Below are 72,089 nucleotides of genomic sequence, written 5' to 3' on the forward strand. Positions count from 1 at the left end.
CCAGGTGGCATGTTTCAAGTGGATCTGATTCTCGTCCAGTCAATATGTTTGGCAAAGAGAAATGGCGAGGAGACCATCTCGTCCACTTTCTGTCATCTCACAATTAACGTTAATTTTCATTTCAAGAGAATATTTAGCGGTATAGAGATGGAAGAATAGATTGGGTTTCCAACTTTTCTCTATAATGTCCGGGGGCTCCAAATTAGGACTTCGAATGTAGAGATAAATAATTTTAATTTCAATTATAAATTGTTACGTGTTCATGTAACACTTGTTACTTGATGTATTTTTTACGTATCATAAATTGAGTGGACAAAATAATTTATGTGTTTAACTTGTGCATGAGTTATACTTTGACTGGACAAAACAATTGATGTGTTTAACTTGTACGTGAGTTATACTTTGACTGGAATTGTAACACCGCGTGTTTGGTGTTTGAAGTATATCTAAAAATCTCTCCAGGCAATGGTCTTCCAACTTAGTTTAGTTAGGCTTAATTTATTCAAGAAAAGGCTTAAGGCCGGTTTAGGGTGGCTTAAAGTTTTTTAAAAGCAACTTCTTAAAAGAGTTGGGGCCTTAATTGTGCTTGGTAAATGAAAAAAAAAAGTGTTTTTTTCTTTTCAAAATCATGGGTCTAAAACAGCAGAAAGTATAAGCAACTCTACACATTTTTCTAAAAAACACGCTTTTGCATTGGAGGCAGATGAATTATATTAAGTAATGAAACTGTCATATTAACAATCCTACCCTCATCTTTCTCTTTTGCTAAAATCACTTTTAGCACTATAGTTTAGGGGTATGCTATCCACACACCTCATTTTACTTCTTACACACCCCTTGTTAATTTCTATCCGTTGATTTTCTTCAATTCATTTGATCCGACTGCCGAAAATTAGAAGGGTGTGTGAAAAGTAAAATGGGGTGTGTGAATATCACACCCCATAGTTTATTAAACATTTACCTGCATTTTTTTTAACAACAATTGATTCTCACTGCACAGCAAAAAAATAATTTTGAAAAAAAAAAATACAACAACACCAAACTAGCCCTTAGCATAGTGCTTGGATTGGTTGAGTTCATCCCACAAAGTATATATAATTTTAGGTATCATTTTTGTTAATGAAAAATTCTTATATGCCTGAACGGATAATCCAATAAGGAATTCAAAAAGATCAAGTGTAAGAATACGAACACAATATTCTAGCTAACTGACTTAACTTACATTGACAACAAGTTTATTTAAAATAAATTTTTGCACAATAAATAATTTAACAACTTGAATTATAAACTCCTTATGACGGAATAAGTTATTCATAATTTTTACTTTTATGATGCTACTAAGATAAGACATCTTAACCCAACATTCGATCTTGCTTAATTTCTAAGCCAATGCAGTCGAATTCAAAAGAGAAATGGGTATAGGGTTCTCAACTGCACTATTCATTGTCGCTAACCTTTATCATTATATATTAATTAATTAATATCAATTATTTGTTTTTTACATATATTATTTGAGATTCCGACGCAACCATATGGATTTGGTCAATTTATAATCAAAATCTAATTATTCTTACTTCTTTGGTTTGGCGGTCATAAAAATTTTCACCTACAAGTGAATAAAATTACAATTAGATTATTGTGCGAACGACGACAACACCAATAGCTTCTAAAGATTAGATCGTAATTTCAATAGTGTTCATAGATGTTCTCAAATTATTAAGTGGAAATCCCCTCGTGCTCCATTGATCAAAATCAAAATTAATTTTAATGGTTCGGTGGTGGGATCTCAAGTAGCTGCAGGTTTTGTCATCAGAGATCATAATGGGTCTCCTATTATTGCTGGGACACGAATTCTTAGGGAGACTACTATATCTGTTGCTGAAGCACTTGCCTTACGTGATGTGTTGAAGATTGTAAAAGTCAAAGGTGATGTATGTGTTGAAGGTGATTCCAAACTCGTTATTGATTCAATTTTGAACAAGTTCAGAATGCCTTAGCAATCAAATACTATTATAGAGGACATCAAACAACTTGCACAATCATTTTCTTCTATATCTTGGGTTCATGTTTTTCGGAAGGCAAATTTTCTTGCTGATGTCGTTACTAGCATTGAACACTCCATTCAAAATACCTTTATTTGGGTTAAGAATTTACCCACTATTGCTAGAAATGCTTCTTTATTTTATTATACTAAAAGTGGTTCGAATTATCTCTATTTGAATTATCTCTATTCAATATATGCACTCTTACAAAATTAAATATTCTAAACATTGAGAAAGAATATTAATGGCTCGTTTGCAAGTGCTTTTAAAATAACCGAAATAGCTTGTTGAGAAAATATTCTTTGAGTTCCAAAAGTACTTGAATGTGTTTCTTGCATGAAGCACTTCAAATGCTTTTTCAAGATCTAATTGCAAAACGAGCCACAAGTGTTAATTTGTTGAAAGTGCTTTTGTTAGAAGCATAATAAAATTTTGATAAAAAATTCAAGTATTTTTTTAATTACGGGGAGGATTGGCGCGTATAGAAACATACTACTCCTACCAACTTAGCTATGGTTTGCACATTACAAAAACTTCTTTAACCATTTTTAAACAAGTCATAAAAGGTAATTGCTTACTTTTTTTTTCAAATTTAAAAGACGCTTCTAAAAGCTAAGGACATATTTACTCACCATGAACGAGTATTGCACGATATGAATTATCATTTATGCTATTGACATATCTTGTGTTTACTAAACACATAACGGATCAAGCAATGACTGGGTTTCAAACTAGGATTAGTTTACTCATACTTGAATAATCAAGTATCCAATGCATGTGATCCAATATCCTAATGGATAAGATGTTGAGTTTCTACTCATGCATTCCGCATTCGAAACTCTCTTCTTTAAATTATTGTGATAGTTTCAATTCTCCCCCGTACTCTCATAATAGTCCCAAACTCAACATTAAGTTGTACTATGTCAAAATATCACACGCAATCCATTTTCTGTTGTTTAATCTTTTCTTGTCTTTGTGCATATTTCTTAGATGTGTTAACATTTGATGACATGTTATGTACTCATTGGCTCAAACCTCAAGTTCAAGAAAATTTATAATGGTGTTCCGTGTCAATAAAAGAAAAATATATAAGTTTTTGACCATGTATCCTTGTTTCATTAGCACTGGATTTTTAATGACAATACACACGTGAAGTATAAGTTGTATCTCTTCAACTTCCCATTCGGTACACGGCAGCCAACATGCGACAAGGAAATTCGCAGGTCCACTACATGTGGTGATGTCCCTACCGATCAACAGATTTCACAAAATCTTCTCTATGCCAAGACAAAAGCATGTGGGAACACATGGAAAAGCCACTTTTTTTTTCCCGCATAACCAACATAATTTCGTTTTACGAATGATTTAGTGGTTAAAAATCTCAATGTATAAGATACACTAAAACGAAAAACGAATTTCAGCTCCTCTCCTCTGTGAGAGTTTCTTTCTCTCCGGTTGGGGTCGGGTGATGTGTCCTTTCTCCCTTTTCTCCTTCTTTTCTCCCTGCATCCACTGTTGGTTCTCCCCAATTTTCAATTCGGCCTATCCAATTCCTCTAACTTTGTGGGTTTTCTTCTTCCTAGTTCTTCCTTGCTTCGTTTTTTAGCCATGACCTCTATCGAGTTCGTGTGTAGAGTTCCGGCGCTTGCACCAGCTCAGGTGTTTTCCACACCATCACGTTCTCCTTTGTGTGGGCCACTTGCGGCAGTGTTGCACAGGACTTGTTTTGAGCTTCCACCTGGTGATTGGCCTCTTTTGCTTGGATGCTAATTGCCCCTAACTTATGGCTGTGTGCAGGAGATGATAGGCAGTGGTCGAAGAATTGGCTGGCTGGCAATTCCTTAGACCGTTGGTGGAGAAGGCAGTGGATGCTTCTTGGATGTTCTTTGGTTTTGGGCTCATTCTCTGTTTCTATTGTTTTTACTTTCTATTTAGACCCTTTTTGGTTGTTTATAGACGTTTGTTGGGCCTTTGTCTGTTTGTAAATTTGTGTTTTAGTTGGAATAAAATCTTCCCCTTGACAAAAAAAAAACAGATACACTAAAACATACTAGAAAATTATTTTGAATATAGAGTTCGGTTACAATTGTACGTACCACTTAATGGCACAAACTTTATGCAGAACCTAACAGTTGCGAAAAATTCCCAAGATCTGTATATAGTATATACAAAATACAACCGTTGGTTTTCTCGACCACTCAGTGGTACATATTATGAAAGAAAAATTGATATCTGATGTTTGAATCATTGCTATCTTACAATCATGTCAATTTGTCACGTCTCATGCTCAGTAGACCAGATTTCATGCCCTCAAATATCACGACGAAAAATTCCATAAAAAATAAAATGAATTTTGGAATTTATCGGGTTTTAATCGACTGAGATTTCGATCTAAATTTTTACTATATTGGTAAAGATGGATGATAAGAAAAATACAACACTACGAACTTGCCGATATGCACTGCAGTGACAAATTTGAGTTCTTCCATATACAACTGGTTAGAGAGGTAGGTTCAGCAGAACTTCGTACTTTCAATGCACACCCCCTGGGAGACTTCTGGTTCCTTACCTCCAGGAAGACTTCGGCCGCTAGGATTCTCCTCATTCGATCGTCAGATCGAGAAATTTTACAGCAAAATTTGGCCCCTGCACTAAGTATGCGATGCCAGAGACCTGTCGACAATTGGAAAGAAGCACAACAATTAGTACTTCACACCGTATGTAAAAACTGCACAGTTAACCTCACATGCAGCATTTCACAACTGGACATGACAACCGCTCCTCTCGCTTGACCATTTGGAACTCTGTTAAAACCCGAGACCAGAAGCATCATGACCCGAAAATTAATTCCTGATGCTAATTACAGACCAACACAATTTGATATATTTATCAAACCCCAATCCAGGGAAGGAGGAACATTTTTTTTTCTTTTTGGTAAATAATGGAAGAGAGAAGTTATAAGAACTACCGTCTACATCTGGTATTCATTTAATAACCTCACACAACCCAATCTGTTGGCTAACCAACCACCAGGGCTAGTTAAGAGCGAGAGTGGAATCCAATGTTAACACTTCCACAAGCATCACAGCATAGACATTATAACCTTGAAACTAAGAAATCCCGAACTGTCTACATGCATAAACTTGTAGTAAGCATAATAAGATAATTGAACACAAATATAAGCATCGTATTTGACACACCTTTTTAGTATAAAATCTGCTTGTAACAGTTCACGTCATTATGTAACTTCACGCATATTAGAGTTTTGGGAGCTTATGATGTTGGCAGGTGTCTTAACAAGACCACCCTTTGCATTTCCAGTGGCTTGTCCGGTGGGATTCCTAGCATTTGCTGTCTCAGTTGCTACTATGGACTTCTTTATCTGCCAAAGAAGGGAAGGAGAAAATTAAACAAAAATAAAACATAACAAACCCAACAATAAGCTTTACATATTCATAATCATTCATGATGCATTATTCTAACCAGCCAAGTTCAAACAAAAACAGCAAAGAAAACGCCGGACAAACTTACCACAGCAAGGCGCTCCTTGTGCATATCATTTGTAAGCTGCAAAACCATCACAAAAAGCAATCAACAATTAATGAAGCATTAAAGGGCTTTTTTTTTCTTTTTTTTTTTTTTTGCATACCATAAACATACGTTTTTAAGTTTTACGATACAAAAGTACTAGTAACCAGTCAGTCAATGCTTACTGGTTTTCTGAAGCCTTTAATCTCATCACCACCGAACCCAGGAAGAGTTATATTCCAATTTTTTTCTGGACGAAACAAATAAACACAGAAGATTAAGCACTAGATGTACATAATGTGAACAGAAACATCATCTAGCACTTCTCCCACATAACTAACCAATATGTAGAAGTATGTCTTTTGCTTCTAATTGAGTTGATTTTCTATGCTTGGCTAGTGAGCAACTAAATGTTGTAATCTGCACACGGAAAAAAAAAATACATGTTGGCAACATAAGAATTATGAACAAAATAGAATAGATATATATAGAAAGCTATAACTGGGGATAATGAAAAGTCAATCATTATAGAGCATATTGAAAAGCAGTGAAGCAAAAAGACAATATGAAACAAGTATGCAAAATAAAGCCTTTCCCTATGATGTTAGTGCTGGCCACAACAATGCCATATTATCGAGGAAAATTTTTCATATCCAAGCACCTACTTCAGCTAGAGAAGATATGGACACAAAGGATACCCATGAGTTTGACCAAAAAAAAAAAGATAGCAAGCACTTACAAATTAAGAAATTGTGAAACATATGCAGATCATATTATATGAAGAAGCTAAGAATAGCCATGGTTAGCAGCGTACAAAAAGGCCCAGTATCACAAAATAAGGCAATTCTAACTTCCCAAAATTTGTTTAGGCATACATGCTTAATAATCAGGGATATCTTTTAAGTGCAAGAAAAAACAAAACACAAAATACTAGCTCAATTACTCACAGAATCAACAAATTCATCTGCAATGTCCATGAGAATTTCTTCAACTTCTGGATCCAACTTCTCAGATGGATCAATCTGTCCAAAAGCAAAACCCTCAGTAACAGGAAACAAAAATGAAGATTAATTTTAAATATAAACAAAAAAAGATATTTTAGTCAAGCGGTTGGGTTAGGCAATCCCCTCATACTAAATGTGGAGCATATGTTAGAAAAGGATACAGCAATTTAGAGAGATCGGAGCTGCCAATTAACATGCTAGAGGTAATGTTTCTCTCCCCAATATAAATGGGTGAAACTTGTTCCTTTAAGAACCATTAACAAATGATATGACCATCCACTCAAAAGCAGAAGGAATGCCTCTTAGATTTAGCTTTAACAATGAATACTGATGAAACCTCAGCACAAATGCTAGCATGAGCGAATATCAAAGTATGGTGAAAGAAGGTCAACATGACTCACCTGGTTGACTAGCTCACGGATGCTTCTTTTGCCAAGAATTCTATTACAAGATTCATCTGTTTCTGGACTAGGTGTTTTATTTTGGGCCCCTGATTGGACCGTGTTAGGCTGTGCAGCTACAAGAGTGGAAGACTTGGGATTTACAGGGCCCTGAACCCTTGTGATTTGTTGCTGACGAGGCATGGTTTGTGGGACCCTTGATGGCTGAACTTGTTGGCCAAAATGCTCGGGACCCTGATGTGATGAGGAAGGTTGTTGGTGTTGCGCGGATGATGTATGCTGTTGCTGTGAAGCTGAAGGCATGGGATGGTGCTGTTGCGGTGAAGCAGAAGGCAGGGGATGGTGCTGCTGCTGTGAAGCTGAAGGCATGGAATGGTGCTGCTGCTGGGGAGCTGTAGGATGGGGCTGTTGCTGCGGAAGATGCGACCTTTGCTGCATGGATGGCGAGTTCATCTGCTGCCTATATGAAGGGGATGGCATAGGCGGCTTCCCTTGTGACCCAGATGACAACCATGGCTGAGTATGAGGCTGCAAACCTGGAGATGTATTTGGTGATGAACCAGATCCCACTGATGAAACTCGTAAAAGGCTGTGCCCTTGGAAATTCTGCATAAAGGAAATGGAATAAGCAAACATACTTGGAGAACATTAAAATAAAAAAAGGAAAAAAAAAACCTTAATTACCAGATATCTTTAACAAGGCACAATAACAAGAATCGTATACAGAAATGCACCAACAAAGTTTAAGGTCAAAAGCAAAGAATGCATGGTTCCATTATAACAGTAAAAAAAAAAAAAAAAAAAAAAAGCAGGACACACAAATGGTATCCCCAAGCATATTCAACTAACACAATACTAAATGAAAAATGACGTCAGGTTTCCGGAAACAAAATTCAAACAATACCATAACTTATTAATCTTCACTATCAAATTCTTTGCCCTATGTTTGGATAAGGGATTTTCAAAGTCCCACGGAACTTTAAAGTTTAGACTCTATTGTTAAAAAAGCACTAGAAGAGCACTACCAAACGAATTACTCAAGAATTACAAAGCTGCTACTAAACGCTCAAGAATTCAAATGACACAGTTCAATGAGTTATTTGAACGTTCCCTCAGATATATTGCATTCAAGTCACTCTATCTAACTTTCATAAGCATTCCTAAGAAATATGGCCTAAGTTCCACTTTACTTTAAGTTCCTCGTGCACACTCACCGTGAACAAAGAACCTAACAACACAACTCCAGTCCTTTGTTTGATTCGCTAATAGTATATTGAAGTTAAAAGGACCAAATTCCACAATAAATCCAATCAGAAAAACCTTAGCAGGCAACATAGATCGTCTTTATCAGTTTTGAAAGAGCACTGTCGCATTATATATCCACATTTCCACATGTCCACAAACTACATATTGCACATTAAAATCAAAATAGTAAAATGTAGAAACTGGATACTGACTTGAGAAGACGGGGACTGATTACTTGCAGTAGATGGCGGCCTCACAGAGGATTGAACTGGCCTCTGTGGATGATGTGCCGGAATCCCAGTTGGCCGCATTTGAGAACTAGAACCGAGTGAACCCATCATCCCCATTCCCTGCATTGACGGTCTCACCTATATATCGCCCAAAAAAAAAAAAACTACTACTAAATATTCCAGCAGCAAGTAAATCACACAAATATCTATCTAAGAAAAATCAAAACATGGTAAAATTACAAACTGTAAGTCCAAATTGGTCACCCAACATATACCGAAATATCGAATAATCCATAAAATTGTCTTCTTTTTCTTTTGTGGGAAGTAACAAAGATATCATAATGAATGGAGTTACAATGTCACCTGGGAAGGACTGGAATTGGATACAGATTCAGGCACAGAGACACCGCCGCGGCCCATCCCACCAAAATGATGCCCATAGGAAGACGAATACGGAGTGGGTTGGGGAGGAGAAGGGCCGGTGTGATGCGCGGGAACACCAATGGCAATGCCGCCCCTCGGCGGGGGAGGCTGGGAGGCTGAAGGCGGCGGAGGAGGAGGAGGCCCAGACGAAGCGGAAGAAGAAGGCGAAGGGAAGTGGTGGAAGTGGGACTGCTGCCAGGGGGGAGGACGAGCCAATGTGGAGGGAGTCCTGGGCTGCGAAGGGAGTGGAAGGGACTGGGGTGGTGGTTGCGGTTGATGTAGTGGTTGTTGGGGTAATGGGGTGGAGGTTTTAGGGTTAGGGTTAGGGTTTGGGGGAGGGGGGGTTGGGGTGGAGGTTGGAGTAGTTGGTAAGGAGGAGGGCGGCGGTGGCTGAGGCTGAGGTGGAGGCTGGGATTGGGCGGTTGGGGGTGATTCGGTGGGTGGTTGGGAGGTGGAGGGAGTTGGGGTGGTGGTGGAGTTCTGTTGGTCCATGTCAGTTTGTTGGGAGTGAAGGGAAGGAGGGAAATTTTAGGTCTTTATTCGGATTACGGTTTCTGGGCCTTTATAGGGTTTGGAGCTTTATCGTTTTGTGTAAGATTTTTTGTTTTTTGTTTTTTATTTTTGTTGGAAAAGGAAAAAAAAATTCTTTTTCTTTTTAAAGTGGACTGAAACTTTGACGTTTGGGTCCAATGACTAGGGACATGTTTGAGAAAGAAAATGATAATAATTACTATTTTTTATAAATATAAAAATAATAAATAATAATAATTTAGATCATCAAAGTGAACTAATCAAATAAAACGCAGACAAGATTAAATAAGAGTGTAGGGAAAAAATGTTTTAATTATTATTTTTCGTTTGAGAATGCTTATGCAGAAAGTATTTTTGCTCATAAGTACTTTTGTTCAAAGTATAATGGATTATATAAAAAACTGTTTTTTGGAGGAGCGTTCGAGAATGAGTTTATGAAGGCATTGAATAGTGAGGGAGTTGGTTGACCAACTAACTAAGTGAATCGCTAAAAACAATTACGAGTGACCTAGTTGTGTAAGCATGCATGATACAAGGCCTTGAGTTTCTAGGGCTGTATTTTTATAGTGATCGTAGGTGTTTTTGTATTCATTGTATTCAAACTTCTGTGTATTCTCTTTTCGTATGGTGTTTGTACCATACTTGATCAATTCCAAAACTACTGAGCACCGGTCAACGTTATACCGTCAAGGACCCAGAAGAGTTTCCCTCAAACCAGGAGGCCAATCACAGCGCGACACGTGTCAACATCAGAAGCCAATCACAACACAACACGTGTCAATGTCATAATGAAACTAGAAACTCTCTTCTATAAATAGAGATCATTCTCTCACAATATTTCCTAATGTCATTTGTACTAAAATCATTCACTAGTACTCACTAAAGGAGAGCTTAAACCTATGTACTTGTGTAAACCCTTCACAATTAATGAGAACTCCTCGACTCTGTGGACGTAGCCAATCTGGGTGAACCACGTACATCTTGTGTTTGCTTCCCTGTCTCTATCCATTTACATATTTATCCACACTAGTGACCGAAGCAATCTAGCAAAAGTCACAAACTTTACACTTTCTGTTGTACCAAAGTTCTCACTGATTTTGTGCATCAACATATGGTTAGTGGAGGATACATTGCATATGAATTTAATGTAATTATCTTATTATTTTTACAAACATAAAAATACATTAAAAGATACATAATACGATTGGATGACATGTAAAAATATAAAACATTAATTAGAATGAAAATTTGAAGTATAACTTCATTGATAATTTCATCACAAGGATATATTTCTCTTTGATTTTCACTTACACATGTTTTGATTTTCATTTAGTTTTCATAATACCCAACTGCCTTTATTTGAATTTGATGTAAAGTGCCTACTATATGTCTTTTCCGCAAGAACACTAACAAGTTCCTAGCACACAATGCATTATGCAGTGAGGATCCTTACACATGTACTCATAGCATTGTTCTTCACTTATGCATTCTAGATGATATGGTGCCGGAGCCGCGGATGCCAACGCAGAAAGGGATAAGTGCTCAGCCTTCTTTGCATGTTCCAGTTCTCTACTTTTAGCTCCATCTTGCAGACCTGCATCAGCATGCATGTCCAATAACATTATATATGCAGGTCCAGTATTATATCACTCTTACATATGTATATATCTACACCTATACATCACGCATGCATATATATATATATATATATATATATATATATATATATATTTCTTACTGATTCTAAATATTTAAGAACTAAATTTTATGCACATTATATAAATAAGATATGTAAAAAAGAGATCAAAATAAGATATACCAAGGATGAGAAGGAAACACACTAATACCGCACAAGTCTTCACCATTTTTTCACCGCCTACCCCTGTATCGGATAGGATCACTAAACCAAGTCCCACAACAGAGAGGGCAGAATCAAACAATTGCCACAGGGAATACCGAGTGCCTAGGTAGATACATGTCGTTAAAAGACCCAAGCTATTGTGAAACAGTCCAATAGCGTCACACTCGTAATTGATGGGAATTGGTATGCTTTGTTAACTGCATCAAAACAACACAATGCTAATTTTTCGCTGTACCGTTCATATAAAAGTTACTTATATGCGATAAAATTCCGAAACTCCTCTGCCGAACATTAGTTTGGAATTTTTCTGAGAACGGTTTCAGACCAAAACACGCCGTGCCTCTTTTGTGAAAACCTTTCTTCTTCAAAATGGAAACAAATCTCTTCATTAGGGATGACAATGCCATCTGTAGCAAGTAATCATTCAGCAATGAGGAAACTTCCATTCACGGATTCTAATGTGTCTAAGTGCATCGTGTTCTCCTATGCTAACTATAATCTCTTCAGAAAATGCGTTGTGATTTCTTTCCATAAACGCTATAAAACGGGCCTTGATACGTTTCCAGAAATGCACAAACCTTGCAACATTGTTATTTTCCTAATCGAGTATAATCTCATACAATGGATACAAAGACACCTATGATCACTATATAAATATGGCCCTATAGGCTCATAATGCTACCATCACGAAGTTTAGGAGAGCAGAATTTCACTGCTAATTTAGATACCACATACTCCTCCGAAGAAAAATGACAAAGACTTATGCGATAATAGTGTGCTTCCTTCTCATCCTTGGTAGATCATCATTTGATCAAAATTTAAATATCTTCGACAATGTGCATAAAGTTTTGTTATTAATATTTAGAATCAATAATATATATATATGTGTGTGTGTGTGTGTGTGTGTGTGTGTGTGTGTGTGTGTGTGATGTCTAGGTGGAGATATATACATATGTAAGGGTGATGTATTAGTACTGGATTCCATATATAATGTTATCGGACATGGATGTCGATGCAGGTTTGCAAGATGGAGCTAAAAGTAGAGAACTGGAACCTGCAAGGAACGCTGATCCCCTATCCTCGTCTGCGTTGGGATCCCTGTCTCCGGCACCCTATCATCTGGAATGCATAAGTGAAGAACAATGCTATGAGTATAAGTGTGAGGATCCTCATTGCATCATGCATTGTGTGCAGGCAACTTGTCAATGCTCTTGCGGAATCAAGTTCAAATAATCAGTTGAGCTCCTTTCTTGATCCATTCGGATATGAAAAATAAGTGCATTTCAAGACATGTATAAATGAAATTCATAAAGAAATATGTCCTCGTGATGATATTATCAATGAAGTTACACTTCAAATTTTCATTTTGATTAAGGTTTTATATTTGTACTTGGTTCTACACTCGCAAATCTCTCACGCACCAAGCCGTAAGCTTCAAGTCACCTAATAAATTAGGACGATAACAAATTTATAAGGTTTAGGGTTTACTACTTGAAAACTTTCTTTAGCAAACGCCGAAAATTGATTGTGCTTCAAACTGAAAACCCTTTCAATGTGGTTGGCAAGATTTTAGTTTTTTAGCTCAATATTGGTTCAAAATTGAAAAAGCTCTGAACTTACAATCATTCTACCCTTACTTTTTACAATTTTCCTTTTAATACCACTTGCAAATCTCTCATGTGCCGAGGGACAAATCTTTACTTCACCCAAAATAAATTATGACGAAAATTAAAAAATGCATCAAACTGAATGCGCTCAATTTTACACATGCTCAATTATTAATTTCGTAATCGTAAAAACTCTAAACCAACGGAATGAGTTTGGAGTGGTTGGTAAGGAGGAGGGCGGCGGTGGCTGAGGCTGAGGTGGAGGCTGGGATTGGGCGGTTGGGGGTGATTCGGTGGGTGGTTGGGAGGTGGAGGGAGTTGGGGTGGTGGTGGAGTTCTGTTGGTCCATGTCAGTTTGTTGGGAATGTTGGGAAGAAGGGAAATTTTAGGTCTTTATTCGGATTCAAGGTTCTAAAAGTCACTAGGCGCGAGTCGGGCGGCGGGTTGAGGCCTAGCGCCTAGGCGGCTAGGCAGGGCCTAGGCGGGTGCCTAGGCGGACTAGGCGGATTTAAGTAAATCTATTATATTTCAGGTAAATAAGTGTCTGCTTCTACTTGAAATATATATAATTTCATCATAAACTACAAAATAGAATGCATATATATCATGAAGGATTGGAACATAATGAAAACATGTGAAATAAGAATATAATGTTTGTTCATTCAAGTATGCAACAAGTCTCTTACAATTTATTGGAAAAAAACAAAATGCAAAATGAAAGTTATGTATTTTCTGTCTAAGTGAGTTGCAACCTAGGTGGGTCTAGGCGGGTGCCTAGGCGGGCTAGGCGGGTGCCTATGTGGTCTAGGCGGTGGGCTGGGGCCTAGGCATTAATCAAGGCGGTGGGCTGGGGCCTAATCGGCGCTAGGCGGGGATTTTTAGAACAGTGTTCGGATTACGGTTTCTGGGCCTTCATAGGGGAGCATAATGCAAGCAAAGTTCGGAGCTTTATCGCTTTGTGTAAGATTTTTTGTTTTTTATTTCTTATTTTTGTTGGAAAAAGAAAAAAAAATTCTTTTTCTTTTTAAAGTGGGCTGAAACTTTGACGTTTAGATCCAAGAACTAGGGACATGTTTGAGAAACAAAATGATAATAATTACTATTTTGTATAAAAATAATGATAATAATTTAGACCATTCGAGTGAACGAATCAAATAGAACGTAGACAAGATTAAATAAGAGTGTAGGGAAAAAAATGTTTTAATTATTATTTTTCATTTGAGATGCTTATGCAGAAAGTATTTTTGCTCATAAGCACTTTTGTTCAAAGTATAATGGATTATATAAAAAAGTGTTTATTGGAGGAGCGTCCGAGAATGAGTTTATGAAGGCATTGAATAGTGAGGGAGTTGGTTGATCAACTGACTGAGTGACTCGCTAAAGACAACTACGAGTGACCTAGTTATGTAAGCATGCATGATACAAGGCCTTGAGTTTCTAGGGCTATATTTATGTAGTGATCATAGGTGTTTTTGTATTCATTGTATTCAAACTTCCGTGTATTCTATATTTGTATGGTTAGTGGAGGATACATTGCATATGAATTTAATGTAATTATCTTCTTATTTTTACAAACATAAAAATACATTAAAAGATACGTAATACGATTGGATGATATGTAAAAATATAAAACATTAATTAGAATGAAAATTTGAAGTATAACTTCATTGATAATTTCATCACAAGGATATATTTCTTTTTTATTTTCACTTACACATGTTTTGATTTTCATTTATTTTCATAATACCTGACTGCCTTTATTTGAATTTGATCTAAAGTGCCTACTATATGTCTTTTCCGCAAGAACACTAACAAGTTCCTAGCACACAATGCATTATGCAGTGAGGATCCTCACACATATACTCATAGCATTGTTCTTCACTTATGCATTCTAGATGATATGGTGCCGGAGCCGGGGATGCCAACGCAGAAAGGGATAAGTGCTCAGCCTTCTTTGCATGTTCCAGTTCTCTACTTTTAGCTCCATCTTGCAAACCTGCATCAGCATGCATGTCCAATAACATTATATATGCAGATCCAGTATTATATCCTCTTACATATGTACATATCTACACCTATACATCGCGCATGCATATAAATATATATATATATATATATATATATATATATATATATATATATATATATCTTACTGATTCTAAATATTTAAGAACTAAATTTTATGCACATTATATAAATAAGATATTTAAAAAAGAGATCAAAAGAAGATATACCAAGGATGAGAAGGAAACACACTAATAGTGCACAAGTCTTCACCATTTGTACACGAATGAGTATGTCGTATTTAAATTAAAAGTGAAATTCTGTTTTCCTATACTTAGTGATCTTAGTGATGGTAGCATTATGATCTTAAGGCCATATTTATATAGTGATCCTAGGTGTTGTATTCATATGGTTAGTGATGCATTGTATCCATATGAATACATTAATGCATGTAAGTTTGAATTTTTCTTTCCAATTTTCATATGCACTATATCCAATGCATGCGTGCAAGTTTGAATTTTTCTTTTCAATCTTTCATAGTTTAGATGAATTTCGTAGTTTGAATTTTCTTTTCCAAATGGATACAATACATATAAAAATTGGATACAAACATAAAAATACAACAATCTGTAATCATACCATTGATTACTGTGTTTTTATTTTTGGACAAATAATAAAATAACTATTTAAATTCATATGCATTGTATATATCCAACAATAACCATATGAATAGAATGCATGCAAGTTTGAATATAATGGATACAAAAACACCTAAGATCACTATATAAATATGGCCCTATAGACTCATATTTCCACCATCACCAAGTTTAGGACAACAGAATTTCCCTGCAAATTTTGATACCACATACTCTTCCGTGAAAAAATGGTGAAGACATTTGCGATATTAGTGTGGTTCCTTCTCATCCTTGGTATATCCTCATTTGATCTCCTTTTCAATGTCTTAGATATCTTTAGAATCAATAATATACACACACACACACACACACACACACATAGATATGATGTCTATGTGTATATACATACATACGCAGGGTTTAGGGTACTGGATCTGCATATATAATTTTGTTAGACATGCATGTTGATGCAGGTTTGCAAGACGGAGTTAAAAGTAGAGAACTGGAACATGAAAAGACGGCTGAGCCCTTATATCCCCTTCTGCGTTGGCATCCCCATCTCCGGCAACCTATAATCTAGAATGCATAAGTGAAGAACAATGCTATGAGTATAAGTGTGAGGATCCTCACTGCATTATGCATTGTGTGCTAGGAACTTGTCAGTGCTCTTGCGGACAAGACAAGTAGTAGGCACTTCAGATCAAATTCAAATAATCCCTTGAGCTCTTTGCTTATGGTATTAATAATGGCCATCGGATATGAAAAATAAGTGAAATTCAAAACATGTATAAGTGAAATTCAAAAATATAGCCAAACTTGAACCATCTCTAGGGTCTTGGCTTTGCACCGAGTGTATATAAATTATCCCATTGTTAGACCTACAACTGATTAGTCTTCGCCAAGGATCACAATTAACATTCACATATACATATATATATATTTGAGGAGTCTGGGTATGATCATACCTGAGGACGTCATGATACAAGCAGCAAAACAGCAACACAGAGAGTCTTCTACTCACAGAGGAACCTGATATCAAAACCCTAGCGATAGTTCTAGATCTTGTTTTTGATGTAATCTTCCCGTGAGCAGGGACACCTCCTGTATAGGCTTATGAACCCAACTGCATCCCAACTATCGTGGGATCGTCAAAGCCTAAAAAATCTCCACGTTTGTCAGTTGTTAAACCACAACTGAAGCACGCATTTAGTGTCCTACAAATAAGGGATTTTATCCTTTAAATGGTTTTGACTTTAATTAATTAATTCCACGTATGATAGTCCTTATTATGCTCAGTGACAATTCAATAGAGTCCTAACATTCTCCCACTTGAATTATCACTGATCATATCCTTTATCAACGTATTAATCCCTTAGTGATCACTTTTGTCAACACAACCATTAATCCCTTTGCATATCTGCCATAAATTATTTCAAAGAAATGAACCTTAGAAAATCTTATACATCAACTCGTACAAGCACCCTAAGATCACATCACCCAAAATAACTTATGCATGATATAATTACCGAAACAAATTCAAAACTTTGTTTCCATGCTCCCACTGATCAGAGCAGTCCACCATTGTCAAGCTTTTGTTTAGCTCCAATGGAATGCTTATAATACCAAGCACATTTAGTCCGAATCTTTCATCAGTCCACAACATTTCAATATATTGCATACATATATTTGTACATATATACAATAGCTGAAATAAAACCTCAACCATTAACAGGGTAAAATTCAAGAGTACATGAATTCAAGCTTTATTTTAACAAAAGATGAAATCAAATGAAAGATAACCCTTACTTCCATACAGTAGCTGAATCAAAGGATTCAACCACGCCCATGTTTGCCACATGATTCTTGAAAACTCCCACTGCCAACGGTTTTGTAAGGGGATCAACCAACATTAAAGTAGTGTCAATGTGTTCTATAGACACCATTCCTGCCTTCACCTTCTCCTTGACTGATTGATACTTGACATCCATTAATCGAGCTGCATAAGATTTCTTGTTGTTTTTAGAAAAGAACACAGCAGCTTTATTGTCACAATATATTACAAGTGGCTTCGCAATTGTGTCAACTATCCTCATTTCTGAAATAAGATTCTTCAACATCATGGCTTGTTGGGTTGCTTCAAAACATGAAATATATTCTGCCTGCATTGTTGAAGTAGCCAAAGTTTTTTGCTTTGCACTTCTCCAAGAAATAGCACCTCCAGCCATTAGAAAAACATACCCATTCGTTGATCTTCGATCATCCTCACATCCCGCAAAGTCTGAGTCACAATGACCAATCACTTCCAACCTTTCAATCCTACCATATACTAACATGTAGGATTTGGTCCTTTGCAAGTATCGAACAACCTTCTTGGCAGCAGTCCAATGATATTCCCCTGGGTTTGCTTGGAATCTCCCAAGCACACTAACTGCAAAAGCCAAATCCGGCCTCGTGCAAACTTGTGCATACATTAAACTTCCAACAAGTGAAGCATAGGGTCTGTTGGACATGCTTTGCTTTTCAATATCATTCTGAGGACATTGAGATTTGTTAAACTTGTCTCCTTTGCTCATTGGGGCTTCACCTTTTGCACAACTCTCCATATTGAATCTTTTTAGGACCTTTTCTATATAAGATTTCTGCGAGAGCCCTAGTAAGCATCTTTTCCTATCCCTAATTATTTCTATTCCAAGCACGAAAGTAGCATCACCCATGTCTTTCATTTCGAAAGTATTTGGACAGTCCCTTTTGAAATGACCATATTCCTTGCAAAAATAAGACTTAACCTTTTCCATATCCACCCTAAAACCTTGAGGTCCCTTTGAGGAGAGAGTATTATTTCCAGCAGAGTGAGAAAAGTTAAAGGGTTTGCTTGGCTTACCAGAAAACACATCGTGCTTCTTTCCTTTGTCTGTGCTCACCATATTGACAACCTCTTGTTTTCCTTGTTTCATCCTTGCCTCCTCTTGGACACAGATTGAAATCAAATCATTCAAACTCCATTTTTCTTTCTGGGCATTGTAGGATGTCTTCAACTGCTCATAACTCTCAGGGAGAGAGTTAAGAGCCATATGAACCACAAAAGAGTCATCAATAGGCACTTCAAGATCACTGAGCTTTGCCGCTGCCTCCACCATTTTCAGTATGTGCTCCCTAACTGTGTGACTTTCATCAAATTTCAAAGTAGTCAGGGTTGTCATGAGGTTTCCTATCTCTCCTTTCTCAGAGACCTTGAACTTTGCCTCAATGCCTTCAAGGAAATTCTTTGCTTTGTCACTGGCAGGTAGTCCCCCTCTCACAGCTTCCCCAATTGATATTTTTATCACAAGTAATGCCATGCGATTAGCTTTTTCCCATTTTTCAAATTTCAACCTTTGAGCAGCTGTGCTAGTTACATCCACTGGTGCTGGCTCATCTTCTCTAAGTGCCAAATCGTAGTCCATCAGTCCTAAAATAATCTCAACATCTTGTCTCCATTTTTTGTAATTTCCTCCATTGAGCGGCTCGATAGAGGAAAAATTCAGGGACATGGGATTCACTGAGGACGTCATTAATTTGTTAGTGAAACAAACAATGAAAATTGCATGTAGTACAAGGTAACACCTTTGGGCAAGAAACACTTTACTACAAGTTTCATTGACATAGCTACTTAATTTAATATTAAACACCTTCATAACTCAGGTCTTTGGACAAGAATTAGATCAATTTAATATCAAAATAACCACTATGCCCTAATTCACTTAATCGAACCATTCATATATTCCCTTTTTGAAGAGAGCAGTATGTATGTTATGATAAATGAATTACAATGTCCTGCGACCTAATTCATGCAACAATGCTTGACAAAATCCCATTTTGATGTGATCTTCTAAGCAGTTGTGCATCGGTGCAAAGTCTTGCTCCCTTAAAATTCTTCAACTGAGGATTATATGTGACATGTTTAAACTAAAAAACAGTTTTGAATCCAAGTAGACTAACCTTGCTCTGATACCAAATGTTAGACCTACAACTGATTAGTCTTCGCCAAGGATCACAATTAACATTCACATATACATATATATATATATTTGAGGAGTCTGGGTATGATCATACCTGAGGACGTCATGATACAAGCAGCAAAACAGCAACACAGAGAGTCTTCTACTCACAGAGGAACCTGATATCAAAACCCTAGCGATAGTTCTAGATCTTGTTTTTGATGTAATCTTCCCGTGAGCAGGGACACCTCCTGTATAGGCTTATGAACCCAACTGCATCCCAACTATCGTGGGATCGTCAAAGCCTAAAAAATCTCCACGTTTGTCAGTTGTTAAACCACAACTGAAGCACGCATTTAGTGTCCTACAAATAAGGGATTTTATCCTTTAAATGGTTTTGACTTTAATTAATTAATTCCACGTATGATAGTCCTTATTATGCTCAGTGACAATTCAATAGAGTCCTAACACCCATACGTATCTCTCTCCTCATATATCATCACGTGATGAGAGAGACAAATTAATTTAACATTGGCATCCATTTTGATTTAACACACATCTCGGTTGATCCTAAGATTTTGCCCTGACACATTAATTTAACGTTGGCATCCGTCTTCCAAAAGTTGGAGCTTGTCAAGGCTGTTGGTAGATATATTAACTTAAAAGCAAGAGCATGAAAGTCTTACCACTTGAGTCAATCCCTGCAGAAGATATCATTCATTTAAGTGTAGAATTACTTGTCAACTGATACGAATTTTATGTCATGACCACTGCTTCTACGCCCCTCGTGCAGTCGAAGACTCGTTTCTAGTTCAGCGCTTTCATCTTCAAGAACTTGGTATTGCAAGCTGGGATTTCCATCCTCAAGTAAAGTTACCAGAGCAGGATCGTTTTCCCTGTAACAGCAATCAAGCGTCCCAGTAATGATTCATTCTAATGACGGACTTTCCCTATTTGATAAAAGTATTTTCAATACAAGGCAAGAGAACGTACGTTAGTGAATATTATATGATGAGTCCGATAAATACAACCGAAAAAGCTACATAGTATAACCAGTCCACCTGCATTTCAAGTCCGATTTTCTATCAGGATGGAACAAAACATAAGGATATGAAGGTATGAACAACCGATTTTTTTTTTCCAATATATAGGTGTCTGTCACTAAGGTGCCTGCTGCCAGTAGAAAAAGATGCAAAAGACAAGGTCTTAGAACTGCTTCACTCAATGGGAGGAAAATGTATCCAATTGCTTTCTGAATTTGAGTCACTGTAATGAAACCAATACTATCCCTAACTTGATAATCACCACCCGTCCAATTCGCCAGGTGTGGGGTTTTGTCACAAAAAGCCTTGGTATTAGTCTGAGTACGGTAATCATCTTTAAACTCATTCTTTTTTCTTTCACCCACAGATGTGAGTTAGCCAACAGACATGAGAAGGAAACTGACCTTGAGTAGGAATGGAGTAATTGTGTAGAATAATAAGCCTGAGTATAACCAGCCCAGGCTAATATCTGGGGGGAAAGAAAAGAGCATTCAACTTAGTTACATGAGAGCCCCAGGAGTACAGAAAGTATTGGCATAGCTTGCATGACGAACAAGAAAGAAAATAATATTAACTCTTTAGTCAAATCTATTCACATATTATTGAAAGCTACGACTACTTACAATTGTTCTTCTGAAAGCATTTTTATATATTTGTCACGATTGTCTTCATTCTTTTGTATTTAACAAAAAGAATTTTGTATTAAGAACCAACAAGTAATACTACACCAACCGCATATCACTCAAGAAGTAGAAAAGTTAGTCCAAGAGGCATTAGAGAAGATCACCTTCACCGCCTACCCCTGTATCGGATAGGATCACTAAACCAAGTCCCACAACAGAGAGGGCAGAATCAAGCTATTGTGAAACAGTCCAATAGCATCACACTCGTTATTGATGGGAACTGGTATGTTTTTTTTTTTTGGCAAACGGGAACTGGTATGCTTTGTTAACTGCATCAAAACAACACAATGCTAATTTTTCGCTGTACCGTTCATGTAAAAGTTACCTAGACGCAATAAAATTCCGAAACTTCTCTGCCGTACATTAGTTTGGAAACTTTCTGAGAACGGATTTCAGACCAAAACACACCGTGCCTCTTTTGTGGAAAACCTTTCATCTTCAAAATGGAAACAAATCTCTTCAGATTAGGGATCACAATGCCATCTGTAGCAAGTAATCATTCAGCAATGAGGAAAATTCCATTCACGGATTCTAATGTGTCTAAGTGCATCATGTTCTCCTATGCTAACTATAATCTCTTCTGAAAATGCATTGTGATTTCTTTCCATCAACGCTATAAAACGGGCCTTGATACGTTTCCAGAAATGCACAAACCTTGCAACATTGTTATTTTCCTAATCGAGTATAATCTCATACAATGGATACAAAGACACCTATGATCACTATATAAATATGGCCCTATAGGCTCATAATGCTACCATCACGAAGTTTAGGAGAGCAGAATTTCACTGCTAATTTAGATACCACATACTCCTCCGAAGAAAAATGACAAAGACTTGTGCGATAATAGTGTGCTTCCTTCTCATCCTTGGTAGATCCTCATTTGATCAAATTTTAAATATCTTCGACAATGTGCATAAAGTTTTGTTATTAATATTTAGAATCAATAATATATATATATGTGTGTGTGTGTGTGTGTGTGTGATGTCTAGGTGGAGATATATACATATGTACGGGTGATATATTAGTACTGGATTGCATATATAATTTTATCGGACATGGATGTCGATGCAGGTTTGCAAGATGGAGCTAAAAGTAGAGAACTGGAACCTGCAAGGAACGCTGATCCCCTATCCTCGTCTGCGTTGGCATCCCTGTCTCCGGCACCCTATCATCTGGAATGCATAAGTGAAGAACAATGCTATGAGTATAAGTGTGAAGATCCTCACTGCATCATGCATTGTGTGCAGGCAACTTGTCAATGCTCTTGCGGAATCAAGTTCAAATAATCAGTTGAGCTCCTTTCTTGATCCATTCGGATATGAAAAATAAGTGCATTTCAAGACATGTATAAATGAAATTCATAGAGAAATATGTCCTCGTGATAATATTATCAATGAAGTTACACTTTAAATTTTCATATTAATTAAGGTTTTATATTTGTACTTGGTTCTACACTCGCAAATCTCTCACGCACCAAGCCGTAAGCTTCAAGTCACCTAATAAACTATGACGATAAAAAATTTATAAGGTTTAGGGTTTGCTACTTGAAAAATTCATCAGCAAACGCCAAAAATTGATTGTGCTTCAAACTGAAAACCCTTTCAATGTGGTTGGCAAGATTTTAGTTTTTTAGCTCAATATTGGTTTGAAATCGAAAAAGCTCTAAACTTGCAATCATTCTACACTTACTTTTTACAATTTTCCCTTTAATACCACTTGCAAATCTCTCATGTGCCGAGGGACAAATCTTTACTTCACCCAAAATAAATTATGACGAAAATTAAAAAAATGCATCAAACTAAATGCGCTCAATTTTACACTTGCTCAATTATTAATTTCGTAATCGTAAAAACTCTAAACTAACGGAATGAATTTGGAGTGGTTGGTAAAGAGGAGGGCGGCGGTGGCTGAGGTTGAGGTGGAGGCTGGGATTGGGCGGTTGGGGGTGATTCGGTGGGTGTTTGGGAGGTGGAGGGATTTGGGGAGGTGGAGTTCTGTTGGTCCATGTCAGTTTGTTAGGAGTGTTGGGAAGGAGGGAAATTTTAGGTCTTTATTCGGATAACGGTTTCTGGGCCTTTATAGGGGAGCAGAATGCGAGCAAAGTTTGGAGCTTTATCGCTTTGTGTAAGATTTTTTGTTTTTTTATTTTTTATTTTTTATTTTTGTTGGAAAAAGAAAAAAAAAATCTTTTTCTTTATAAAGTGGGCTGAAACTTTGACGTTTAGATCCAATGACTAGGGACATGTTTGAGAAAGAATGATAAAAATTACTATTTTTTATAAAAATAAATAATTTAGACCATTCGAGTGAACGAATCAAATAGAACGCATACAAGATTAAATAAGAGTGTAGGGACAAAAATGTTTTAATTATTATTTTTTGTTTGAGAATGCTTATGCAGAAAGTATTTTTGCTCATAAGCAGTTTTGTTCAAAGTATAATGGATTATATAAAAAAGTGTTTTTTGGAGGAGCGTCCGAGAATGAGTTTATGAAGGCATTGAATAGTGAGGGAGTTGGTTGATCAACTGACTAAGTGTGTAAGCATGCATGATACAAGGCCTTGAGTTTCTAGGGCTATATTTATATAGTGATCATAGGTGTTTTTGTATTCATTGTATTCAAACTTCCGTGTATTCTCTATTCGTATGGATAGTGGAAGATACATTGCATATGAATTTAATGTAATTATCTTATTATTTTTACAAACATAAAAATACATTAAAAGATACATAATACGATTGGATGACATGTAAAAATATAAAACATTAATTAGAATGAAAATTTGAAGTATAAATTCATTGATAATTTCATCACAAGGATATATTTCTCTTTGATTTTCACTTACACATGTTTTGATTTTCATTTATTTTCATAATACCCGACTGCCTTTATTTGAATTTGATCTAAAGTGCCTACTATATGTCTTTTCCGCGAGGACACTGACAAGTTCCTAGCACACAATGCATTATGCAGTGAGGATCCTCACACATATACTCATAGCATTGTTCTTCACTTATGCATTCTAGATGATATGGTGCCGGAGCCGCGGATGCCAACGCAGAAAGGGATAAGTGCTCAGCCTTCTTTGCATGTTCCAGTTCTCTACTTTTAGCTCCATCTTGCAAACCTGCATCAGCATGCATGTCCAATAACATTTTATGTGCAGATCCAGTATTATATCACTCTTACATATGTATATATCTACACCTGTACATCGCGCATGCATATATATATATATATATATATATATATATATATATATATATATATATATATCTTACTGATTCTAGAGCTTTAAGAACTAAATTTTATGCACATTATACAAAAAAGATATTTAAAAAAAAAAGATCAAAAGAAGATATACCAAGGATGAGAAGGAAACACACTAATATCGCACAAGCCTTCACAAGGATATATTTCTACACCTATACATCACTCTTACATATGTATATATCTACACCTGCGAGGAACAATGCTATGAGTATAAGTGTGAGGATCCTCACTGCATTATACATTGTGTGCTAGGAAACTTTCTGAGAACAGATTTCAGACCAAAACACGCCATGCCTCTTTTGTGGAAAACATTTCTTCTTCAAAATGGAAACAAATCTCTTCAGATTAGGGATCACAATGCCATCTGTATCAAGTAATCATTCAGCAATGAGGAAACTTCCATTCAAGGATTCTAACGTGTCTAAGTGCATCGTGTTCTCCTATGCTAACTATAATCTCTTCAGAAAATGCATTGTGATTTCTTTCCATAAACGCTATAAAACGGGCCTTGATACGTTTCCAGAAATGTACAAACCTTGCAACATAGTTATTTTCCTAATCGAGTATAATCTCATACAATGGATACAAAGATACCTATGATCACTATATAAATATGGCCCTATAGGCTCATAATGCTACCATCAGGAAGTTTAGGAGAGCAGAATTTCACTACTAATTAGATACCACATACTCCTCCAAGGAAAAATGACGAAGACTTGTGCGATAATAGTGTGCTTCCTTCTCATCCTTGGTATATCCTCATTTGATCAAACTTCAAATATCTTCGATAATGTGCATAAAGTTTTGTTATTAAATATTTAGAATCAATAATATATATGTGTGTATGTGTGTGTGTGTGATGTGTGATGTCTAGGTGGAGATATATACATATGTAAGGGTGATATATTAGTATTGGATTGCATATATAATGTTATTGGACATGGATGTCGATGCAGGTTTGCAAGATGGAGCTAAAAGTAGAGAACTGGAACCTGCAAAGAATGCTGATCTCCTATCCTCGTCTGCGTTGGCATCCCTGTCTCCGGCACCCTATCATTTGGAATGCATAAGCGAAGAACAATGCTATGAGTATCAGTGTGAGGATCCTCACTGCATCATGCATTGTGTGCAGGCAACTTGTCAATGCTCTTGCGGAAAATAATCAGTTGAGCTCCTTTCTTGATCCATTCAGATATGAAAAATAAGTGCATTTCAAGACATGTATAAGTGAAATTCATAGAGAAATATGTCCTCGTGATGATATTATCAATGAAGTTACACTTCAAATTTTCATTTTAATTAAGGTTTTATATTTGTACTTGGTTCTACACTCGCAAATCTCTCACGCACCAAACCGTAAGCTTCAAGTCACCTAATAAACTATGACGATAAAAAATTTATAAGGCTTGGGGTTTACTACTTGAAAACTTTCTTCAGCAAACGCCGAAAATTGATTGTGCTTCAAACTGAAAACCCTTTCAATGTGGTTGGCAAGATTTTAGTTTTTTAGCTCAATATTGGTTCAAAATCGAAAAAACTCTGAACTTGCAATCATTCTACCCTTACTTTTTACAATTTTCCTTTTAATGCCACTTGCAAATCTCTCATATGCCGAGAAACAAATATTTACTTCACCCAAAATAAACTATGACAAAAAATTTTAAAATGCATCAAACTGAATGCGCTCAATTTTACACTTGCTTAATTATTAATTTCGTAATCGTAAAAACTCTAAACCAACGGAATGAGTTTTAATTCCACACGTTTTCCAAAATTTGGGGTAAAAAAAGCAGATAATATTTCATTTTTCTTAAGCCATAAGAAAGTTGTATAGAGTAGCCAAAATACGGCATGGGTTGGTGAACCGACTTCAATGTATCTACACTAGCTCTGGTTTCGGCTTTTAGGTGCCGAATACAACTGCGACAGGGAGGCGGAATCAACCACAACCAACCAAACCCGTCCCTCCCTCACTCATAGTACAAGATTTTTTTATTATTTTATTTCGGGAACATAATTCAGTATACAAAGTATCATAATACCAAATACTAAGACCATCTCCAAATCTGGGCTAAAAGCCAAATTACCCCCCTCCCCAAACACTCTCCAACCCATGTTAAAATTTTAGGCTAAATGTCAAATGTTATTTCTGAGCCAAATACCCCCAGCTTTCCCCCCGGGCTAAATGTCAAATGTTTATCGGAATTTAAATTTTTTTAGATTAAAATGTTCATAAAATTAATTTACAGTAATCTACATATTTAAAAAAAAATTGATTTAAGAAAAAAATTAGTCTAAGTTTATTTTTTAATGATTCCGAGCTAAAATTTTAGGGCAGAAGGGTTGGAGCAGAAAATATGTTTCTGAGTTAAAAGCCAAATTTTCTGGGCTAAAAAATTTGGCTTTTAGCCCAAGGGTTGGAGATGGTCTAAATGGCTAAAATTAAAATGAAATATATCGGTTGAAAATTATTATAATAATTCGGTACACCGAGTATAATAATAACAATGAAATATATCGGTTAAAAATTAAAATAAATTAAAATGTAAAATTGTTACATAAGCTATCAATTTTAAATTTAACATGAAAAGCTAAAAAAAAAAAAGGAAAAAAAAAGCCACCTTGCAAGATGCATGATTTTCCGTAACCTTTTTGTCATTCACACAATCATGTTATTTATTTGAATTTTCCAGGCTGTCTCCTATCATAATTCCAATTCTTATAATTTAATTTTGACATTTGAAAGTGTTTACGGTGCTTTTTGTTGGAACACAAAGTGAAAACATTGTTTATAATTTTTTTGTCAAACGATAAATTTTATTAAATTAAATGTTAAATTAATTATAAAAAAGAATTAAACAAACACCGTAAGGCAAGAATTCAATACTTTTTTACAACTATAGGAAAAAGCTATATTGATAACAATTATAAAATAACAAGAATTATATATTGACATCTCACAATATGTCTAATTACTATACTTTTTTAATCTACAAGGATGTATTCAATTGAAAATTTGAGATATTTAATGGATTTTTATGGAGATTAATAGATTTGTGGAGATTTCATGTAAAATTTTGATTCAATTCTCTCAAAATCTCATGGGCATATGTGAGATTTGTATATACTTAAAATACACTACAAAATCTCTCCAATTTCCTCTAATTCCTCAACTTTTTCAAATTCTTTAAATTCTAATTCTAATTGAATACACCTGGAATGTTATAAACTTCTTTAAAATTCTAATTGAATACACCCGGATTTCTAAGGATTTTAATAAACTATCTTAAAATCTTGATTGAATACACATTGAATTTAAGAGAATCAATTAAAATCCTAATTGAATACTAAAAGAATTTAAATTAAATAATAACATCTCTGACGACATTATGATGGAGAAAATGGCCGATCAATCGTATTAATATTGATATTGGACGGTCTAATTCTGTCACGTTTCACCGTTCCTTCTGCCTTTTTTATTAAATTATTAATATTCCTCCCTCTGACCTTGTCAATAATTCTTCCGTCTTAAGATTCTTAATAACGTCTCTCTCTCCTCGTTCATAATCTTATACCCACTCCTCCTCGCTCCGCTTCACAAAAAATCTCTCGATTCCTCCTCGCACAGGTACTAAAATCTCTCCCTCTCCCACAATTTTTTTTTATATATTTTTTTATTTTTTTTGTTGGTGACTTTCTGTTTGGTAGCTGAGAAAATTAAGGAGGAAAAATGAAAGAAAACAGATGGGAGAATCCAGAATCTGCTTCGTTTGGTTCCGAAAAATTAGTTTCCAAAAACGCGGATCCTCCGGACGCTGATGGTTTTTTGTTATTAGCCGAAGGGCTAGCTGTTTTTTTTTTTTTTTTTTGAGTGTGGGAACCGGAAATTGGATTTTTCTTTTTCCTTCATTTGGTTTCTCAGCAACCAAACAGCTTATTAATTATTTAATCCTCCAGTTTTTCAAATTAATTTAACGGAAAACCGTTTGAGATTTTTCGTCAAATTTTTTATAATAAACCGTTTGAGATTTTTCGTCAAATTTGTTATAATATTTTTGTCCTCTCGATCGCAGATCAGTTTTCGGAAATCGATTCTCTTCGGCGGAGAAGACGACGATCTGAACTGATTGAATCCGATCGGCGAATTTGAGAAAAACAAGATCTTGAGGCGGAAATTGAATAATTGATTGACTGTAGACATGGCGGAAGAGCACAGATGCGAAGCCGCAGAAGGCCACCACCTCTGCGCAAACAACTGCGGGTTCTTCGGCAGCCCGGCCACCATGAACCTCTGCTCCAAATGCTACAGAGACTTCTGCCTCAAGGAGCAGCAGGAGGCCTCGATTAAATCCACCGTCGAAGCCTCCCTCTCCGCCTCCGCCGCCGCCGCTTCTCCTCCTTGTTCTCCGCCTTCAACATCCTTGCCTTCTTCTGCGGCAGCGATCGAGACTCAATGTCAGCCTCCGCCTCCGGCGTTGACTTTGCCGGAGGTAGTCGGAGATATAATCAAAGATCCCGCCGGAGATCTCCGGGCTCGTGAGGTGGCTGAGGTGGTGTCGCAGCCAAACCGGTGCACCGTTTGCAGGAAACGGGTCGGGTTAACCGGCTTCAAGTGCAGGTGCGGGACCACGTTCTGCGGCGTCCACAGGTACCCCGAGAAGCACGCGTGTTCGTTCGATTTCAAGACGCTCGGGAGAGAGGAGATCGCCAGGAGCAACCCCCTGGTCATAGCCGAGAAGCTCGAGAAGATTTGATCCGGGCCGTCAGATCTCAATACATTTGCCAACGTACAAATCCGTGACCGGCGGATTGCAATCAATCTGGCCGTCGGCGGAGCCACGCGGAACCGTCGATCTTATCAGGGCCGTTCATCGGGCACGCGTGGGAATTAAGCTGATATAAATATTTTCTATTCCCCTAGGTTTTTAATTTAATTTTATATTAGTTTTTGCAAGTAATTATTGTGGGATTTGGTTTGTAAGTCCAAAAAAAAAAAAAAAAAAAACGAAAAATATCTTTGCTTGGGAGTGAAATTTCGGGTCCAATTTCTCGTCACGGTGCGTCTTGCTTTCGATTGATTTGGATGTATGCGTTTTGTTGCAAGAGAGTATAAAGTTGTGTTGACAAAGCAAGTCGTAACAAATAACCTTGTAGGGTATGGTTTGATGTTGGCTTGCTTCAAAGGGAAAATTAGTGCGCTTTTAGAAAGGTATTTTTAATTAAAATGATTCGTAAGATTGACAAAGCTCTTTATTTTGATCGCTAATACTGAATATTAATAGAATCAGATCCTGAGTTTGTCTATCGTAAATCATTTTACTCATTCTGAGAAAGTCTTTGTTAAATGAAAAGGCAAGTGAAGGAAAATACTCAATTTAACGGAGATTTTTACGAAACGACAAAAATAATTAACTGTAGATGAACTCTTAGACTACTTCTGTTGATTTTCAATCTCAACAACCAAAGTAAAGAGTTATGCTAATCACAATGATCATGTTTGCTAAAATGCCTTTTTAGAAAAGAGAAATGATTTGAGGCTACTTGTCACGAATTTAGGGTTTTTCGCTCATGCTCTCTCTTCCACAAGCTCGAGCTCCTCCTAGGATCAAACAGGACTATATGTTCTCACCTTTACAAGGATTTGAGGGTTCTTTGTGTGTTTGCTTTCGACTGAGGACTGAAATTGTTGCAATTGTGATGTGGGAGCTTTCTTTGGATTTGGATGTTTATCTCCTTTCCACGGTGATACGAAGAATGAGTTTGAGTTTAGCCTTCTGTGGTGGTTCTCTTAGATTTTTCGGTGGCAAGTGATCCATCTTTTAGGTTTTTTAGACTTTTCTTCGTGCCCACTTTTGAAAGAGAAACTCTTTTGAAACCAAGATTGTTTTAACGACATCATTTGTCTAATAGACGTAACGTGTTCAAAAAGTAAAGCGCTTGAGTGAACGACCAATTCTTGCATGGTTGCAGAAAGAAGAACTCTATTGAGTTTCAGGCAGTTTTTGGATGTTCAAAATGTTAAAAACAACCACTTGCTAGCGTTTATTTTGGAAAACAAAGACAAGGCACTAGTAAATTATGGAAGTACTTCTGAAATGACAAGCATTTTTAAGAAAATATTTTTTGTTCCAAAAACACTAGAAGTTGCAGGCACTTCACGTATTTTTTTCAAAATTCACTTGTATATTTATCAAATATTAGTTCCAAAAATATTTTATCTAAAAACAATTTCAATCATGTTAAATTCACTCCAAACCGAAACTTTAGTACGATCATATATTTACTTGTCACATCATGTTTCGTTGGAAAAGGAAAGACTAACAAAAATTAAGTTAAAAATTGGCATGATTTTGGTCTTTATTTGTAAGTCAAGTTACCGAACCACTCAACCAGCCTGCTTTGTTTGGATTATCAATTAACCCATTTGTCGTATGTTTGGGTATAATATATTGTTGACATCACCAATACTTTTGTTTTTTGTTTTTATTCAAACGATAGCATTTGTGGGTTAAATTATTAGTTGTTATAAGAAAGATGATCGGTAGTGATCGAACCAGTATCAGAATGCATAAGCATGATTATTTTCTGTTACTGCGGTAAAGTGTCATATACACCAATGCTAGCTTCTGAGTTGTGGTTTCTTTTATGGGTGTCAAATTAGCAAATAGGATATTTACCTTATTTTTCATCAGTGCAAATTTTAAACTACTCTAATTTATATGGATATTGATTTGAATTTATGTGTAAGGAGTCATGCTCATGATCCCAACCAACTACCTCGACTCACATATATAAATTTGCTTATTTTGCAAACGATTTTAGGAATGACAAGATTAATTAATTACAGCAGTTCGTTTTCAAACAGAAAAAATCACAATTCACAATCCAAGACAAAACATAATCTGATGTTTAATTTCCACTAACTTGTTTTATACAAAGCATCCAATACAAAAGCATAATAATAAACGAAGAACTCAAGGGTAATAATCCACACCTTGCACTTAATTATCAAAGAATAATTTATAAACATATGCACTCAGAAACCTTGTAACTTCCAATCTTTGTTAGCTAAAAAAACAACAAGACTAAGGTATTGTAAACTTTGTGTGTGACATGTGACCTATAATTCATCGTTAACAGATGATGAACCCACCTTCTGGCTCCCAGATTTCATGCATGTTTTGGAGCTGCTCAAACTTTCTAACCAGACCTGGTCTTTTACAACGGAGTTTGATTCGTTGTTTCGATGCCATCCCCAAAATGCATGTGTTTCGTTTAATACTCTGAGCCTTCCGTGTCCAAAACTCGGCTCTCTGTACAAAGACAGAGGGGAAGCCGGATTTTCGAACCTATATGTATAAAGATGGTTGAAAGTTTGGTTATAATCTTTAGGGAAATTAGAGGACTCCAAACTTAGGTGCAAGGAGACGAGCACATTGACATAACACTATAATATAGCTTGAACTAAAATAAAGAATACTTACTTTAAAGCTAGTCCTTCGCGATTTCCACCGTCACCAATGGTCATATACACTGGACCACATGGATCAGCTTCATTGTTGTAAACCCTAGTCTGCAACATTAACAACGTTAGAAACCCTAGTTTGCATGCATCAGTCGTTAACAAAGTTAATCATAAAATACAATATTAGCCAGTCGTTAATGTTAACTAATTTGCACGTAAGGAATCAAATTAAGCCAACTTACAAATCGTTCATACGCATGAACATGCCCCGCAAAAACCACATCCACCCTTGCATTGTACAGCAACTCTTCCATTGCTTTCCTCATACTCTCCCCTTCACCTTTGTGGGCAGAATTGGTATTATACCACGGTGCATGCAGAAGCACAACAATCCACGGCGTCACCTTCCTATCAATCTTTGCCAAATCAGCCTGAAGCCACTTGTACTGATCTGACTTAGCATCAAAATCAGCATAGGATCCCAGCATGATGACGTGGGTCCCGGCAACTTCAAAAGAGTAGTACAAGTTTGAGGTGGACCCACTCTCTTGGTAGGGCATCGGCCACCTGGCATTGTAGGCCTTGAAGCCAGTAGGGTTGATGATTGGGATGCTCTCGACTTCATGGTTGCCTTCTGTGACCATCCATGGGCGTTTGCTGGCGTAGGGCTCGACAATGCGGCCGAAGGAGTCCCAAAGCGGTTGCTGTGTATCGGCGTATGACAAGTCACCGGGGAGGAGAAGCACATCGTAGTCCATGCTTCCGATGTGTTGTAGGGTTGAGTTAGTCCATTCAGTCTGACCTAGGTCACCTGAAACCAATATGTGAACATATGAGCAATGTTACATACACCAAACTTCGATCTTATAACAAATTAATGTAACAGCTGCTCGACCTTGATATTCTAGGGCGATCCGGCAAACCATTAAGTTAACAATTTCGAGCCAGAATTGATGTAGTTAATATGTATGCATATAAATTGGGTGTTTAAGGCAATTGCAGTATTGGGTTCCTTCAGGTTGGCTTTGGACTTGTCAACTTTCAAACCAAATCGAAGACCAGATGCACACTCATTTTGGGTTATTCTCAAATGTTTTATACAAACGGCTAGTTTAAGTGACATGGATTAGATCGGAAGTGCTCCTATAATGAACCTGAATTTGAATTCCCCTTCGCGTAGTTTATATTACTTTAATATAGAATTTCGTTGTTGCTTAAAGAAAGGGTAAAGGTTTTTCTATTTTCTTCAAGACAACTAGGCTTTCTACAAGATTATGAGGTCTAAGGTGAATGAGGAGAATATTCTCTTAGCAACTCCAGGCCTATCCAATTGTCAAGGGAATTGGGCAGTTTAACCCCCCCCCCCCTCCCCCCAAAACCCAAAAAACCAACTTCAACCCAGCCCAAAAAGTCGGGCAGATTGTGGGTCCAAGGTTTCCAGACCAAGCCATCAGGCAATTCCTGTCCTTGTGTGCGGCTAATGTCCATTTGACGCTAGGCAGACATTAATCACGTCAATTTTTTTTTCAGTATTAGGCGTGTGCACTTCACGCGCAAGTATTAGGTGCATCAACCGACCAAAACAGGTTGGTGGTGCCCAACCACACTCTTCCACAAAAAGTTTAATTTCGGATAATAACATAGCGTTATGGGATTAGTTAAAATTTTTATTCGAAATTAAACATAATATTACCACTATTAAAAAAATAATTTTTTAATGTCAATCTTAGGCAATTCATCTATGGGGTGAAGATGCACTCAAGCAATTATTATTCACTAAGGCAATCATTTCCTATTGCCCAATCATTTGGAGAATTATTGCCGGTGGAGTTGCTCTCAGGCAAAGATTTCTTCAAAGCCACACACACAGATAATATATGACTCCAAAACATATTAATCCTTCAGAGCCATACAATCACAAGGCTAAGAAAATTGAAGCTCAAGCTAAGCTTTTGGTCCCAAATCTCTGATTATATATATTGTTCGACTTAAGCAAAACACATTCTTCTTATGAGAGAGTTGATTAATTGGAAGATAAATAGGTACGGCTGCAGCTGATTCAGGATGACCCCAACCATGTATAATATTCATCCTTTACCAAGACTAATGTTTTCTTTGATATAGATAAAGGTTTATTTACAATTAGATATCACATAATTAAAAGAGGTTGGCTGAAATGATGATTGTACAAATCTCAATTGTTGAATTGATTAATTCAAAACAACGACTGGTCAAATTTTAATGACGTTACCGATTAAATAATAACAATATATCGACAAAAATCCTAAAAAATAATTATTTCAACAATGAGATTTTTGTTTTCATCATTTCAACCGGTTTCCCTAATTAATTTACTAACCATGAAACAGTTAAATGGTCTTTAGCCAACCCAAGGTTGCAGAATCAAGCAGAGGACCTCTAAAATTAAAATGAAATAGAAATATAGACTTGCAAACACATGCAAGCTGATGTGTTTTTTTTTTTTTTTTCAAAAGCAAGCTGATATGTTGTTTCTGATAGGAATAGTGTATATATATATATATATATATATATATAAGAACTGTAATATACTCCTGATATAACATGGATTCTTTGATGGTTTCCTATGATGATTCTAATAGGAGAGTAATAAGTATTGGTCTATTAATAAATAGTGATCACAAAAAATACGCTCATTATTGGATCAAAGGCGCCTATTGTTTGGTTGAGCACTATGTATCTAAGATAGAGAAGAAGCTTACTATTAAAGTCGATGTGACTTCATCTTTTTCGATTTTTAAAGGTCAGATTATTTCTTACGGTTTTTAATTGGGTTTTTGCGAGGCTTACTTCAATAAGCAAGGTCTGCTGCAGAAAGTTTGCTAAAATTGCAAATTTTCCTAACGAGAGTTGTACACTCATCTCCAACATTTGTTGTCATTCCAATTAGACTTAAAGCAACTATATATAACCAACTCTATCATACCCCCAACAAACATAAAACATAATATTCAATCTAATTTCAGAAAGACGTTCATGGAGTTCATTTCATGTGAACAGCTACTAATCTCCAAGCAAAGTTATTGACCCATAAATTTCTTGCCAGAGGGAAATTTGACAATCTGACAATGTAAGTTATCTTTGAAAAAAAAAAAACCGTTATTTAACTTACCGGCCACTGCAAATTCAAGGGGAAGTTTTTGTGGGGGTGTCTTGAAGGAGAACTCGGGGCCTGAACCTCCACACCTATAGAAGTATGTAGTGGCAGGTTCCAAGGGACCAATGGTAACATGGTGGATCTTCCCAGAGCTGTAGAGAAAGTACTTGTATGATGTGTGTTCTCCAGTTGCCTTCCCATTATACATCCCAGATTCCTTTCCATACTCCACAATTGATTTAACATGCTTGCTTTCAGTAACCCATGAAACTCTCATATGATCTTTTCCCACCAGGGAAATATGCACCTAATAAAATAGTTAAGAAAATAATCAACAAGAAATTATAATAGTCGGGTGTGAATTGATTTTCCAAGCTCAAAACTATAGCATGTTTCGGTTGCTTTCCCCATTACTTGGAAAAAGTGAGCTACCGTTTCAGATACAAGATACTAACATTACTGTCCGGACAATAAGACGTACATTATATAAACTGTTAGACTACTCATAAACTGTACCTGTTGAGGGTCCTCATCCGAACTAGTGTGGTGGGTGAATATTACTCCGCGAGGAGGTTGTCGAACATAATCATCATCTTGTGATTTTATGAGTTGAGGGAAGAGACAGATGACTAGGAGGAGAGAGAACACATGAAGATATAATTTCTCCATTTTTGTTCTGTGAGAGCTATTGGATACATATATTTTCAGAGCCTTGGAGAGATATATAAGAGGGTTGAGGGGGTTTGGAAAATGGATAAAATAATAAGATTCCAATGGCGTGAAGTAAGTATATATATGTTTGAAGGGGTCTTGGCAATACTTACAGCAAAGCCACCGACGTTCTAACTAGGATTCTCAGTCTTTATATCTATATGATAGTTCTATCTGGCATAATATTAGTAATGCAGATTAGGTTTTGCTTGGCTCTAATCTTAATTAACTTGGGTAATATCATTAGTTTATTGATTATTTGAAGTAAGACCAAACCTAATCACGTGGGCTTGTAACAAACAAGATATTAAAGTCGGGCCGGCTGTAGACTCAAGGGGCACACCCTACGCATGACATTTGATAAATGATCATACGCAGTAACAGATAAGAACATGTCCCGTGCATGGAATATAGGAGTACCCACACCAAAAAGTAAAAATAGAAAGAAAGAAAAAATGGTGGGCATGTAAACATTATGCTTTAAGAGTCCCAGATTCAAAAGTATTTCATGACGTTAATTTGCTGCTTTTCTAACTTGATAGGTAACTTGTCTGCAACAAATTCTCTTCATGCCGTGCAGATACATTTTATTTCCAAGCACTCAATCAATTTTGAAAAGTAGTCACAGAACTTGTCAACTTAATGGATATCTCTGTTGAAAATACCTTCTTGTACTATAATTATTCAACAGATCATAATGTACTATAATGCTCTATATTATGGACGACGAAATTTAACCAGACGAATTCCTTTCATTTGGAAAGAGATTATTTTTATAGTCATGCTATAATATGTAGAATGATAACATCATATAGCAGTCTTTCAAATACACACATATACCTCAAAATGTTTCCCTCTCTTTGTAGGGTTTGACATGGAATGCTTTTAAAGCTAAAATTTAATACATATTATATTTTTGTGTGCTATATAATGTAGACCGTTAATTTGAAAATTGATTTTCATTTGAACGAATGGTTCAAATTAATAAGATTTTAAATATTTGAAAATATAACATTATTCATCAATGAGAATCTAAACAGTTGTATAATATCACTCATCGAGAGGAGTCTAAACATTTGTAGAAGCCGAGCCAATTTGTGGTGGGGATTTGGGCGGTCCCAACCTTCTGAAAAATGAGTGTTATTTGTCCTTTGTCTTGTTGATTTCTCTGTCGAAGACTCAGGCAGGTGAAAGAGATACATTTGTTCGTGAATCAGATGGAACTCAATTTTTTTTTTTTTTTTGTCGAATATTGAACTCAGTTAACAAATTACTTCATCTCGAGCATAATGCATGGTTACAAGTTAAATCAGAATATCCCAGGAATCTACTTTTAAGATGAAGAATCTAGGGTTTGGAATATTCTTCTTCTTTTTAATTATTATGTTTTTTGGTCGAACTAAAAAACCCATATTATTTATTCTATTATTCATGGTGGACTGTCAATTTTCTCAACAATAATAGCTGGTCGTAAACCAGAGGGAGATAAAAACTCTTTTCATGATTAATAAAGAATGCGCAGTGCAATTATATGGTCGTTTCTTAAGATATAATTTATGTGGTATTTAATTTTTATAGGTTGCAATTAACCAATATTTAAGAACATGTTCATATGTTGACTTCGCTGAAAGCGAATTTTCAAAGATGACTATTATATTGACAATATATCGATCATACGTGAAAATAATCACAATATATAAGTAACTGGTGATTATTATTATTGTTAAATTATTTATTGTTCTTGAAGAACGATGCTTATGTACACGTTCAGACTAGCAAACGATATTGTGGATGTGTCAAAGGTACAAGTTCACATTAGAAAATCAAGTCGCATTTATGATGCATAAACCTGTTATCCACAAAATTATTTATTGTTCTTGAAGAACGATTCTTATTTTTACTTCACACACATCTTTTTAATTTTTGACCATCGGATCGAATGAATTGAAGTAGATCAACGAATAGAAATTATCAAAATATGTGTGAGAAGTAAAATGAGGTGTGTGATGCAAACGAGACCTTTATGAGGCATATAATGCAAGAAACACATGTGGTAGTCAGGATAACTTCACTTCATGCACAAGTACTCTCACTATGTTAAGAATGGGACGATACTTGGACAATTTTACTGACTCGCAATAAAAAAATGACACTTGTCCTTTTTAATTCTATCTCAGATTATGGCCATCTTCATAACCAAACACCTCCTATTTCCCCATAGCTTCTGCAATGGAGATCTGGGCAAATCCTCAACTCCTCCAACTTCTGCCTCCGTCGATCACATCCACGTTTCCTCATCCTTCTCTCCTCCGTCGAACCCGCCCCCAATCCACTATCTTTTTCCCGACACAACCATGGGCAGAAAGGAGAGAAAGCGGCTACTCCGCTACCAGTAATTAAGCAGTTGCATACGTGCTGCCATGGCAGAGGAGAGAGTTGGGTATGAGTAGGCAGGGTTGGGTTCGTTGAAGGAGAGAGATTGATGGAGAAAATTCGGGTTAAATTTGACATGGACGGGGACGAGATCTGCGGCATGGGACGGAGGAGAGAGGAACTGTTTGGTTATAGGTGTAAGGTTAAAGTTGGTTGCTTGGTTATAGGTATAGAGAGAGTTTTAAATGACAGATGGCTTGATTTGATTGGGGTAAATGGTAAAGTTAGTATATTGGGTCCTCACTTGTCGTTAAAAATATATATATATATATATACACACACACGCATTTCTATTTTGGTTGCTATATATATTTTGCTTGTATGTGGCCAAGCACAATTCACGAATAAAGAGCCAATTAGTTTGGTATTGGTCACCAAGTCCATCCTCTTCAACGTTCCTCCCTCTCTTTGCTTTATCTTCTTCAACGTCCCTAAACTAGCTTGGGGATCCTATTTCCATATCAACTCAAGATATGCTTATTGGGCTCTATGTCTTAACGAGTGGAAATCGTCGAGGTATTTGTGCAAATAGGTATAATCCATGCTCCAGTCAATAGCTAGGTGGAAAGTTAAGAAAGATCTCGACCAGTTAATTCCTTACACCTCTAACAATGTCGTGACCTTTGTTGTAACTAGTTCTAGAGTTCGGAGTTTATTTATTTTGAACTGAATCATGCATGCAGAACCAGGGTCATCTTTAAGATTTCGAGGGCTCTATACGAAATTTATAAAAAGACTCCTACTTAAGATGGTTTTTCAGAAAAAAAGTAGAACAATGTATTGATGATAGAAAACAATAACTTAAACCAAAAATAAACTTTTGAGTGTAAGTTTACAAATGTCATTAAATAATAAGTAAAAAGAACTATGAAAATAACCTTCACTAAATAGTTGAAAGCATTTTAAGCTTACTCAACCAAACAAGAAAAAACTTTCAAGAAACTCTAAATTTAAAGTTTCATCTTGAATATGTAGTATTATTTTATAATAAAGAGAATTACTATTGGCACTTTAAAAATCTCAATTAGCACTCCAAAATTTCTATAATTAAAAAGAAAAAATACACTTGTGAGTAGTGTAGAATGAGATTTTTGGAGTGCTAATAACAATTCTCTTAATAAAATAAAAAAATATATTGTTTTTTAGGGTGTTGTTATTGCCATTGACACTCCAAATATCTCATTGTGCACTCCAAATGTTTATGTTTAAAAAAAAATTTGCACTTGTAAGCAATGCACAATAAGATTTTAAAGTGCTAATAAAAGCAATTTTTTTTTAGTACATCAATATTTTTACACTAGGGAAAGGGAGAGTTCGGTTAAGCCACACAATGGAGAACCTAATTTAGTATCGAATTCGCCATCCACGAGATTCGAACTTAAGACCTCTCACTTCCAAGTGAAGAAGAATACCACCAGACCGTAGTACTAAGTGGCAAAAGTAATTTTTTTTAATATATAGCATTACTACATATAAATATTGATAGTGAAGACGAATATCCTAAAGCATATACGTTAATAGGTTTTAAATAATAATTAACAGACTAAGTATATGCATGATGTAGTTATGTGTGGGGAAAGTAGTACGTATCAACGTCAATGAAAATTCAACCGGCAGCCAGCTTCTACCATTGATCACCTCTCATGTGACCCAGATTCATTCACTACGCTACGCTGATCATATGGAAGCTAGGTACGTTTGGGTATACAATTATAATACATCACAGAATCCATATTTATCAGCGGATCAATTCTGAAAAATATATGAATTTTGGTTCTTTAGCTGCTGATGCGGATCGTTCTCAAAAGTACCCCGCGGCTTTAGACTTATAGCATCTCTAAGCTTTGAGATATTAGTTTTGTTTGATCTCTAAGATTGAATGAACATAGACAATATACTATATTCGAGGTATTATCAAAGAGAATAATCGTTGGCAAGATCATTGAAACACCGCCTATTAGAACAGAAGATTAGTTAAACGATATAATCGTAATTAAATCACTAGTCATGTATTTACTAGGTTCCTATCAAAGTGGGCATGTGCGATATATATGTATCAACTTTAAGAGGAGTGTTGACTTTTATATATTTAGGATTCCTAGTTATAAAATTATCATTATAATTAATTTTATTTTCTTTATTGTCTGGAATTGTATTACCTTGTATTATATAAATATCACCTCTTTATGAAATCCAATTTGACTGTAAGATTTTAGACATATGAAAAGATAACATTGCTCATCAAGAAGAATCTAAACATTTGTCGAAGCGAGCCAATTTGTGGTGAGTCATTACTAGGTTTAGTTAGAATGCTGGGGATTTTGGCGGTCCCAACCTTTTGAAAAATGAGTGTCCTTTGTTTTGTCTCGATCGAAGATTCGGGCGTGTCAAACAGATACATGTGTTTTTAGTCACATCGAACTCAATTAACAAATTACTTCATCTCGAGCATAATGCATGGATACAAGTAATATCAGCATATACCAGGAATCTAATTTTGAGAAGAAAAATTTAGAGTTTGGAATGTTAAAGGGATCAACAAAGGCCAAACCCATATTTCTTCTTTCTTTTTAGGGATTTTTTTTAAAATATCATATGAACTTATGTACTTTTACCAATTTGTCATATGAATTAAAACTTTAAGCAATTTGTCATACCAATTTTCCGAAATCATTAATTTGTCATCTAACCCTAACTTCATTAAGTTTTCCATCTAAAATAAATCAAGTGTTTTACACATAACTTGTGTTCATGATTATTTAAGACATTTTAACATAAGAATATCATTCAGCTTTACCACAGACGAGAGGGTCCTCAATGACTCTATATTTTAAAGTCACTTCGAAATACAGAAAAGCAAGTGTAGATCGTTACCTTTTTCCAAACGGCAAACTCTCCAGATCCTTGTCCCCCCCCCCCCAAAAAAAACATTGTATTTTTTTTTAGAAACCTTAGAATTATTTTTGTTGGAGACAATTTATTAAAAGGGGAGTGAGATGTTGAAATATCTGAAATAAAAAATTATTTTTGTCGGAGACAATTTATTTTAGATGGAAAATCTAACAGAGTTAGTGTGAGATAACAAATTAATAATTTTGGAAAATTGGAATGACAAATTGCATAAAATTTTAGTTCATATGATAAATTAAAAATATATATATAAGTTCATATGACATTTCAAAAATATTCCCTTCTTTTTATTTATTTATTTTGATCGAACTAAAAAACTAAAAACCCATATCACTTCTATTATTCGTTACGTCTTCTTTGATAAATTTGCCGTCATCAGTTGATTGGCTCTGGGCCTCTGGCCGCATTGCTTGTTTCCTTTTAAAAACCCTTTTCATGATTGAATAAAGAATGCATAATGCACTTACTTTGATGTTTCTAAGATATAATTTATGTGGTTATTTAATTTTTTATATGTTGCGTTTAACTAGTAATAATACCTAACTAATGCCTTGCATGTTGTTTACAAATCCTATAAGCCATTACCTATCCTCTAACAGTCCCACGACCTTTGTTGTAACTGGTTCTTGAGTTTGGAGTTTAATGGCTTCACATGGTCAGCTATATTCTCTCATGAATTAGTTTAAGAAAGCAGACTTGAAGAAGATTATAATATCTAAAGTCCGGAATAAGGCTTGCTCAATTATATGATCACTTCATAGTTAATTAACAAGTATTAATTCCGTGTTAATTTATTTTGAACTCGATCAAGCACACCACACGCAATTAATTGTGAAGATGAACATCCTAAAGCGTAATACGTTGATCCTAGGTTTTAATTAATAATTAACAGACTTATATGCATGATATAGATATCTCTCTGGGGAAAGTCGTAAGTATCAACTTCAATAAAAATTCACCTCTCATGACTACGCTACGTTCATCAAATGGAAGCTAGGTTTGGGTATATAATCACAGAATCCATATATATCAGCAGATCAATTCTCAAAAAAAAAAAAAAAAAAAAAAAAAAAAACAACTTTGGTTCTTTAATTAGCTGATGTGATGATGCGGATCATTCTCAAAAGTGCCCCGCGTTTTAGACTTGTAGCTTCTCTAAGCTTTGAGATTAGTCTCGTTTGGTCTCTAAGATTAGAAGAAAATGGATAATATACTATGTGTTTGATGTATATATTGAATGTAGATGTGAATGATTTCTCATTTTAAGAAAATTATGAGGGAATTAGACATGAAGATACTAATCCTTTCTATTACCATTTTAATAAGGTGGGATTGCATCAGATAAGTTCTCTTAATATCAATAAGTTCTACCTTCAAGTTGGGCACAATATTTTTAGTTTTCTATAACGTTATGATTAATTTTAGCTAGCTATACCAAATGGAATTTTAGCTAGCTTAGCTATACCAAATGATACACTAGATGCGTACATAGGAGGCGCAAAGTTGGTTTTTTAATCGACTTATATTTTGTGATAATAATATTATGTTTTATAAGAAACTTGAGGTTCTATCGACATGTAAGGTTTCTTTATTTCTCAATCTCTGTTTTACATTCTCAACACGAAGAAAGTTTTCAGTGTGCCGGAAACACGGTCCGGAATACCAAGTGTTATAATACAATTGATTAAATTTTTTTTAAGTTTTCAACCAATTATATTATTACATTTGATGTATTCCCAGTATACTGAAAAATCTCTTGTCAACACCCCCCCTTCACGCACATATTCAGTTAGGTGGAAGCACGTGAGCCGTTAGACTAAGATGTGGCTAGTTTACCTGAATGTGGTATCATCAAAAAAGTTGAGAATCATCTAGTTAATTAAATAGAAAATGTGATTTTAATCCTTGCTTAAGATTATAGTTAGAAAAATGTCTTATGCAAGATTAAATATTGATTATAGTCCTTGGACTATACATCCATGTCAATATATATTATATCCATGTCAGCTTTTATTTCTTTGGTGGTTTTATTGATTCTATTTTTCCAACATTGGCCATATGTGATTATGGACAATAACAAATTTTAAATGCTGAGTTATGAGTGTGCAATTATTACTTAATATATTTTCAATTGTTGTCCATTTTAAACACAAAAGTTCGGTTGTATGAATCTTTCATCGTCCTCTTCTATGGGTGTTGTGCAGATTCGTTTCTTTGTCTAGAAAATTTAGCATTTCCACTAAAATCGTGTACATGGGTTTTTGTCAGGATTTGTTGTTTGTTTGTGGAATACTTGATATATTAGTTCAATATTTGTATATGATCTGCATATTTGTACTGCACATGGTTTCAAATAGTTCATGCCATTAGCTCCTCTATATTTTGGCGCACTATAGAAATGAGGTACACTAATCCAACATAGGTACCATGGTTGAGGTACATTAAAATTCTAATAATGTCTTTTTAATTTGCAGGTACCATGATATAGGTACCATGATATAGGTACTGTGGTATAGGTACCATGGTTTAGGTACATTATTTACTTATTTGGTATGATGTATTCATTAAAATTTGATTTCTAGAGTTTTGTTTCATTGTGATATGAAACTTTTTGAATTCTAATCAATAATTTTGTTTTCTTATTTGGTATGTAACTGAATTTTTTATTTTATAGGGGGAAATGAAGCACTCAAATCAAATATTAATTATTTTAGGAACTAAAATACACATAAAGACATTAAATCCAATGAAATATGAGTTTTGATTTTAATTCTGAGGTGGACATCCAATCAAGGGACTAATTTAAATTTTTTATCTTGTACCAGGTTTTTACAAAAAGTTGATCTATGCCAATGATTAAACTCCACTTACCCTTTAATTAAATCAATTGACAACAGGAAAAGTAATTCTACATTTCTATAAAGCATGTAAAGTCCATTTTATATCCAAAAACCTGTTTGCAAGTTGTAAGCCCCTTGGGAATTGGTTGTTGGCACGAAATTAGTGGGACAAATTAATGTAACAGAGAAAAATCTTACATTCAGTAAAGTATGTCCTAAACCCTATATGTTGTAGTTTCCTCAAACGTGTTTCCTAAATCCTAACGCGTAGTCAACATTATAAAATATGGTGTAGGTCGGTAGGGAGTTCCATGCATTTGGAACTCGGCGAAAGAGACATGAGATAACACTCCAAGATATGATGGGATGAGATAGCTACTTAATACTTTTGCATCTTTCTATTAGACTTTCTTGAGAAAATAAAATTGCATATTTTGGTAGATTGTAGAAGTTCACTATCTAATTGTTGTGCTCGTTCACGTGTTTGTCTCTTTAACCTAACATGTACGTTAAGGTATGTTAGGTTATGCAGTATTTTTTGGGCAATGCTATCTACGCACTTTTGTTTTTACCTTTTATATAATTTTATTAATTTTTGTCTATTGATATTCTTTCAATTAAGCAGACAGATAGAAATTTAGAGGATTGTGTGAAAGGTAAAAATGAATTGTGGACAGCACCACTCTATCCTTTTTAAGATAGTCTCGAAGGTGCTGGCTAACATATTAAAACCGCTGCTCCCTCAAATTATATCACAGCAACAAGGTGCGTTCGCTCCTGAAAGACTAATTTCTGATAAATCAATTTTGCTTCGGAAGTGGCCAATTACCTGTTCAAAAGAAGAATGGGAAAGAAATGCTTCACTACCAAAAATTACTATTTACTAGACGAATCAAATTTCGTCGGACAAAATAAAAATAGGTTGATTTGCTGCTTTGCTAACTTGATAGGTGACTTGCCAGCAACAAATTTCCTTCATGCCGTGCACTTAATTTTATTTCCAAGCACTCAATCCATTTTGAAAAGTAGTAACGGAACTTGTTAACTGTAATTATTTAACAGATCATAATATTTTGTATTAAGAAACATAAGGCATATACTTCAGTAGATACTATGTCAAAATTTCTTCAATGACAGCAAGTTTGTACATTGGACCAGATCACTGAAAAAGAACAATTTTTTAGTGTACTCGAATACCATCACACGATATGATTATTCTAATCAAATTATAGTGCATACGTTTTTTATTATAATCTTGAAGTGATACTTATGACCCAAATGCCATTCACTGGTCATACCATAATACGTAGAATGAAAACTCCATGTAGCAGTGTTTCAAGTACACCCAGATATAGCTACCTCAAAATGTTTTCCGCCTTTCTTTGTAGGGATTGATGTGAAACGCTTTCAAAGCTAAAATTTAATTATATTTTTGTATGTTATATAATGTAAACAGTTAATCTGAAATATTTATCGAATCAATTTTCATTTGAATGAATGGTCCAAAATAATAGTAAGATTTTAAATATATGGAAAGATAACGGTACTCATCGAGAAGACTCTAAAGATTTGTAGAAGCCGTGGGGAGTCCTTATACTAGAGGTTTAGTTAGAGTTGTGGATTTGGACCGTCCCAACGTTCCGAAAATTGAGTGTTATTTGTCCTTTGTTTTGTTTATTTCTCAATCGAAGACTCAGGCGTGTGAAAAAGATATACACGTGTTTGTTAGTCTGTTGATTTTAAAAATTACAGAGCTTATATGGCGCGTAAATCAAGTAACTATGAGCTAACTACATCCTTGTGGTTAGTGTGGGCGTGCCAACTCATGACCGAGCTCGGCCGAGCGAGTAGAATAGATGTGATAGTGGTATCAAACGCACTGCTAACTTTGCACTTGAGCAACTACGGTCGATGAAGGCACAACTCTTAGCCTAAGGTTTTAGAACCTGAAGACAAGATTGCTTAATTAATTGCGAAGTTCAGGATCTTCTACATTGGGTTTGGTTGCTTCAACTATATTCGTGAGAATATAGGTGCCCCAATTCGATATCAGGTTGTATGAGCAAAGATATACAAAGGAAATGAGTGTCTTTATGGCGAACGAGGTTCGACCTTCTGAATACCGAACTATGGAGTGCACCTGGGAATAAACGATCATTTAACACCTCACTTCGTCAGAAGCTAGTGAGTGACCTATTTAGACAAAAGAATTGAAAACTATTCGTCAGCAAAGACTTGAATAAATAAACAACCAATAAGAAGCAATGTTGTTAATCCAAACTGAAGATACTCTAAATCGTATGATTCTGCAGCTCTAGTGCTATTTACTTCTCAAAATTGAAGATATCGTCATTGTTAACACAATACTATTTACTTATCAAAATTGAAGATGTGTTAATGAGAGGGTTAGGATGATTAGTTCTCAAGGTTATGAGAAGGGTTTCACATAGTGTGAGGATTTTCACGTAGAGCGTTTTGACTTGTTTGTTGAGTTGAACGGGCTTCTCACATTGCATAACCACTTTTATGTATAGAGTGGATTTTCATGATAATCACGTATGTCGAGGTAGAGTCCTGATAGGACTAGCCTATTTGGCAATCCTCTATTTATCCATTCAATCCCTTCTTTAGCTGAAACTCAATCTCTAACTAGTCTCAGCCTCTTTGACTTGAACTAGGATTCTGAACCTAGTCCCTTTATGCATTTAATAATCCTCCTAATGATTTGAATTTAAAAGAACTCCTAATTCAATTAGGACTCGACTGAGTTGCGCCTAGGGACCTCCTAACAGTCCTACTTTCATTCGGACTTGGTCGAATTTAGGCTCTTCTAGTCTGGGAGCCAGCTAGCCTGAGGAATAACTATTGGTCTGAGAATCGTGGTCTTTTAACTCGGATTATCTCTTCTCGGCCCAAATTATGTATTTTAAGCCCAAACAAGATCACATGGAAATCAATTAAACAAATTACTTCATCTCGAGCATAATGTATGGATACAAGTATCTAAGTATTTTTTAGTAGACCTAGCATTCGTGTCGTGTTTCTTGTGTTCGTGTCATACCTGATAGTTTAACGGGTCGTGTCGTGTAATACCTGTTAAAATAAACGGATAATATGACCCGACCCGGAATCAACCCGTTAATATTATCAGGTAATATGACTCGACCCGTTACCTGTTAAGAAAAATATATTTTAAATCAATAAAAATGAAAATGAAAAACATAATTTGACCCAAAAAAATGTAAAACATAATACTAAATTAGTATATACATACTAAATTTCGGAATTGACCCATTCATAAAAGTTATAAAGCTTTTTATTACGAGTGATTACATTTTTCACACTTCTACAATAATTATTAGTAATTTTGCACTCAAATGAAAAATATTGTTCATGAGATTTGGAGGGTTTTAAAAATCTAAACAACCATGTAACCATCGTCTAAACGTACGTTGAGAAAGCAATTATGAACATTTATTATGGTTTCACATATTTCAGACTTATACATTAATGATTATGAATTTTGTTTATTTTGAACTCCCTTAAAATAATATTCATGAGAGTTTGTATGGTTTTAAAAATTCAAACGATCATATACCCATCCTCAAAGTGTAGAGGATGCGACTACGAGCGTTTGCATATTTTTTTCATATTTTTCGCATATATAAATTAATTATTATAATTTTTTTAATGTGTTTTGTATTTTAAAATTACTTGATATTTTTATTTTTAATGTGTTTTATGATTTTTAATTTCAATCTTCGCCTATAATATACTATACAAATAAATAAATAAATAAAACTTAAATTTTAAATTTTATATAGAATAATAATTAATAAACAATATATACATATTCATTATATCTATTGTATTTTATAGTAAGTTTTTTTTTAGTTGTTTAAAAAATTAAAATTATCAAAATTACTTTTTTTCTTCTCGTGTCGAAACAGGTTATCCGCGTGTCACTCTCGTGTAAACCTATTAAGGATCCGTTATTAACGGGTTATTATCGTGTGACCCGATAATGACCTAATTAGTTATCGTGTTGACCCGAACCCGTTATTTTCGTGTCGTTTACGTGTCGTGTTAACTGGTCGTGTAAGAAATTGCTAGGTCTACTTTTGAGTAGAAGACTTTAGGGTTTGGAATATTAATGGGGTAACATCGGCCAAACCCATATTTCTTCTCCTTTTTGTTTATTTCTGATGGTCGAACTAAAAGACCCATATTTCTTCTACCATTCATGGTGGACTATCAGTTTGAACGTCTTTTATGGCAAATTTGCCGTCATCAGTTGATTGGCTCTGGCCATATTGTTTAACAAGTTTTTGTTTACTTTCAATATGTATTCTTTGAATACTTGATCTGTGTTTCAATTTTCTCACAAGTAATACTTAAGTCTACACGAAAACTTTGTTTTGTTTCCTTTTAATTTTCATATTCCGTTTGATTGGAAAGATCTGCTATTTCAATCAGCTAGCTGTCGTAAACCAGAGTGCATATATATAACATGAGGGAGATAAAAACTCCTTTCATGATTGAATAAAAAATGCGTAGCGCACAATTACATGGTTGTTTCTTAAGAAATAATTTACTTGGTTGTTCAATTTTATAGGTTGCGATTAACTAGTATATAAGGACATGTCCGTATGTTGTCGATATATCGTCAAAACAATCGACATTGCTGAATGCTAATTTTCATAGATGACTTATATTGACAACATCGACCATGCGTGTGATTAACCACAACGTAGAAGTGACTAGTGAATATTATTATTGTTTTTGTTAAATGATTTATTGTACATGAACAACCATTCCTATACACAAGTTCAGATTAGCAAACGATGTGGATGTATCAAAGGTACAATGCTCACATTAGAAAATAGTCAACTCGCGTTTAATGGCTTCACGTGGTCGGCTATATTCTCTTATGAATTATTTTATGAAGGCAAGCATGAAGAAAATTATAATATCTAAAGTCCGGAATAAGGCTTGATCAATTATATGAACTTCATAATTAATTAACAAGTCTTAATTCCGTGTTAAATTAGTTTGAACTGGATCATGCACACCACATGCAATTAATTGTGAAGATGAATATCCTAAAGCATATATGTTAATCCTAGGTTTTAATTAGTAATTAACAGACTTAATTATATGTATGATATATATATATATATATGTGTGTGTGTGTGTGTGTGTGGGGAAAGTCGTACATATCAACTGCAGTGGAAACTCCACCGGCCGCCAGCTACCATTGATCACCTCTCATGCGACAGATTCATTCACTACACTATCAAATGGAAGCTAGGTACGTTTGGGTATGTAAATTATAGGGAACTTTCATGAAAAAGGCTTTAACTAAGTTTATTTTAATAAAAAACCATGTTATAACTTTATTTAATTAAAAAGATTTAAATTTTAATAAAAAAAACCCTTAAATTTTAATAAGAAGGACAAAAGAACTTAAATTTTAATGAAAAATACATAATTTTAATAAAAATGACAAAAAATCTGACTCGCAGACTCACGGTACACTGTTTATGATACTTCTTTTCACATAAATATATTAAATCAAAGAAAAAGACTTCTTTTTCTCTTTTCTGGTACCCAATCATATGCCTCAAAAGGGAAGAAGATGTGAAAGCACATAAAGCATAATTTATTTTCTTAAAGTCTCTTTTATTGTACCCACTCATATGCACACTCCTTTTCACACCAAAATTTCCTTGAAGACGATGTGAAAACACATAAAGCATAATTTCTTTTCTCCCTTTTGCATTAACTCATTGACTTGGTGTCGATCAGACCTGGTGAGCCAGTGTGTAGATCAATTGAGAATTTCTGTTCTTACATTCCTCTTACGCTTAGTTGCTCGATCATCGTCGACCATGTGCGATTAATGGTTCAGGGGCTTTGTCAGCCATCACTACAAAGCTCTGCGTCAAAAATCAATCATTACATTTTCTTCTTCTTCTTCTTCCTCCTCCTCCTCCTCCTCCTCCTCCTCCTCCTCCTCCTCTAGTCTTCGTTGGAAATACGACATGTTCATCAATTTCAGAGGGAAAGACACTCGCAGGGGCTTCGTCATCTTTAACGAGCTCTGCGTTAGAAACCAATCAACACCTTCATTGATGTTGAAGAGCTCAGAAAAGGCGATCACCTTTCCAAGCTCCTTACAGCGATTCGAGAGTCAAGGCTTTCGATTGTAAAGATTATCAAAAACTCTACTTCGGTGTTAGTTTTTATTTTTTATATTTTTTTATTAGTTTTTTTGTTCTTATCATTAAATAAAGTTCATGGGTGGTTTTTGATTAAAATGTAAAGATTTGAAGTCTTTTTCATTAATTTTCCTTAAATTATAACACATCACAGAATCCATATATACCAATAGATCAATTCTCATAACAATTTTTTTTTTAAATTAAAAATTAAAAAAAAACATTGGTTCTTTAATTAGCTGATGATGCTAATCATTCTCAAAAGTAACCCGCGGATTTTAACTTATTGCTTCTCTAAGCTTTAAGATTGGGTAAAAATGGATAATATACTATATTCGAGGCATATATTTATTTACTTTTTATTTATTTTTCAAAAAATAATTTTTTAATACTAATTGGCCGGACATTTTACTTAGGCCCCGTTTGGGATTGAGGTGATTTTAAAAAAAGCCACTGTGAAAAAAAGCTGAGGGTCATTTTTGTGTTTGGTAAACTGAAAAAAATGGCTTATTTTGGAAGCTGCTGTGAGAATAAGCTGAAAATCAAAGGAAAAGCTGAAGCTGCTATTTGCTGCTTTGAAAAAAAGCCAGTTTTTTCAAAGCACACGGAGCTACAGTGCTCCTTTAATGAAAAGACACACTATCATCCTGATTTTTTTTCCAAAAGCACTTTCACAAAAAAGTTTACCAAACACTCTACTGGTTTTATTTCACAGCCGCTTATTCTCACAGCACAGCCGCTTATTCTCACAACAGCTTTTTTTCAAAGCACAGCAATACCAAACCAGCCCTTAATGGAGTGGAGATGCACTCGTGCAATTACTATTCATTAAGACAATAATTGCCAATTGCCTAATTGCCTTGACAATTATTGCCTCAGTGGGGTGGAGTTGCTCTCAATTTCCCAATGTGTAATCCACTCTTTGTAGAGTCCCTCATAAAAATAATTATTGAGAAAAGATAATGCTAGGTTGACTAAATTTGTAGAAAAAAAAATTAAAAATTGATGTGTCACCAATAAGAATGAGCACGTTTATCAACGCTTTAGTTATAATATAATCATCAACTTCCATGTCATTTAGATTACAAATTTAATCTATAAATTTAGTCTCCATAACATTACCCTTTGAAAAACATTAAGGAGACTCTATAAAAAAATGGAGCTCTCAATGGGCTCTTCGATACCTCATCTTTTTAGCACAATGTTTTATAATATCGTCATGTGAATTGTGTCAAAAAAATGAAATGATGAAAAGTCCATAAAGCGTCCCATTTTTTAAAGAGTCCTAACATTTCTCAAACAATTTATATCCAAAAACCTCTTTATAAGTTGAAAGGCCCATGAGAATTGGTTATTAGCACGAAGCTAAATAATAGGGACAATTAAATCAATCTTACGTTTAATAAAGTAATGTCCTAAACCCGTGTTGTAGGTTCCTCAAACATGTTTCCTAAATCCTAACGCGTAGTCAACATAATAAAATATGATGGAGGTCGGTAGGGAGTTCCATGCATTAATTTGGAATTTGGCGAATGAGATATGAGATGGACGCCAAAAGCTTTATATTCGTCTTAAGTGAACTTATAATTCTCAATCACAATAAGTATTAACTAATTTCAGGATGGCAATTCAACAAAAATGGCATCCAATTACTCGTGCTGCTTCTATAATTCTCATCAGCATAGATTATGCTGTTTTTGTAATCAAAATACAAAAGGAAAGTATAAAAAATCTCCAAAGTATATACAATATATAAAGAAAATACAATAAATGATATAATCATGACGCATCAATTACATTGAAAGTTGATCTTTTTTTCAGCCTTACACATTTTTTTTTATCCGATTGAGTAAATCAAATTAAAATAAGTAACAAGATTGAATAAAAATAAGGAGAAAATAGTGTGTCTTTTATCATTTCCCAAATATTTTATGATCATAGAAGTTAATGTATTTTTCCATTTTTTTAATTGAAATACCCTTTAAAGCACTCAATCATCTTTAAACATCAACGTATATATTTTGTACTTTCTATGATAAATAAATTGAAATAAGTTCTTCAACTTTTGATCTTATTGATGTGGGATTGGAAACTAGAGGCGGAATGGATCAAACACCCTAATCCATTGGAGATTGAAAATGATGAATCTCCACAGTTCCAAGTTCCAACTTGCCAAATGTGACATGCATGGGATCTGATACGACAAAGCAAGAAACATCCTGTCACTGCCAAACTGAAATGAAACCGTGGACGTAATGCACCTCCCAAAACAAACACTAATTAAAGTCAACAAAATCACCAAATCCGTGACGAAATCGGCAGCCAAAGTGCCAAATCACTTTCATACTCAAATATGAAAAACCCATCAAATGATTCGAATTTGCTTACCATATGTTATGCCTTTGGATATACCTTTTGGACACGTGTCGATCTGGATGAAGTCCCACGTGTCACATACTAACCGCGAGGTATTGTCCATTAACGTTAAATCCAGGGGCAGGGTGTCATAAAAGTTTTATAATAAATAGGGTTTAATTATCTAATTGACAACTCCGTTTTTTCATACGAGGAAGAGGAAAGAAGCAGACATTTGCTTTCTTGATAATTTTCTGGTGACATTAGAGGTTGAGGAGTAGTCCTTAAACGTTAAACATGGCGATCAAACGCCGGCCGGGACTGGTTCTCGCTGTTTTTACGTTAATGGGCTTGGCCTTCCCGGTGTCGTTTGGTGCAATCGTTCAGGGGTACAATCGTCCACCGGCTCGCAAGGACCTCGATATCCCTGCGGATGATCCTGGTTCTGCTTCTCCACAACAGGTACCGTTGAATTATTCTTTTTCTATGAACTGATACAAGGTTTTTTTTTCTCTGCCCAAAATTTAATTTTATTTATTTATTTTTAATGGAATAAGAAGTTTTCTTTGTTGGGGGAATTTGAAAGCAAAATTGTAGGCTTGGACAGTGGTGAATTAGGCCAAGATGGATTACCAGAATGAAGAAATCTGTTTAATTTCTTACTCACCAACTAGGGGTGGGTTCGGTATGGTTACCGTACCAAAATCATCGTATCAATTACCATACCAAACTTTCGATATACCGAAGTTTGGTATTGCCAAATATTCGGTTGACATGGTATAACAATAGTAGTTACTACTTTGTTTTGAGACAAAATCTATTTTTGCTTTGTTCAACATTTCATATTTTGTGTACTCCAACGTCTATGTAATAAGACAAAGATATGTAAACTAAATGCATAGATGAAAGAAAATTCTCATAACAAGTGCCCAAATGGATTTCCACCTTCAAATGGATTTACAACCGCATGAAATGTTGAGGAATTACTTGAAAATTATAAGTATGAAACAAAGAACGGAAACATAAAGCAGTACCACAGGTCTACAAGGACAAGGGAGAGAGAGAGTAGTTTGTGACTGTAGGGTTTATTTTTAAATTATTAGAATATTATAAATATATATTATAATTTATAAATATGTGTTATATAATCATATATTATATAATTTATATAAATTATATAATATATTATATTTTTAGTATGGTACAGTAATACCGTGATAATTGTATCTATTACCAATATCGTACCATGAAATTTTGGTACGGTACAATACCGTACCATTACCAATTGGCACAAAATTGGTATGGCACAGTTGGCACGGCAATTTGGCAAAAAAATCCACGCCTATCACCAACCACAAGAAATGCGAGTGATTAACTAAAATCTTGTGAATTCCTAGAATATTTTTTATGTTGAACAAATGTTTATAAATTAAGAGTAGAGACCTGTGACACTAGAGGCCAAATGTTAAGTATAAGCTACCTTGTTGCAGTTGCCGACTCGTTGATGTCTGTAGACCTATTTGATGTACCGTTGGTGTTTATACGTTGTATAATGATCAATATCTTCATTTATAAAATATCAAAAAAAAAAAAAACTAAAACCCAAATTGCACCAATAAGCCCAGGCAACATAACAAATTGATGCATTGTCTCCTGAATTGTGTTGTTATTTCTGCGTAGAGTAACTCCCAAAATAAATATTAAATAAAAAAATTGAGATTTAAAATATCATTCTCTTATTAGATGGTCCATATTTAGATTAACCATAGTTAATATATTTGCTAGTTATGTGCACATGCAGGTGCATATTTCTGTAGTCGGTGAGGACAAAATGAGGGTGACATGGATCACCGACAGCCCTAGTCCGGCAACAGTGGTATATGGAACATCTACAGGTGTCTATGAAAGCTCTGCAACTGGAGATACAAGTTCCTACACGTATCTTATGTACACATCTGGGGATATTCACGACGTCGTTATCGGTCCGTTGAAACCCAACACGACGTACTACTACCGCTGTGGATCCTCTGATTCGGATCCTGAGTTCAGTTTTAAAACCCCGCCTGCTGCATTCCCTATCACATTTGCAATCGTAGGTGTGTGTAAATACATAGCATTTGTATTGCTTAATTAATTTACCATTTATTTCATTTTCATACATACATACATACATATATACATATATATATATATATATATATATATTCATTTCATATATTAATGCTCTTAAATTTTTTTACCAATTTACCATTTATTTCATTTTCATATATACATATACATATACATATATACATATATATATATATATTAATTTCATATATTAATGCTCTTAAATTTTTTTATATTTAATAAATTAATATATTCATTTCATATATTAATGCTCTTAAAAAATTTTACCAGTTAACCATATTTAATAAATTAATGCCCTAAATATTCATTTCATATATTGATGTTCTTCAAAATTTTACCAATTAACCATTTTTTAATAAATTAATTGTTTGTAACTATAGAGAAAATTTAGGGTTTAATTTTTTTTTGAATTTGGATCATTGATTCGCTTAAATTTTGCTTGAATGTCCACCAAACATTTGTGAACATAAGTATGGTAAGATCCTGAGTATGTGCATGGAATGGAATTAATCAGTTCAAAGGATGTACATGTCATGTGGTACATTGTATGTAGACTAGTTTAATTGATTGGCACAACTCTTGGTCTAATGATAGTTGTGTCCATTATGTTGGAGATTTCATGTTCAACTCATGCGTGCATACACTAACGTTACTTTTTTGCAGTGGAGTCTATTTCTAGTTGTAGGCTTGTAGCTAGCCCATTCTTATGCCATAGCTTTGTTTTGGTGAATCACCCCATTAAAAATTTATTCGTAAATATCCCATTGTTTGTCACAAACAAAAATGATTGCTAGGAATTTGTCCAGTGATGATATTGCATTTGCAATATTAAAAGAGTCCCGAGTTCGAATTTTATTTCCCGTTAATAAATAAATGAAATTAACTAGCTACGTATATGCTTGGCAGGTGATCTTGGACAAACTGAATGGACCTCCTCAACCCTCGAACACATAGACAAAGCAAACCACGACATGTTCTTACTACCAGGAGACTTATCCTATGCAGACTTGATCCAAAATAAATGGGACTCATTTGGCCGTCTGGTGCAGCCACTGGCAAGCAAACGGCCTTGGATGGTCACACAAGGCAATCACGAGATCGAAAAGATCCCAATCGTCCACTCTCATGCCTTCACCGCATACAATGCACGATGGCACATGCCATACGAAGAGAGCGGATCGGACTCAAACCTCTACTACTCATTCAATGTAGCCGGAGTTCATGTGATCATGTTGGGGTCGTACACTGATTTTGATCCTAGTTCTGCACAGTACCAGTGGTTGCAAGCCGATTTGGGAAAGGTTGACAGGGGGAGGACGCCGTGGATCGTCGTGCTTATCCATGCTCCTTGGTACAATTCTAATAAAGCTCATCAGGGTGAGTCTGAATCTGTTGACATGAAGGAGGCCATGGAAGATTTGCTCTATCAAGCTCGTGTTGATGTGGTTTATGCAGGGCACGTACATGCCTACGAGCGTTTTGTAAGTTCTCCTTCACTTAATGTGCGCATAATGTTAGAGTGATCACATTTTGCACTATCTAATTAAGTCGTTAATGAATAGAGCACAACACACTAATTAATAAACACGTACGCATAAGTAATGTTAAGGCAACCACATTTACGAATTCATTAGTTGATTAGGATGGCTTTTAATTATTTGGTTTGGTTGAATATATCATTAATGGTTTTATTTTACTTTGTTGTGTTAGACTCGCGTTTACAAGGCTCAAGCCAATAATTGTGGTCCAGTGCATATTACCATTGGAGATGGTGGCAACCGTGAAGGCCTTGCTAGCGAGTAATTAAGTTGGCTTAATTAATTGCAGCTCTTTCTATCGATTCCTTAAATATTTCATGCATTTTATTTATTGCAAACTCACTCACTTTTTCATTTGTAATATTCCAGGTACTTGAATCCGCAACCCAAAATATCGGTTTTCAGGGAGGCAAGCTTTGGGCACGGGCAATTGGTTGTAGTGAATGCAACCCATGCACGGTGGACATGGCATCGGAATGAAGATAGTGAGACAATAGCAAGTGACTCCATTTGGCTCACAAACCTCTCCTCTGATCCTGCTTGCAAGAAGTAAACTTGCAGTTGTTATACATAAGAAAATCCATGTATTGTATGTGTTACTTCTAACCCTAATAATCAAATGAGAAAATGGAAATTATTAGTTGAGGGTCTCTATGATTCTTTCCTTTTGTGCGATCTCAGCTTTTATTTTTTTTATTTTTTATTTATGCAATCGAGAGGGGGGAAATGAAGATTCTAAATATATGAGTGTGTGCTCTTAATGTTTGAGAAAATGTAGAAATATAGAGAATAATCCGAAAGATGACTTTGAGGTACGACTTGAATCGTTTCCTTAAAGTGTTATTTGTCCCCACTCGAATGAGTTTGCTAAAAGGTTCTTGGCAAATCACTTCTAGGATACAACAAAATATGGAATATTCGATTAGCAAAACCAAATTATATTCCCTTAGAAATAACTAGAAAGAAATTGTATGAATGTGATGGAGAGTAGAGAGCAAGGAATGTAGAAATAAATTTCTGAAATTGTGTATGAAACATTATGCCACAATAGGTATTTATAGGCATTAAGCACCCTTCATTGACTCCTTTCATTTTAGTTGAAGATATACAAACCTTCTTAATAGTGTTGATCCAAAAGACATGTCTTCTATTTAGAATTTTCAGCAAATAATTTTGACTTATTACATCTTTTAATTTTACTCATATAATTTGAGTAAGCATCATGTCTTTTAACCAAAAGTTGTAACCATTCAACAAAATATACAAAGGTTGAATGAAATCCAACCTTGCCGTCCGTAGGCTTCCTGCGCACCGCAGTGGCAGCCTTTCCCTATTATACATACACATATGCTGCACAATGCAGCACCAAGTCTATACATTATTTTACACACACACACACACACACACACACAAAATAATAATAATAATAATTTATATATGTATAATTGAAATCTCTAACAATCCTTCCCAATTTCAATAATATGATCAATAATATACTAACAATCCTCTCTTTATAAATAATCACAAGCATACCGATATAATCATGCATACAATAAAGGTGTCTTTCAAATTAAACCTCTAATTAGTGTAAGTAATTCAAAGTTATAATGAATGCGATGGTGACCTAAGTTTAAACCACCTATTCTTATGTTAAAACTGGAATCACTACACACATGACTATATCTTATTTCCTTAAAGAAAATTCTGAACTAAGTAAGCACTATTATGACTTTGTGCTTCATCCTGGTTTCATGAACATTTACAAGAGAAAACTCAACTCTTGGTAGAAGCGGCACCACTTCTTATGTTCATATAGGTGAGGTTCCTTCCCATGTCCCTGCTACTATAGACATAACTACAAATAACCTCATTAAGAGATAAAACTCATCCTCCTAAACGTAGCAGTCTTGCACTGATCATCCTAGAATGAGCTATATATATTAATTTTCAATGCTTTCACAACCACTTAACAATAACTTGTTATTACCCATTAAACTTTTAAACTAGTGATGTTATAGAGAAAGTCGGTTACCATTATTGGTGGCTAAATTTCAGTAAAGGGTTTTTGCCCCATTCCACTAGAATGTACTAACTACCAAAACTTTTGAAAGTGCTTTCGTTAACGGATCCGCCAAGTTATTACTTGATTTAACGTAAACAATATTAATAACTCCATCAATTATTAATTGTTTGACATATTCATGTCTCAAGCTAATATGTATAGACTTTCCATTGTATACCTTATTGTATGCTCTAGACAAAGTAGCCTAACTATTATAATATAAAGAAATGGATGACATTGGTTGTGGCCACAACTCTATTTCCAATAACAAATTTCTAATTCATTCCGCTTCTTTACCTGTTGCCGCTAATGCTATAAATTCAGATTCCATAGTTGAATGTGCTATACATGTTTGCTTCTTCGAAGCCCAAGAAATTGCTCCTCCGGCAATTGTAAAAATCCACCATATTTGTGCTATTGGTCTTATTGGCATATTCCTCACTTGCTTTTTTGTGTCTACAATCACGAATGTAATGACCTTTCTTTCCACAATGGTAGCAGACACCATTTACATTCTTTTGATTGTTGTTGGAATTGGTCTTCTTAAACTTCCTTTTGTCAATTTTGACTTTGAAGTTCTTTTTATATTTGTTTCCTTCGACAATGTGAACTTTAGAGAAATCTTGATTTGCAAAATTCTTATCACGATTTCAAGTTTCCTCTTCAATTTGAATACCATTTTGCAAATCCTCCAAACTAATATCTTCCACCATGTGTAGAAGTTTCTTTCTATAGTTATTCCATATTTGGGGTAATTTTGTCATAATAACCCCAACTATCATAGGATCTGGAATAACTATTTTAAGTTCACGAAGCTTTGAGACCAAGACCAATAATTCATGAACTTGGTCTTGGTCTCAAAGCTTTGTTATCAAACATAGTGAATTCATAATATTTGAACATTAAAAATTTAACGGTACCTCTTTTTTCCGTTGTGTACTTGTGTTCAAGTGCTTTCCAAATTTCCTTTGGAGATTGAATGTGTGCATACAGGTCATATAAACGATCTAATAATGTGCCTAAGATGTGTCCTCGACATACCAATTCATCTTCTTCACGCTTCTTTCGATCGACAACTATATTGTCCGAGTCTTTGTCACTTGGTTCACAAATAGGCTTCAATTTCGGGTCCAACACATATATGACATTTCGAACAGTAAGCATAAAACGCATCTTATCCTTCCATCTGGTGAGATTTGATCCTTCAAATTTGTCTAACTTGTAGACATCTTGATTGATAATCTTCAAAGCCAAGTTATCATATTTGTTCTCCATGACGAAAATAACACTTTAAGATTGTTTGAGAAAATGTAGAAATATAGAGAATAATCCGAAAGATGACTTTGAGGTACGACTTGAATCGTTTCCTTAAAGTGTTATTTGCCCCCACTCGAATGAGTTTGCTAAAGGGTTATTGGCAAATCACTTCCAGGATACAACAAAGTATGGAATGTTCAATTAGCAAAACCGAATTATATTCCCTTAGAAATAGTTAGAAAGAAATTGTATGAATGGAGAGAGTAGAGAGCAAGGAATGTAGAAATAAATTTCTGAAATTGTGTATGAAACATTATGCCACAATAGGTATTTATAGGCATTAAGCACCCATTCATCGAGTCCTTTCATTTTAGTTGAAGATATACAACCCTTCTTAATAGTGTTGATCCAAAAGACATGTCTTCTATTTAGAATTTTCATAAAATAATTGACTTATTACATCTTTTAATTTTACTCATATAATTTGAGTAAGCATCAATTCTTTTAACCAAAAGTTGTAACCATTCAACAAAATATACAAAGGTTGAATGAAATCCAACCTTGCCGTCCGTAGTCTTCCTGCGCACTGCAGCAGTAGCCTTTCCCTATTATACATACACATATGCTGCACAATAGAGCACCAAGTCTATACATTATTATATATATATATGTATATATATATACACACACACACAAAATAATAATAATAATTTATATATGTATTATTGAAATCTCTAACACTTAATCACTAAAGTTACAAATTCATTGTTGTTGCTTTTATTTTTAGTTTGCGAATCATGTTTTGCCGCGTTCCACAAAATGACTTATAAATCACTATGTATATTAAATGTTAGCAAGTTCATATATATATGCACACACACAAAATAATAATAATAATTTATATATGTATTATTGAAATCTCTAACACTTAATCACTAAAGTTACAAATTCATTGTTGTTGCTTTTATTTTTAGTTTGCGAATCATGTTTTGCCGCGTTCCACAAAATGACTTATAAATCACTATGTATATTAAATGTTAGCAAGTTCATTTGATATTCATCTCCAAATCCAAAAAGTGACAATTAATTTAAAAAGAGTGATGTTATTCACATTCCAATGTCTTATCTTTCCACCCACCTTTTAATGAATTTTTTAATTACCAATTTGTCCATTTTGCAAAAAGACTAATAAGGACATTAATTATCTTGTTTTGCTTAATTTAAAAAAAAAAAAGGTTGGGCGTGGGAGACGATTTCTCTACCTTAAACCCTAACTGATATTTTTATCTCCTTTCATTCAAGAAAGCAAAAAATATCAATGGACTTAGAAGATGACTTTTTCATTGAAGAGGTAGAAAATGACTTTTTCGTTGAAAATGTAGAAGATGACGCTTCTACGGAAGAGGTGGAAGATTATGTTTCCATTGAAAAGGTAGAAGAATAATTTGTGTGTGGGTCATTTGAATTTGTCCATCGTATTTTTGATTTTGTCGTTGTCGAATTCTTTTGAATTTGAATACCTCTGTCGTTTCCATTTGAATTTGCAGACCTTAGTGGTTTTCATTTACATATTATTTGTTTATATTTTTTAAGAGAGAATTTTATAATTTCATATGTATGTATATATTAAAGGTTATTTTGAGAATAATAGTGGGTGAGGAAATAATATTTTAATTTTGTAACTTTTTAAGATGGGTGGGATTCTAAACGTGGACAGGAAAATAAAACAATAGGATGGGTAACTCAAAGACAGCCAAAACCCAAATTTAAAAAACAAGGATGTTATTGTTTGTTACGGTTGAGAAATGTCGTCAAAAGCAGTAGCTGGTTGTGCATGGATTTAGGTCGCTGCGCAAATACACGCAATAATTAGCTAAGCACAAGTACCTAATGCTCCTAAGGTGACTATCTTAATTGAATTTATCTTTATGTTTAGGTAAGATGACTTAGGCAACCGCCTAACTTACCAAACCTTAAGCTGATTATGATGTTCTGATTTAGTACTCAATATTAGGTTAATAAAAAAAAAACATATCAACATATGGGCTGCTTTTGTGGAGGAATGTGACAAATATATGTTTTTATGTCTGATATGAATATTGTCAAACTATTACTTTTGGTATTATTGAGTTTTGTACGTGTGATCTAAATTGACACCGTACAAAATGCCAAGTTTCTCTTTAAGAGATTACACATGTTTTACAACGACATGACACACTGTTTTTTTAAGTCCAAAATACCAGCAAGACAAGCTGCAAACAAACAAAAAAATTAGGTAAAAAAAAACTCACACATCAAAAAAGGAAGACAAACATATAGGTTGGCATGCCCAAGAAATCTGAATGCATAAAAGGAAGAAGCTCTATAGGAGGAGTGACATATTGAACAAATAAATATGAGAGAAGCCCTAAATTGGCTAATTTGTCAGCAACTGCATTCTCTTCTTGAAATGTATGAAGGCAATGGAATACCATGTTTTGTAATTGGGAAATACAATTTTTCTAACGTGTCTGAAGCAACCAATGAGGAGAAAAAGAACCATAAACAAAATAAGATATCACGCTAAAAGAGTTACTTTCAAGTCATATATTTTGTCAACCCCGCTCATGAGCCAACTCCACAACAACGATGTCTGCATGAAACTCCGCATAGAAAGAAGTAGGATGCCCCAAACTCGGGGAGAAACCACCAAAAAAATAACCCGCAGAATCTCGAAAAACCCCACCACAAGTTGCAGGACATAGATTACCTTTTGCAAGGCTATCAGTAATCACTTTGACCCAAAAAAATGGAGGGGGATGCCAAAGAACATGGACTATAGAAGGAGCTTTACAGGACTTAGCTGAGATTCGAAAAGAGACTAAAAGTTGCTTATTCAAAATACCACGTACATGACCAGAAGTGAAAATACTCCAACTTGCCTAATCCAGGCCAAAGTGGAACCACAAAGGTGTGAAAATTTTGGAGGCTTACTTTCAAACTTCACTTTATACACATCTTCCAAATAGCCATTAGTAAAAAAAACTCTAATGCTAGCCAAACATTGTAAAGTTGAGGTTCCATAAATGTCAAACTCGATACTTAGTCACGATGATTTATTATGTGACTTAATCCAAACTCTCAAATATCATTTGTATCAAAATATAAAAAAAAAATGCTTATATGCATGAATAATCATAGGTTTGAGTAGATACGGGCTGTGCGAGCTACTTAGCCCAATTACAACAATATGCCAACCCAATGAATAACACGGATTTTTTTTTATTAATAAAATGAAAGCCTAAAACACATGCTTTCCTTGTGGCATGTTTGGGCTACCCAGGACCCAATTCAGTTTTTTAGAATCGAGAGTTAGATGGCCCGTGTTCCCTTAACGAAATAAGATAGCTTCTCTAACATTTCTTATGTCACATGAGGGTCGAACTGAGAAAATTTGTTGTATCACCATAAGTATATCTATTATGTTTACAACTTTCACCACATGATTCGAATTATGAACATAATAATAAAGAGATATACCTCTGGTTGCAAGGCAGGTTCGTACAAGTCCAACACCCTCCTAAAAATTTCAATACTGACTTGCAACTGGGTATGTTAAGTAGAATTAATGTGGCACTATTGATCATGAGTACAATGTGGAAGAAAGAATAATCATCAGTTGACATCCCTGACACTGAAGCAACTAAATTTCAACCACATCCACAACAAAAAATGATCATTAGATTCCACATTGTCAAAAAAATCCCAGTTGAAATATTGTTCATGGACTCGTCATGTTCTGTCCTGTCGAAACCCTAGTTATCAATTGTCTGCAATAATAGTGTTATGGGTAATCCAAGACTGCCACATTTATATGGCTCCTGGAAGTTGAGCATCATCCTTTTGGATTCATTACGATGTTCTTAAACAAAATCAAATGTGGTTATAATTTTCTTATGAAAACTATAGCTCTGATGTTAACTTGTAATTTCCTCCCCCAGAGTGAATGACAATTTGTGATAGGGTTGTATGCCATTTTCTGCTATAGTTTCACACTTAACATGGACCCCTTCTTGGGTAGTGGATAAAAAGGCCAACATACTGGCATTTTAATTAGTCCAAAGATGAAGATGAATTTTAGACTGAGAAGAGAAAAATTACTAGGCTTATAATTAATTAGCGTCAAAGTAACTTGGTTAAGCATCGTAGTTACATTAAAAGTAAATTACTCTTTATAATTGGACGAACTATTTGTGTCATCAACTAACGTCTTCATTTTGCATTTGATTTGTCTGCATTAATGTGTATCTTGGCCGTCTAAACTAGGTAAGAGTGTGTGAATTTGTAGTTTGTATATAATGAAATATTTATCCCATGTCCATGCTCAATGTTGGAATTTGAATCTAAGGCCATCTCCAACCAAAGGAGGGCCAAAGGGCTCGTTTAAGCCCTATAGGTCTCTAAGAAATTAATATTTTAATGAACAATGCATGACTATATTTCTTACCGTCTCCAACTGAGTAGGTAGAGGGCCATAGGCCAAACATAGCATTGTGACAAAAAACCATCTCCAATAGAGGGCCAAAGGGTCATAAGGCCAAACGTAATTTATTATTTAAATTTAAAAACTACAAATTAAATTTAAAAACTACAACAACTTAAATTTATAGGAAAAAATGAGAATTTTTTAATATTTAATGTTGTTTTATGTGACTTATTGTTATTTAATGTCGTTTAATGGCTTAGGAAGTTATAGAAAAAAAATTAAAATTTTAAAAAAAAATTTGTAAAAAAAAAAAAAAAAAAAAAAAAAAAAAAAAAAAGTCAAATATAACGACTAGCTAACGTCATCATGTTATTGTTGCATTCAAAATCCGGCTTGGCCCGAAGCTGGCTAGCTAGCTGGGTTAGGCCAGCCCGTTGGCCCTTTGGCCATTTTTTGTCCCGTGGGGCTCACGAGCCCTTTGGCCCTTTTTTGTCCCGTGGGGCCCACGAGCCCTTTGGCCTAGCCCTCGGTTGGAGACGATTTTCGGGCTAATTTGGGCCCGCTGACCCTCTAGACCCTTTGGTTGGAGATGGCCTAAGTTCCTACTTACCATTTAATTGTCTTTTTAGGATTAAGACTTTGCCTCCTCTAGTTTAGAGTCAATAACTGGAGTAGTAATCAGTCGATCTATTAGTCTAATTGTCAACTTTATTTTTTGATGTAGCAATCAGTCGACCTATTGTTTTCTTGCATGGAGTCATATTGATAACAAATGAATCAAGAGAAGTTATATTAACCTTTTAAACATTGATAGAGAAGAGTAACAACTTGTATGTTCCATTTGATGTTCAAGCAAGCAAAAAGTATAACAATTTGTAACTCTACCATTTGTTACATTAACAATTTCGTTTTTTTTAGCCTGGTCATTAACGATTCGTTGGTGTCCCACAACAAAGTAATATTACTGTATTCTTTGTGCTTTTTCCCTTTTTGGCAAAGGGTACTCCTTAAAATCTAACTATTTTTATCATGAAAATGGAAACTATGTGGGATTCATCTATCTGAAGTGGGTTCAACATAAGAAAACCTACTGGGTATCCACTGATATGAGGGTTTCACCATGTTTGGCCCCCAGAAGTGTGGGAAACTTGAAGTGCAAATGACATTTACTTTAGTTAATATTTCTTTGATTTAAACTATTACTGATGAGTTGAATTTGAGGTGGAGTTTTTTTTTACACTGAAAAATATAATGGCGTAACATAATCATGTTACTTGACTTCCTTCAAAACTAACATAAAATCGGTTGTCACATGCTATATTATGTACACAAAATTGTATGTAGCTGGTGCTATGACGAAATCACTTTTGCTAGATATATGGTTAACATCAAATCTATGATTTTTAACTCCTTTCCAAATGCTAAACATTTCTAGTCAACCAACAAGTTCTGCATCGGAGTGTCATGCATCCAATTAGAACTGAGAACCAATGGGGTGGGTACATAATCCAGATTTGAACTAGTTGGACACACTCAAGCCCACCTATAAGGCTACGTGTGAACTCATTGGGGGATTCAAGTAGCGATCTTTAAGATTTGAGGCCAGAACCCAGAAGAGCTAAAAAGGGTTATGATCTTCTCTTACACGTGTGGTCCCAAGCAAAATTACCACCCTAAAAAGTTAAAATTATCAAACCCTTCTTAGCTCACGTGTAGGGTTCAATGCACTTACTAACCATAATAATAATGTAGAATTTTCATCATTAGCCATGCAGGAAATTGGAATTATGTGAAATCATTAAAAACGACCTCAGAAAAAGTTCTTCTTTTAGTTAAAGGCTTGCCATGTCGATGAGGTCATGCCCAAAAGAAGCCCATTGCCCTATTTTAAGTCAATAAAATCTCGCATTACAACAAAGGTCACCAAATAACAAAAACCACGATTTATGAGTACACACAAACACTAATTATTGACGCATATTTGACTGTTAATTATGAGTCAGCACTGAGTGTCTATAAGTTAAAGATGATCCCAAGCTAATAAGACTCCTGCTTTGCAAGGGTCGGAGGAGGAGGGGGGCCGTTTATTGGACGCAACCTTACCATTGCTTTGCAAAGAGGCTGTTTCCATGACTCGAACATGTGACTTTTTTATCACAATTGTACGTAATTTTACCCTTACTTTGCAAAGATGATATTTTCATAACTTAAAGTGTGACATTTCGATCATAAAAGAGCAACTTTGCTGTTGTGCTTTTAGAATTGTCACTGAGTGCCTATTGGTACTAAAAAAAAGTAGCAGAAACCAACCCATGATTAAAAAGAGAAATTTGGATAAATCAATGCCATTGCAGGGATCATCTATTTAAGTTTCACCAGGGGGTGATGCAATGCAATCATCTTCTTTTTTTTTTTTTGTGTTGGGTAAAAATTAGGGGGCATTTAACCCTGGAGGGAGGAGGACTGTACACCTAATGGTAATTATAGGCAATGTGCTTGATGATGGGTGTTCATGAATGCCTCTGTGGCCATGCAAATCTCTTGAGCACTGCCATAACGCATTTATGAAAACGAACAACCCCTAACCCCTTTAAATCATGAAACCCCGTTTTCTTTTCTTTTCTTTTCTTTTTTCCTCCTCTCTGCAATTTTCTTTTTTGCTTTGGTATTAAAGGGTGGCTCAAATTGTGCTGCAAAAAGTAAGAAGGTTATTTAAGAAGGGTTTTGAAGGGGTAGGAAGGATTATTACTCGGGGAAGAGGGAGGAAGAGGAACCATTATTGTTGGAGATCGCCATCATTGGTTGTTCCAGAGCCAGATTTATACCAGTTTGTCAATTTTGAGTCCACTCTTTGCAGGGATATTGCAGAGATAGCAACCTTTTGCCCCTGTGTTTTGGTTGACTGGATTATTTAATTTGTTTTGAATGACGGATGGATTTGACCCCGGCACAGCACATGTAGCACCATTACTAAGGAGTTTTTGATCTTAAAAAAAACAAAAAGTGTTAATTAAGCCTATTAGGATGCGTTTGTTGCACTAGATTATTTCGGAGTCGACTAACATTAAGGACTAAACTGGACTGGCTTAAAATAAACTAAATTATTGAAGTGTTTGGTGTATTGTCGGATTAAAAAGTTGGATAGTTAACACTAAATAATATTATATTATTTAATACATATTTAATAATATTTTATATCAACCTTTTTCTTTTGGATAAATTACATAGTAACCCTCAGTTTTGAGATCTATTACAACCTCATACAATATCTTTAAAACATTTCACTTTCATACCTCACGTACTATTTTTCTTCAAAATAATACATTTGTTAGATTTTTCATCCATTAGTTTGTTAAATGCTGACATAGCTGCCACATTTTGTGCTAATGTAGCTGCCACATGGCAAAAAAAAAATAATGATTAAAAATATTATAATATTAACTCTAAAAAAAAAAAAAAAAACTGAAAACCCAGATACCCATTCCCTCCGACCACCTCATCTCCTCTATTTTCTTCACTTCCCCTCCCACCCCACCCCTACCTCCCCTACAACACCCCCACCTCCCCTGCAACACCCCGACCCACCTCCCTCTCCCCCGCAACCCCCCACCCACAACCCCCTCCACCTTCTCCCTCTCCTCTATCTTCACCTCCCCGACCTTCGTCCCCTCCCTTCACCACCAAAACCGCAACGACAACGGCGATTACGCCGCTTTGGATTCACCTGGTCGCAGACCTCGCCCTCTGTTTTTGAATTCTTATTTTCTTCTTATCCATATCCAGACGTGCTCATGGTGGCGTGGATCCTGGGATCGCAGACCCCACCCACCCTACCCCCCACCACAGTTTTCCATGAATCTGACCTTGTCATGCGAAAATTAACTTAACACACAAATTTAACCCTCTTTTGACAACTGTAGTATAAGTATAAGTAGTGATCGTTCTAGACCGGGGATTAGGAAGGATTGCTAATAACCTCTAAACTGACTCAAAAACATAAAACTAAACTTAAAAATACTTAACAAGACTCACAAGACTCAAAGCAAACTTTAAAATACTCAAAACAGCTTAAAACAACTAAATAAACTTAAACTAGACACTAGGAATGACTTTGAACGAAAATTGACTTTTACTTGAATCAAAACATTTAAAAACACAAATTAAAATAGATTCTAACTAATTAGACAATCTAAAGTAAAGGGGGATTGAGTTTTGGACGAAGTTGAAACAAACAAACAAGTACGAAAAACTAGACAGATTGTAAAACAAATTTGAGAAATAAGATGATGGATGGGATAGCTAGAGGCTTTTTCTCCACACATGACATGTATGCAAATAACTTAATTTCCAGTTACTACTTCATTGAATTATGAATGACAATGCTCCAAATTAACCGGGACATCACTAATTAACTCTCAGATTTTACTTGTTTTATTGGATTGGATGACATCATTCGACAACCCAAAACATTCTTCAAAAGTTCCCTACATGACATCATAATAGAGATACAATCAAAGATCATTACGTTTAATGAAAATCATAAGCATTGACAAAGCACTTGCAACTATGACATCATATCCCTCATGCTAGGAATTGAACTTAACGCGATCGTTTATAAGCGACCTTCACTACATGTGAATATAAGTTTGTAACGGTTATGTGAAACTTCTTTATATTCTAGCAACGGATTTATGCATGCCAATTAAGTGTCGACTCTTAATTAACAAATACAAATAAATTATCAATCAAATAGTTAAGCCAATTGCATTCACGATTCAAGAGTTCATAACTGGAATTTATCAAATTATATTGCACACATAATCATGGCTTTGAAATCACCCATAGCCAAGAGGGGTTTAGCCACTCATATTTACAACAAAATGAAAGGAAATGAATTTAAACATTAGAAACAAAAGAAAGAAAACACCTAAACGCTCCAACGATCCAAGTTAGACAGCAAGCACGTCCAAACACTTTCCTTCCCTTCCTTTGCTACGGCACAAGATGTTGGTGAGTGTTTGAAGGTTTGTTTGTATGGAGGAATGGATGTGAAGATAAATGGATGTGTTTGGATGAAGGTTGTAACGACCCGAAATTTCTAATTCGGAAGCCAATTACTAAGATAGGCCCGAAATAAAACATAGCTAAACTCTACGCTAATAAGCTTAATAAATTTCTTTCCTTAAATAAATCAAGTACAATACTAAATTTGGGTTGCTTTATGGCTGCATCTAACCTCCTCGTTAGACTGCCTACGTACCCTACGAAGGGATCAAGCCATTCGTAGTTCGTCATTGTGCTTCTAGAACAACATGTCTCGACAAAATCTGAAGAAAAACAACACTATTGGACCTAGTTTAGGCTCCCTTTGGAACATTCAAAACTAAACCAAAGCATATAATATTATATGGGTTTTAAGGTTTGTTTTCTGAACTTTAAAGGCATACAAAGTTTGTAGAAAATAGAGCTCTAAATTGGAAGTAACACCAAAAAGAAAAGAGTGTCTTGAAACTGGAAATCCAGTTTTCTGCTGCTGTCTGGCAGCCTTGTGTCAACTTTGGACATAATGTTTAATCAATCAAAATTCAACAGAATTTAGTGAAATCATATGGGTTTTGATCACAGACATGTCTAATTTCAAAACCCACAATATTAGATAGAAAGGAACTCACAAGGACATAGAAATCAAGAGCCAAAGTAGGCTACTTGCAACATAGTTTCTCTCTGCAAATGAACAAGTTTTCTGAAATGTTAAACCCATACTCCTATAATCCGATTTGCAATTCCAGGCAATCCCAAACCATCCAAGAATCATATCTAACTTTTATTTCTATGTGCTAGCTTACCCATATCATACTTAATTCTTCCTCATTTACATTAAACCATTTTTCACATTAAATAACATAGAAACAGCATGAACATATCATATGCAAATGGTAAAAACTGCGAGGAGTGGGAGGGGATTCCATAGAATTTCCAATTGATATTTGACGTGAAGGTGAAAAACCCAATTTTCAAAACCACATCGTGAACAAAAGTGCTCATAACATTCCTACAATATATGGTAGGATATAAAATTTTCTTTTTATGCCTTCAATGGCTAATAGAACAACTCGTCACATTAAATTTTTCTTAAATTCAATTAAAATGTTAAACATTAGGAGTAAGAGATGAAGCCCTTACTTTTTTAGCGTGTCCATTCACTTTGTTGACTGCGCATATGAATTCTGATCAGCAGTATCTAATTCCCTCAAGATTGAGCTCAGATTCGTCGGAATGATTCGGTGTGGTGGGTTTGTACTTAAACCCAACATAAATCCTCACATGCAAGGGCAGAATGTTGCTCACCAAGCTCCACATGTTGTGATTTCGGTAATTCGGGAAACGAATTTGGCTTAGATGATGAAGATGATGGGGATTGGCACTCCGCCTAAAGAGTCCAGCAAAAATGGGTGGAAGAGACGGAAGGAAGTGAGATCGTTCCCCCAGAACGAAATTTTTATTTTTATTTATTTTCATAACCATAAATCGATTTTTTTCTCAATTTTTCTCCACATATTCATATATTTAAAATTTTAGGGTATTACAAAGGTTGTGTTGAAAATGGGAGTGAATGATCTAACAAAGTATGAACTAAATTTATGTTACACACACTTCCTTTTATAGAGGAATTGCATGGCAATAGAGGGGAACATGGAGTGGTGTAGCAATTGAGTGCAATGATGCATGAAATCTGAAATGATGGAAGGAACAAGGAGTGGTGTAGCAATTGAGTGCAATAATTCAATGTAATGATGCATGAAATCTGAAATGATGGAGGGAACAAGGAATGGTGTAGCAATTGAGTGCAATGAGTAGTGTTTGAAATGATTCAAAGGTGAAAGTGAAGTGATGATGCAAAGCATGGGGGTAAAATGAAGTGGTGTTACAGCTAGGGAACATGAATGATTATGCACATGGTAGAGAAAAGAAAGAGAGGTGGAATGATGCAATAAATGAGTCAATGGAGGGAACATGGATGATGATGCACGGCATAGGAATCCAAAGGGAGTCCAATGGTGGTGCACGGCAATGATGGAAAGGTGAATGGTGGAGTGACACCCCTTTGTGGCTGAGCTCTTTGTCTTTTTTACATTAATTCTTCTTTCTCTTTAACACATTCCTAGCCTCTTTAGTCTTCAATTTCGTCCATCCACCTTGCTCCATGCATGTGCTATTCATTCCAAGCCCAAAATTGCTCCAAAATGCATCTTATTGCTCCAAAATGCATCTTATTGCTTCATAAGGCCTATGGACCTACAAACACACGAAAATAGCTTAAAATACATAATTAACTAAGAAATAACAACATAAATGCATGAGAACAAGCTAACTTAGTCGCATAAATATGCTCCTATCAAATTCCCCCACACTTAGCTTTTGCTAGTCCTCGAGCAAAACAAAACAAACAAAACAAACAAAACACAACCTAGATCTTCCAACATTTGCCTCAGGGATTTTTAATGAAACATGACATGTTAAAAATCATCATTCCCATAGATTTTGGTCATCTTTACACTTGAGCACATACTTAATCACAGTCACCACTTACTAGTTCACAATTAACTAATTAAAACAATGTTTTGAATGTAGTCACATGCCTTAGAGAATTTGCTCAATTCCTTACAAGATACTCTCTATTTTCACACACATTTTCTGACTACACACCCTACACTAGTATATGTGAGAAGACTGATGTAAACACGAAAGACTAGGACTCACATATGTTATAACAAAGAAAGCAATTTTCTGGAGTTATTAAGCATGTATAGATATGATCTTATGAATGGAATGCTACTACTTAGATGCGAGAACCAGTGACACCATATGCTCATACCAATTTCGAACTCCACAAATTGAAACACACAACACTCAAGATTGAAGTCAAGGGTTGTAACATGGCTTGGGGGTAATGGCTAATAAAGAAAGGATAGGAATAACAAACGTTCTTAAAGCGATAGCAAGCAAAGCAATGAAATAGACACTTGGAATTCACTTTAGAATGCAAAATCAACTTTTAAATACAAAGGGAAGA

At 35.2% G+C, this 72,089-nt stretch overlaps 4 protein-coding genes and 1 long non-coding RNA gene across 5 annotated transcripts; 3 read left to right on the top strand and 2 right to left on the bottom strand.

Annotated features, from left to right (window-relative positions):
- Positions 1-4,090: 4,090 nt before the first annotated feature.
- LOC126593771 (transcription initiation factor TFIID subunit 12-like) lies at positions 4,091-9,417 on the bottom strand. Its single transcript, XM_050259886.1, has 9 exons — positions 8,814-9,417; positions 8,433-8,588; positions 6,976-7,581; positions 6,518-6,592; positions 5,912-5,990; positions 5,756-5,820; positions 5,574-5,609; positions 5,243-5,424; positions 4,091-4,715 (listed from the first exon to the last, which is right to left on the bottom strand). Exons 1-8 carry the CDS (start codon positions 9,363-9,365, stop codon positions 5,281-5,283), a joined length of 1,713 nt encoding a protein of 570 aa, XP_050115843.1. The 5' UTR covers positions 9,366-9,417; the 3' UTR covers positions 4,091-4,715; positions 5,243-5,280.
- Positions 9,418-21,830: 12,413 nt separating this feature from the next.
- On the top strand, positions 21,831-22,640 carry LOC126593772 (uncharacterized). Its single transcript, XR_007613024.1, has 2 exons — positions 21,831-22,085; positions 22,289-22,640. It is a non-coding gene; the product is annotated as an uncharacterized LOC126593772 (long non-coding RNA).
- A 5,312-nt stretch (positions 22,641-27,952) lies between these two features.
- Positions 27,953-29,620, top strand: LOC126593783 (zinc finger A20 and AN1 domain-containing stress-associated protein 4-like). The gene is made up of 2 exons (XM_050259896.1): positions 27,953-28,120; positions 28,566-29,620. The coding sequence occupies exon 2, from the start codon at positions 28,692-28,694 to the stop codon at positions 29,244-29,246; it is 555 nt and encodes a 184-aa protein (XP_050115853.1). The 5' UTR covers positions 27,953-28,120; positions 28,566-28,691; the 3' UTR covers positions 29,247-29,620.
- Positions 29,621-31,385: 1,765 nt separating this feature from the next.
- Positions 31,386-35,918, bottom strand: LOC126591892 (purple acid phosphatase 22-like). The gene is made up of 5 exons (XM_050257603.1): positions 35,610-35,918; positions 35,109-35,400; positions 32,200-32,768; positions 31,977-32,065; positions 31,386-31,841 (listed from the first exon to the last, which is right to left on the bottom strand). The coding sequence occupies exons 1-5, from the start codon at positions 35,760-35,762 to the stop codon at positions 31,613-31,615; spliced, it is 1,332 nt and encodes a 443-aa protein (XP_050113560.1). The 5' UTR covers positions 35,763-35,918; the 3' UTR covers positions 31,386-31,612.
- A 16,818-nt stretch (positions 35,919-52,736) lies between these two features.
- LOC126593226 (probable purple acid phosphatase 20) lies at positions 52,737-56,871 on the top strand. Its single transcript, XM_050259222.1, has 5 exons — positions 52,737-53,025; positions 54,365-54,659; positions 55,600-56,174; positions 56,404-56,492; positions 56,601-56,871. Exons 1-5 carry the CDS (start codon positions 52,861-52,863, stop codon positions 56,782-56,784), a joined length of 1,308 nt encoding a protein of 435 aa, XP_050115179.1. The 5' UTR covers positions 52,737-52,860; the 3' UTR covers positions 56,785-56,871.
- Positions 56,872-72,089: the final 15,218 nt, after the last annotated feature.

This window comes from Malus sylvestris, chromosome 12, assembly GCF_916048215.2.
Source record: "Malus sylvestris chromosome 12, drMalSylv7.2, whole genome shotgun sequence".
NCBI lineage: Eukaryota > Viridiplantae > Streptophyta > Magnoliopsida > Rosales > Rosaceae > Malus > Malus sylvestris.

What these genes read in the sequence shown, in the direction of transcription:
- LOC126591892 (XM_050257603.1), bottom strand. Translation starts at nt 35,762, where the DNA reads ATGGAGAAATTATATCTTCATGTGTTCTCTCTCCTCCTAGTCATCTGT. An exon ending in CCTTGAATTTGCAGTGGCCG is followed by an intron (nt 32,769 to 35,108) that starts GTAAGTTAAATA and finishes TATTGGTTTCAG; the next exon opens with GTGACCTAGGTCAGACTGAA. An exon ending in CGCGAAGGACTAGCTTTAAA is followed by an intron (nt 31,842 to 31,976) that starts GTAAGTATTCTT and finishes TTATACATATAG; the next exon opens with GTTCGAAAATCCGGCTTCCC.
- LOC126593226 (XM_050259222.1), top strand. Translation starts at nt 52,861, where the DNA reads ATGGCGATCAAACGCCGGCCGGGACTGGTTCTCGCTGTTTTTACGTTA. An exon ending in TACATGCCTACGAGCGTTTT is followed by an intron (nt 56,175 to 56,403) that starts GTAAGTTCTCCT and finishes TTGTTGTGTTAG; the next exon opens with ACTCGCGTTTACAAGGCTCA. An exon ending in CGTGAAGGCCTTGCTAGCGA is followed by an intron (nt 56,493 to 56,600) that starts GTAATTAAGTTG and finishes GTAATATTCCAG; the next exon opens with GTACTTGAATCCGCAACCCA.
- LOC126593783 (XM_050259896.1), top strand. Translation starts at nt 28,692, where the DNA reads ATGGCGGAAGAGCACAGATGCGAAGCCGCAGAAGGCCACCACCTCTGC.
- LOC126593771 (XM_050259886.1), bottom strand. Translation starts at nt 9,365, where the DNA reads ATGGACCAACAGAACTCCACCACCACCCCAACTCCCTCCACCTCCCAA. An exon ending in TCCGTGAGCTAGTCAACCAG is followed by an intron (nt 6,593 to 6,975) that starts GTGAGTCATGTT and finishes GCTTTTGGACAG; the next exon opens with ATTGATCCATCTGAGAAGTT. An exon ending in AGACATACTTCTACATATTG is followed by an intron (nt 5,821 to 5,911) that starts GTTAGTTATGTG and finishes TGTTTCGTCCAG; the next exon opens with AAAAAAATTGGAATATAACT.